General features: G+C 39.3%; 4 protein-coding genes across 14 annotated transcripts in view; 2 read left to right on the top strand and 2 right to left on the bottom strand.

Moving 5' to 3' along the window:
• LOC134844416 (UBX domain-containing protein 1-like) overlaps positions 1-15,447 on the bottom strand; it is a 583,758-nt gene extending 568,311 nt beyond the window's left edge. For 5 of the 6 annotated variants that reach the window (XR_010162682.1, XM_063861083.1, XM_063861084.1 and 2 more), the window contains exon 1: positions 15,424-15,439. The gene's annotated coding sequence lies outside the window, so the exon portion shown is untranslated. Of the gene's footprint in view, positions 1-15,423 lie in introns of all 6 variants that reach the window. The other variant, XM_063861080.1, reaches the window with a different exon arrangement.
• A 19,363-nt stretch (positions 15,448-34,810) lies between these two features.
• Positions 34,811-65,600, bottom strand: LOC134843750 (restin homolog). Of its 6 annotated transcripts, none has more exons than XM_063860011.1 (11): positions 65,364-65,600; positions 62,961-63,170; positions 62,553-62,662; positions 62,045-62,267; positions 61,421-61,598; positions 37,782-37,930; positions 37,214-37,540; positions 35,797-35,979; positions 35,424-35,495; positions 35,124-35,224; positions 34,811-35,048 (listed from the first exon to the last, which is right to left on the bottom strand). In XM_063860011.1, exons 2-11 carry the CDS (start codon positions 63,093-63,095, stop codon positions 34,922-34,924), a joined length of 1,605 nt encoding a protein of 534 aa, XP_063716081.1. In that variant the 5' UTR covers positions 63,096-63,170; positions 65,364-65,600; the 3' UTR covers positions 34,811-34,921. The 6 variants fall into 6 exon arrangements, with proteins under 6 accessions (XP_063716081.1, XP_063716076.1, XP_063716077.1 ...); XM_063860006.1 differs by lacking the exon at positions 65,364-65,600 and adding an exon at positions 64,736-64,974; XM_063860007.1 differs by lacking the exon at positions 65,364-65,600 and adding an exon at positions 64,736-64,974 and having other exon boundaries at positions 35,142-35,224.
• On the top strand, positions 54,812-57,016 carry LOC134843719 (RE1-silencing transcription factor-like). Its single transcript, XM_063859965.1, has 2 exons — positions 54,812-55,210; positions 56,580-57,016. The coding sequence occupies exons 1-2, from the start codon at positions 55,024-55,026 to the stop codon at positions 56,945-56,947; spliced, it is 555 nt and encodes a 184-aa protein (XP_063716035.1). The 5' UTR covers positions 54,812-55,023; the 3' UTR covers positions 56,948-57,016.
• On the top strand, positions 63,398-64,684 carry LOC134844323 (surfeit locus protein 1-like). Its single transcript, XM_063860958.1, has one exon. It carries the CDS (start codon positions 63,414-63,416, stop codon positions 64,359-64,361), a length of 948 nt encoding a protein of 315 aa, XP_063717028.1. The 5' UTR covers positions 63,398-63,413; the 3' UTR covers positions 64,362-64,684.
• Positions 65,601-71,706: the final 6,106 nt, after the last annotated feature.

Here is a 71,706-nt window from a genome sequence, read left to right as displayed (position 1 = left end):
AACTCGATTTGGAAAATGAGAAACTACAGGAGAAACTGAATAGCTTCGAGGCGACAGAAGTCGAAGAGACAAAAGCACCAAGTAGTTTGAGCATGAAACTTAATGTGATCTCCGGTCAGAGGTTTGGCATGGTGCCGCAAGGAAGCAAAATACAGTCAATAATATCGGTAGCAGGACACCAGGTAATCAGAAATCTGAGTGAACCATCGGAGTTCACTTTGATGCATTTGGACATATATGCAGATTATCTGAGGCAGGTGGAGCCACGCACTGAGTCAAGAGCTGTTCGAGCACTACTAACAACGGTCGGCCCTCGCATAAAGAAGCTTCATAGACGCTACGTGGAAGTCTATGGGCCTTATCAAGTGATGCTGAACGTGGATGGAATCAGTATCTACACTAGGACTTATGTGACAACAGATAGTGACCAAGTAAGGCAGATCTATTTGGGTGAGGAGGAACTCAAAGTCCGCAGGATAGGCCATGACCCCATGATGGAACAAGACGCAGTACACATTGGGTACGAAGCAGATGTGACTGCACATCTGCTCGACACCAACGGAAAGAAAATCGGAGTCACAGGGCTTCTGGACACAGGAGCGGTAGTGAGTGTGATGCCGATAAAAACTTGGAAAAGAATGGGCTTCATGAGGAAAGATCTAAATCCAACGAATCTGCGACTGGCTGCCGCCAATCGAGGACCGATTTACGTAGCCGTAAGAACACCAATAACGGTTCTCCACATGGGAGGACGGGATCTTTGGATGAGCTTCCTGGTGGTAGAGAATCTGGACGACGCCGACCAATTCATCTTGGGCAGAGATTTTGTCAGGAATTTTGACGTGATGATAGACTTGAACAACGGTCTAATACGGATTAGAAACCCGGACGGAAAGTATGTTAAGAGACCAATTAATAGGATAATAACAGACGAAAACAAGGTACTAATTTTTTTAGACAGAAAAGTAAAACTAAGGCCAGGGCACGCTATGGTAGCAATTTTTAGAATGAGAAATATAATTCGTTAAGTGATAGTAAACAGGTTTGTTTGGTACCGAATCCAAATAGTCAAAGCTCAGTGATTTTAGGCCGGAGCTTCTCGGTAACGCGAAACGGACTGTGTGTCAGTGTGTTATTGAACACACTGGACACCACGGTTTCAATCCAGCGTGAAAAGAAGCTTTGCCGATGAGGACCGACTATGAAGAGACACAAAACTTGAAGAAATTTAGTGTGAAAGACTGTCCTTATCATGCCAATAAAGAGAAAATTTTAAAAAGAATTAATGAATTAAAATCTATTCATAAACTTTTTTCAATGAAATCCGACACGGACGACGGCTTATCGAGCTGCTCGAATTTTCCGGAACGCCCCTCGTCATATGAATTAGAGTCTGAGAAACCGGTTTTGCCAGAGATAGAACACTTAAAAGGGAAAATAGGCGAGGGAGATTTCGAGCTACTACGATGGGTTTTAAATCGGAACGCAGATGTTTTTTCAAGACATAAGGCGGATATAGGTTGCTGTAATTTCGTCGAACACGAAATTGAACTTGAGAAGGCGCCGTTCCTCATAGGGAAGGCGCAAGACAAATGACGCCACATAAATCGGAAGCGTGCCGAGCGGAAATAGAAATGTTGCTCGAATACGACATGATAGAACCCTCAAAATTGCCATGGGCTTGCGAGGTAGTAATGGCAAAAAAGAAAGGGGGCAGCTTAGCTTTTTTTGCGACTTTCGCTACTTGAACGCGGTAACGACAAAAAATGCGTACCCGATACCGCGAATAGACGAGAGCCTCTCTAAACTTGGTGATGCCAAGTTCTTCACCACATTGGACTTGGCTTCTGCCTTCTGGCAGGTCCCGCTGCGGAAGAAGGATAGAGAAAAGACCGGATTCGCGTGTGAGTTGGTGTTGTACCAGTGGAAGAGGATGCCCTTCGGCTTGTGCAACGCAACGGCCACTTTTCAAAGACTGATGGCTGAGGCTTTGACCAGAGTGACAAAGAAGTTCGGGAATCTTGTGATGTGTTACGTGGATGACGTAGTCATAGCAACACCGACCCTGGAAGACCACATTGATCGGCTCGATGAGGTCTTTGGATGCATGAAAAGAGCAGGCTTGAAGTGCAAACCATCAAAAGGTGAGATCCTTAGGGGTTCAATCAAATACCTGGGAAGAATGGTGGACAGTCATTGTGTGAGGCCGGACCCGGAAGCAGTAGAAGTTGTGTTGACAAGGAAGGCTCCCAGGACGGACACACAGCTCCTGAGCTTCCTAGGGTTTGCCAACTACTACCGTGAGTTCACAAAAGGATATGAAGACAAGGTGTATCCGATGCAGAAGCTGATGCGCAACAAAGGGAAAAAGTTCGAAAGGAACGATGAAGCACAAGTTGCCTTCGAGAATACAAAGCGGGAACTGTGCGAAGCGCCAGTGCTAGGTATGCCTACAGAAAAGGGCATGTATGTTCTTGACACAGACGCATCGGTAGTAGCCATCTCAGGAATATTGCATCAGGAGCAAGAATGGAATGGAAGAACGGTTCTCCGTCCCATTGCATATTGCAGCAAGGTCTTGAGTGACACTGAGATGAAATATGGTGCACCAAACGCAGAAATGTTTGCAGTAGTCACATTTGTGGAAAAATACCGCGCATACTTGGGGAGCGCTCCCTTTAAATTACGCGTAGACAACAGAGCGTTATCCTGGTTAAAGACCTACTCGATGGTTCAGAGTTATATTGGTAGATGGGTAGTAAGATTGGATGGCTATCACATGATAATCGAGCACAGGATGCGTGATAAACACCAGAATGCTGACAACCTCAGCAAGAAAACTGAGTTCTATGAAAGATTGGAACAGAAGCAAGCCAATCAGGCAGAAATAAAGGAAGGATTCTCGTTTCTGGACAAAGAAACTTATGAAGCGCTTCCCATAACGAGATGGTTGGACAAGTCTGGACATCCAATTCCAGGACATCCTGAATTACCTGTAGAGAAAGCAGCCGAGATAAAGATCCTATCCAAGGAAGACCCAGTACCCTTGGATCTGTTGCTGCGCTCAAACCTGGCCCAACAGGAACTCTCTCGCATGAACATAAACAGCCTCTCATTATTGGATCAAACGGTGCAGGTCACATCGCAAGTGATGCGGATGCTGGGTGGATTGTTAGAAAAAGAAGTTACCAGAGATGACCCCGAGTGGGCAGCAGCAGTGGCATCACTGACAGTCAGGGAGAAGGTGAAGATCATGCCGTCCAGACGACAACACGAGAGGGATTAAAGGACAATAGTTCAGCAACTAGTATCCTCAATACCACACGAGGTTTTAACCAGTACTTCGTACGGACGGAAAGAACAGGGGAGCAATACGCGACGCAAAACCGTTATCTTTGTAGACCAGGATAAAGAAGGTGAAAAGTTAGAACGAAACCTGGTGCAAGATTGTTTGTCCGGGGAGACGAACGATGAGAAGAGCCAGCGAGTTCAAGATCAGCACCCGGGACAAGGAAGTTTGTCCGGGGATTCTGATGTAGATGAGGAAATTCCTGATGGGAAGCAGGACCTGGAGAACAAAGTTTTGTCCGGGGAGTTCAGATGGATGAGAAGAAAGCACAGAACTGACCCAGGAGATGGTGCAGACTCCGTCGCAGACTCTTCAACAGATGACAACTCCCGAAACTCAAGAATTGACACCTACTCAGACAGGAACTCGAGCTCAGGATCGGAACTGACGGAATTAGCGATCCACACACTACTAGTGGACACTCGAGCAAGGGATCTGGATAGAGAGGTATACCAGGACCCTGATAGTGATCGCTACCTCATACCAGGTGAAAGAGTCTTTGATAACGCAGCAGATGATCTGGAGACAATAGCGGTATCGAAACGTTCGATGAGTCTGTTGCCGCAAAAAGAGGTAGTCAGGACTGATCTTCAGCCATTCGAACAGGAAACACAGCCATTGGCAAAGATCTGGTGCGTTAAGATGGAAGAGGATACGCATCGGCCTAATGAGCTGAATAGTCAGATGAGGGTCATGAAGACGGTCTTGAAGGCGAGATACAGACTCTCGGATCTTCTAAGAGCGCAGAGAAATGACCGCATGACAAGCAATCTGAAAAGGTGGATCGAGAATGGTTCTCCGGACAAAGGAGACCTCGAGGAAGACAGTTACCGTATCCTGAGACAGTATTTCATGCAGAAGGAGGGAAAGTTATACTTGAACAAGGACGGGATTGTGGCTTGCAAGAGAAGAAATGAAGACAAAGTCCTATACAAGTATAACGCGATAGTGTTGCCGCAACTCTATCAGACAGAACTCTTGTTCAGGTCGCATGATCAGATGGGCCATCAGGGGATCGACAAAGTGTATAAGAGGATCCTGAAGCGCTTTGAGTGGCCTGGAATGAAAAAGGCATGCGAGAAGTGGGTAACAGCATGTCTGCCATGCCAACAGGTCAAGGATCCAAGGATATTGCGATTTCCCTTGCAATCGATCGAGTCGTCTGAATTCAACGAGGTGGTGCAAATAGATCACCAAAAGATATGCATGACAGAAAGTGGTTATAATCAGGTCTTGGTCATGATAGATCACTTCACGAAGTATGCAGAGGCCGTGCCCTGCATAACTGCCTCGGCGGAAGAGACGTGCATCCACCTGATCAATAGGTGGATAGCGAGACACGGTTGTCCGATGACGTTTCAATCGGATAACGGAACAGCTTTCGTAGGAGAACTCACGAATGAGCTAATGAGACGCTCACAAGTTGCTCAAGCTCACTCCACGACATACCATCCACAGACAAATGGCTTAGTGGAAAGGCAGAATCGAACGTTAGTGTCGATGCTGAGGGTATATTGTTCCAGGTACATGACCGATTGGGACAGATATCTTCCACAGGTGATGGGAGCTTACAGTGGCACACAATATTCCACCACCGGAGTTAGCCCACGAGAAGTCTTTGCCCTTGACTTTCTTCTACCCAGAGTATGAGGGGAAGAAGACGTCACCACAGGTCTATGTAAGGGATGTAAATAGACGTCAGCAAGAGTTGAACGACTTGTGTAGACGAAATACTCAGCAAGCACAGGCAAGGCAGAGGAAAAAATTTGACAAGAAAGCAGCTGGCGCAAAAGCTTATTCGGTGGGAGACTACGTATGGGTATTTCAGAACGTTATACCACCAAAAGGAACGAAAAAGCTCCTAAAAAGTGGAGAGGACCCTTCATGATTACGGAGGTGCACCAGGAGGGACGCTTTTATAGACTGAGTACTGGCCGAGCCGCTCATTACGAAAACATTAAGACCCACAATCCATCGACAGAAGACTGGTGTATACCTGCAGACATGGAAGAAGGGGATTATCTAATGATGAACCCTGCTTGTGAGGTCAATGAGAAGGGCACCAGGGAAAAGAACGATGGAAATGAGGTCATAGATGAAGGAACAAGTACACCACTGGACCTAGACCCAAATGACGTGATTGAAGCAGACGATGAAACTTTACCCTACGCAGAAGAGGACTGGCAAGACCCTGAACAAAGGGAGGTTCCTAAGAACTTGGAACCGGATCTTCCGTACACGATACAGACTCGTCAGAATGACAGAACAAGATCCAAGAACAAATATAACCCTTACGGCGACAATTTTGTGGTGGACAGGATAGACCTAAAGAACATAGGGGAAAAAGTAGTGGGTCCAGAAGAAAAAACTGTGTCACAGGACATTGACATAGTCGATGATCACGACGATGAGTGGGTCGATGACCGGTCGAAACCCGAGGTAGAATTCGACGACGAGCAACAGCAGTCATATGAACAAGACTTGACGAATCTGCGTGTCTTGGAATGGCTGAACGAAATGACTTCGGACCCAAAGGAGACCAGTGTCACGATTCAAGATGTAGATCGTGAAAGCATGAAATACATGAAAAAAGGAACGAGAAGATCCTTCCTGGGCTGCCCAGGAGGGGCGACTACTCGTTCCAGCTTCCAATCTCGATTTAATACCCGGTATGCGATCGACGGGGACGTCGATGGATATTTTTGTCCGGGGAGTGGGGGTAGGACTTACCCACACTGAAAATTTAATAATATAAAAATTAAGAATAGCAAGAGAGACAGGAGATTTAGAAGCAGAAACATAAGAAGAACCAAAGAAACCTGACACAGGGAGGGTAGTTGAGTCATATTTTAACTTACCAAATGAATATTCAAGTAGCATAATACTAACAGACAGCGATTTCATACTCACAAATAGAACATGTGCAACAGCAATCACAGCAGACATGAGTTTTAAGACAGCGTTAGCAGCAGATTTTAAGAGAGAATATAAAAACATAGAGTTCCTTTGGAAGCAAAGACCAGGAATAGGGGGCGTAGCAGCCTTGCCTCCGGCGGCGTCACAGATACCGGGAAAATACCTATGTTTCTTAGTGACACGGGCGACGGAGAAGCGGCACGTAGACCCGGAAAACCTAGTCTTGTCCTTGACGAGATTGAGAGACTTCCTCGTAGAAAGGGATGTGAAGGAGCTTTCGCTTCCAGTGTACGACCCGAACAGAGGACGACTGCATCCTCGAGAACTGTACGCGCTCATACACGTAATCTTCTCTGATACTAATATACAAGGATACTTACATAAGAAATATTACTTAAGTATAGGCTGAGTTAAGGTGACATGCAAGAGGGTGTCAGACTAAAGTAGGTAATGTGTGTTATGTTATGTTATGTGTTATGTTATTAAGGTCCTGGGTAAGAAGGAGTTAGTGACCACGAACAAGTGAATAACAATCTTAGGAATAGATCCAAAGTTTGGACTGTCCAATCTTAGGTCGAATTCCAAAATTTTAGATTGATGTTAATAAATTTTAGGATCAAAATCGTTTTATCTGACTGTTTTAAATAAATTTTAACGAGAATTAAGGTGAAACTGACAAGTGTGATAATCGTGACCTCTTTTCTAGATCCTGATTGATAATTTAATTGCTCACTTGAGTCAAACCTTTGAATCAAATCGACTCAAACCTGAAAAGAGAATGGATAATTTCAACTTGGATGAATTGATGGACCTGGCAGAGGCATATGTAGGACCGATGGTAGATGCGATCTATCGTCGGCTAATGGATCGAGACTTCGCTCTGGAGGACCCAGAGGTAGTCATGTTGCTGACCGCTCTGATAAACATCTTGGGGCATGACAACCGTGGGGACCGCTCCACGGAAGTCCTATTCATGGCAGCATACGGAGAAAGGGGAGTACTAGACCGCCCAAGCATGAGAGTGATGAGGTGGAGAAACGGGGCTCTCTCAGGGAGTGACTTGGCGAATGAGCCTGGATTGGGAAGTTCTAGGACTTATCAACCAGGTGAAATGCCTCTGCCCTCCAAGCCCAAGCCTGGGCTGACGAGAATGCATCACAAAATGAACAGCGAGGCTGCCTCGTCTGGTTCACGACTGAGAGCAGCTGTGCCACCAAAGAGGGCGAAATCAGAACAAGGGAATCAAACAAACCGAACCATGCAAGATCTAGATGGGATGAAAGACGAGCTGGAAAAGACCAGAAAGGAGCTGGATGAGATGACTAAGACCATGCTCAGTACGGAGGAAGACAAAGACATGCGGAAGAGATTGTTCGAAGACTGCAACAAAAAGCAGGGCGAAGAAATTGAGCGCTTGAGGCAGGATTACAAAGAGCGGATGGCGTCGACAACAGCCGTGAAGAGGGTGATACCTGCAAGGGGTGTTCCTCGTGGGCAGTCCCCGATGGAGCTCTTGACGCCTCGAGAGATGAGTCAGACAACGGAAACAAGACCCCCGACGACAACAGGTCGAGTGACAATCCCGGACCCGAGTGACACCTTGGGTGACCCAGTCGTGGAACAAACGGTGAGGAAGCTGATAGAGACAGCTGGACGACTAGTCGCCAACAAGAATGTGCCAGGTTCCGGGGTGACTGCACCCCATGGAACGATCGACGATACGGGCAGAGTACGACTCTCCCAAAGCGTGATGACCAGACAGGGAGTTAGCGACACAACGCCACCAATGGGGAGCTCTAAGGTCCCAGAGAGGAGGATACGAAAGATGCCGGCGAAGAAAGTGTCACGTGTAATAGATGTACAGAAGAACAATCAGTTGAAATATAACTTCACAGGAGTTCCAGAGGCGGATTCGAGAGCTTGCTTCAATCGAGCGACCTGGAACCCGGCAGTGAACTTGCAGCAACCACCGCTAGGGACATCACATCTGATACTGGGAGATCGCTTAGTCAGAGTACTCTCGAACTTGAGGACCTCTTGGGTCACCACAGTGATGGCCTTCGGAGGCGCGACCATAGCCCAGTTATTTCGGATGGTGGAGTTGATGAACCCAGTGAGAATCTCTAATGTAATGACCCTAGTTGGGACGAACAACATCTCGAGAAGCTCGGATGAGGAGGAAGCACTGATGGTGTGCTTGCTTACTACTCTCTGACAGAAGTTCAACTGCGCGGTACTGATCGTTTGCACTGTGCCAATGAATGCAAGGAGTTTGACTGCAATAGGGAGAAGGCACAACGAAGTAGTAGTCAGGTGAAATAACATCCTAAGGAATCTCGCAAGTCGGAATGCCGGAAGGATGATACTCATGGACATCGAACATGAGTTGAGAGCTATGGATCAGGCCAGACTGACTACGGACGGCATCCACTTCGATAATATTGAAGGACAGGCTTGGTTGAACAGAGTCTTCCAAGAGCGATTGGATGAGTTGGAAGTAGAACTCTTTGACACAGGAGTGCTAAAGGAGGAGGGAGCATTGAGCGAACCTGTGATTACCACCTTTGTGCCTCCTAGCCTAGAAACACGCTTGGGGACGGTCCCGGCCGTGATGAACTATAGACAGCAGAGCTCTAGCGAGCCAGGTCAAAGAACAGACGTTCAAGATCGGTTGGGAGACGCGCCAATGAGGAGGACCATTAATCCTAGGAGAAGACTAGGGCCTGTCAACCCGATGGAGGAGACAGCCAGCACCTCTAGATCGGACACGAGGTCGGAGACGACAAGGACCAGTCGAGAGGAAAGACGCCCTAACAGGAGCTCTCTAATGTGGTCGAGGCTAATACCTTCTCCATGGCACATATACAAGGATGACCTGATGAAACTGAACCTTCAGACGGTGAGCTTCGCAGCGGATACCATGAGGATGCTGAACGGAGCAAGGTTATTGGTCAGCGGATTGTACTCGATAACAGGAGTGGACTGGTTGATAGCGGCTGGCATAAGCTTCAGCTCTACAACTGCCTTGAGGTTTGCTGACCTAGAGGGACTGCCCTCCAATAACACAATGGGACCAGTGAACACCCGACCGTTACAAGACGTAAGACTGAATCACGATGAGGGGAATCGAGAAGAGAGACCTGGAAGATTTCTGATAACGAGGGCGCCGATTGGACAACATGTGAAGATGTTCAGGCAGCTGAAGACACCCCCAGGTCATGTGAAAGAAAGAGTATACCCAAAACAAGTGAATCAGGAAGGTGATGCCCAAAGATACGGCGAATTGAAAGCGATAAAGAAAGATGAGACCATCTTCGCCGCGTACGACAAAGCAGAATTGCGGAAGGTCAAGATTATGATAGTAGCGAATTCAGAGTTCGTACACACTTCCAAGTCTCTGTATTGGCCGGACGTCATAATGTTGGCAGCGGTCGATCTGGACCTACTGCAATCCGTGTCAATGGCTATCGGAGTACAAAGACAGACGGAGATGAACCCAACCACGATCTGTTTGCTGGCATCAATGACCATCTACACAGTAGAGGTTTCCTGAGCAGACTCAGAGAGCCTACAACGGCAGAAAATGCTGTATGGCCAGCAATAAAAGACATCCTCGAGTCAATGGGTGAAGTGGTGGATGCGATGAACGAGGGGTACTTCACCAAGATGACACCGAGAGCAGTGTTCGCGCTGTCTCCGGAGTATGCACATCTCCCGGGTGGACTGAAATTCGTGTATGCGATCGTGGCTTTGCTTTCGGAAGGGAAATATGATGTAATCATATCGGCCCCAAATCGCATGATAGACATGGAAAACCTGAGACGACTCAGGGCTGAGCTACCTGCGGTGTGGTCGGATATCTCAAACGCATTGAGAGGATTCAAGGACCATGCGCTACACATGCTGGTGCTGGACGAGGTGCTGGGGTTGGAACTGTCCAACTTCAGTCGACAGCTCAAACTGAAACCGGGAATAGGCGACGACCATCGAGTGATCGTAGCGATGTCGAACGACTTATGGTTCCGAGGAATGGAAGCAGCAGGAGAAAGAGAGAGAAGGAAAAATTCCCAGGAGACTAGAGCTCACCTGGAGGCGATGGTTTTGAGAACCAAACCAGAGGCTAATCAGTGGCTACATCTAATTCCTTGAGTAGCGGCATTGGGTGCGGATGCTTTTGAGCAAGGCCCAGTAATGATCAAGAAGATCCATGCCTACTTGTTAAAGGAGGTGAACCTGGCGGAGAATGCTGAAGAAAATACAGCCGGATTCGTAAACAGAGTGTGCCAAGTTACCCTGAAAACTTTCTGGTCTGAGAAGGTGAAGGGAGAAGAGGGCTTCCAACGGACTGATAGCATGCTGGAAGGGCTGGGAGCCGGATGGACCGCGTCCTTCTTGGCAAAATTCCACCCGAAACTCTCTCATTACTTGATAAAGGAATTCCTCCAAGCAGTAGTGGAAGTGTCGATTGTGGAACTACTAGCCTTGTTCGTGACGTTTGGAGCAGAGAGCTTCGTGAAGGGACTTGTGATACTGCTCACCGAAGAAATCCAGAACTTGCAGTTAGATGGGCTTCTAACATTGATTGCGATTACCCATGGAAACTTGGGAGGACTAATGAAACTGACACGTTAACCAGAACAGATGAGGGAGAATGTGAAGAAGTTTGATGTGAAGAAAGCCACGGATTCGTGGAAAAAGATAAGAGATCTGAGACATACTCTTATCCAGTACCTCCTGCATCAGAATCGCTTTGGAACAGGAGAGGATGAGACGATTCAGAGGGAGGAAGACGTGAGACTACATGTTGGGGGCATGCCCCTACTAACTGATCTAAGCTTGGCTATGAGGACCGATCCCTTAGCGTTGATCAGAGGAGCCACAGAGTTTGTGACAGTGATTTATGGACCAGCAGTCACGTTTGCGTTCCCTGATGTCAAGGTGGAAGCATACAGGAGGTCGGTGCTGCACCTGAACCTCATATCAGCAGTGGACGGTAGTGCGCTGAACTGGTGTGAGCAGCAAGTATTGCGGGAGCTCATGAGCGAAGATCTGTTATTTGCGAAAATATCAGAGCCAGAAATGACAGTCATCAACTTTGACGATCACTTCCGTGATCGCATGGGAGAAGTAGAGAGAAGGCACACCGAGGTATTTCCGAAGCTCTGGATTCTAAGACCCTATGATAAGACGAATGGTGAAATGACCAGAGTTCCTCGTCTCACTGCAGCATATCACAAGGTGAGAGAATAGACGAAAGATTGGGGTGATTACGAAAAGCTGCCAGAGGAAATCCCTGAATTCACTTTGATAAGAAGGATGTTGCTCGGAGCAGTCTCCGTAGTACAAACTCCTAGACTAAGAGCGTTTGAAACCAATGAAAGGAGGATAGGGAAATTCGTGGAAACAATGGATCCATACTTTGTGGGGAGGAATGCCGCCGTGCTACAGTACACGCGATTTGCCTACACGGATCAAGCGACGAGAGTGCGAATAAGCAAAGCCGCGACTCCGAAGTCTGGAGCGTTTGACACGTAATGGGTGGAATTAAACCTAGCGCCCATGAGAATGAGAGGCAGAGCCGAATTACCTGATGCCTCTCTGATTTTGAACAGTGTGAAGCAGGAATTAACAGTGGGAGGAACGTTGCGGACGAGAACCTTCCTGGCACCCTTCGGCTGTGAGGAAATCAAAGTGGTTCATGGAGAAGAGGAAGATAAATCAGCCGGCATACTGATCATACCAAAATTTCCGGAATGGGCCGAGACTGAAAAGCAAGGACCCTCAAGCTCGAAAAAGATACATCAGAAGGAGATGATGGGCAAGGAGGAAGCCGTCGAACGGAGAAACCCATGCAACAAGGTACCGATCAAGCAGATAGGGAAGACGACAAGGCATCGACAGGAGGAATATCCAGCCTGGATTTCAATTTCCTCAGTGACTTTGAGAATAATGCGGATACGTTGGAAGCGGCTGAGCCAGCAGACGAAGGCACTTCGACACTTGAACCTCCGTCGGCCTTTATGGAAATGAAACGCAATTTGCCGGAGAGCAGCTCTCCGGGCAATTCAAAAGATAACGAACAAAGACTCCTCATGGAATCACCGAGGAGAAGAGGAATAGAAGGCGCTGCCAGAGTACCTTTCTTGGGAACGTTGCCCGAAGAAGAATGGGAAGTACATCACCGAGACCATGAAAATAGGACGGGATGTAGATTGGACAGAGTGGCGTTCATGGAAGAAGTCTGGACAGTAGTTCAGAGCTACGGGACCCAGTCCATTTTGAAAGTTTGAAAGACCGACCATTGATGCGGGAAGTCCTTGACAAACTTGATGAGTGTGAAGGGAGAATGAGTGAGTTGTTGATTGACTCAGCCACTGACGAAAGTGAAGTGAACTCTCTCATCAAGATGACACCGCAGGGAATAAAGGAGAGGTGGTGTATCTGTCAAGAACCAGGAAAGGAACGATGCGATCGAAACTGGCGATTGATAAGATCAACGAGATGAAGATGAAATTAGGCAGCAAAGTGATACCGAGGAGAGCAGGAAAGACGAAGGTGGATTCGGAGATGCCAATCCGGAAGGGTCCCAACTTTGCCAATCCAGAGGGGTCTTATTTTTGCCAACCCGGAAGGGTCACAGTTTTGCCAATCCGGAAGGGTCCCAATTTTGCCCATCCGGAGGGGTCTTATTTTTGCCAATCCAGGAGGGTCACAATTTTGCCAATCCAAAGGGGTCCTATTTTGCCAATCCGGAAGGGTCCCAATTTTGCCAATCCGGAGGGGTCCTATTTTACCAATCCGGAAGGGTTCAAATTTTGCCAGTCCGGAAGGGTCCCAATTTTGCCAATCCGGAAGGGTCCCAATTTTGCCAATCCGGAGGGGTCCTATTTTTGCCAATCCGAAAGGGTCCCAAATTCACCAATCCGGAGGGGTTCTAATTTTGCCGATCCGGAAGGTTCCCAGTTTTGCCAATCCGGAAGAATCCCAACTTTGCCAATCCGGAGGGGTACCATTTTGTCAAAACTTAAATAAACAAAAGAATAGTGAAAGGTATTAGGTTATTAAGAGTCAGGCTGGGAACCAGTGACTGCACTGGTAACTTGCCTTTTATAAAAGACCAGACAAAAAGAAAACAGGTCTAAACTCGGATATTCGCGACACTAAGTGTAAGCTGAACAAGAGTTTGTAACTAATTTGTGTGGATTGAAATCCAAAACAATTTTGGGAAAAAAGATTGCCCTGAGGATTTTAGTAGGTCTAGCTCGGGCAATCCGAAGGCAGATAGGTAACACAGGACTCGATGGGTGCAATAGACGCCCAATTGAGAAAATTACTACCTTCATGTTTTGTCTATTTGGTGCAGCACCGAACAGTAACAGTTCTTTCTTTAGAAACCAATTCGACTATTACATTGCGACTGACTAAAGTACAAAACACATACGTTTTTCATTGAAAATATTCTTATTTTTCTTCATTTTTGGTTTTAAATCAATAATATCTGTCATTGATTGGGTAGTGAGAACACTATTTTTTAAAAAAAATTGATATCATCAGACTGTGCTAGCTTCATATCTTACAACTAATAATCGACTATTGTGAATAAATTGTATACACGCTGTACTGTGATAACATGCAAGGATTCGTGGTCACTTTTTAAGTGAAACTTTTGGAATTTATTGTGTGTTATTATAATCAGTAGTCAAACAATAAGGACACTAGCAATCGAATTGAGTGTATAGGCAGTAAGAAGTGAAAAATTGAAAATGAATCTAGACAAGTCAAGGATACCTAAATTCAGTGATAGCTCCAGGAAATTCATACCAGAGAAACAGAGAAAAGCAGTGAACGACCCTTTTGTGGAAAGGATCACACGAACCCGGACCGACAAAGGAAAGAAATTTTTAAGCAGAATGGTTGAAACCAGGAGTCATAAGTCCTCAGAAGGACAAAGGGCAATGTTAGAAGTAGAGGTCTATCCAGACACTGCCATGGATGAGAACTTGGAGGGACATGGACCGGAAGGAAGAGGAAACAGACGATTGGCGAGTGAATCTACTCCGGTAGAACAAGGCCGAGATTTTACCACTTCCACCGGGAACCTAGACCGAGAAGAGATGTCGGAACATTCCGACATCTTTACTGCAAATATGGCGACTACAAGACCACCCACAGACAACACCATAAAGCTTGGCGTGACGGAGAAACCGGCAACGTCCTCATCGTTTTCAGAAAGAGTGAAGAACACTTTCGGAAACTTCTTTCCATTTACCATGTGAACGGGTACAGGCAATGAAGCAGAAACCCAGGAAGATGAAGAGGATGATGGCGTGCAAGATGACTTTGGATCTCAAATCAGCCTCAATAGTTCGACTCAGGAGAATGACGCATACACCGATAGAGAGACTGACACCATGGACCAATTTGGTGTAGTGAGGCCAATAAGCAAGACCACAAACGGATCAGGCCAGTCAGGAGATTTTGTGAACATGACGAATTCGGAAATGCGAACTGGGAAGAATAGAAACACAGGGCTATGTAACGCACCTGCGGATCCAGAAGTGGATCATGAAAAGACGTCGAGGCAGAGAATCAAGACCCGAGTCTCGACCAGCACCAAGCTACCTGGGACCGACAGGGTGACACCGCCACTTGTGACGCCATTAGTGGATAACGGAGCATCAATTGAAGAAGCCTTGACCAACACAGTGGGCAGCATAGGAGAACAGAGTGAACAGATGTCCTTAAAAACGAGTGAACTAGAAAGGGCAGTCCACGTCGAGAGAGAAAATCTGCGGGAAGAGCTCAACCGCAACAGACAAGAATCTTGCCTGGAATCGCGGCATCAATCTGAAACACAAACAACTGGGGCGAGAAAGGAAGCTCTTTGGGATGATTTATGAATACTTTCACTTAGGGTTTAAAATTGCTGAGGCAAGGGCGATGAAAAAAAAGAAAGAAAAAAAGAAAGGAGTGGTACAACCTGACGTCGATTTGGAGGTCGATTCACAAGTTCACTCCTTCTTGCGTCTAGTTACGCCAGGGAAACTCACTCGCCTACGACTGTGACGGCGAGATTTGGTAAGATAACCAGAAGAGGAAAGCCCAGCGCGCATATGATATGAAAACACACAAGCGGTAAATTTGAACAAAGAAAGACTATTTAATAAGTTTATCACAACAATCGTATAGGGTCCCTGTTTTTACGTTCGTAAAATTTCAGACCCTTCCGGATTGGCGTTCAGGGACCCAAGTTGGCAAAAAATGACCCTTGGCAAAATGCATGGCAAAATTCGATTATGACATGCATATTTCGAAGTCATTCTGGTCAAATGGCAGAATGTTTTTCACCGTCTCTACCAAATCTAATTCAATGTGATCTGTTGAAAATCGTGTCGCAGAGTCAGTGACTGTTTAATGACAAGCGGTCACAGACTCCAAATCAGGTACAAATTTATACGCAGAATCATGAACTCATAGCTGGGTCTCAGTTTCCCCAGACGACGAGGTCACTCCTAGAAAAAAGGGGTAAAACCTTAAAATTCATATAATTTTGTTCAGTAGAGTTTTAGTATAACCATCGGAAATGAGAGGTTAGTTTTGGATAACAGTCGAAAAGATTGACAAAAAAGTTAAAAATCAATAACTTGACTATTCCGAGGGCCATTACTTTATGTGCAAAAAAATTCGGTCATAGCCACTTCTACAGGAAAGTTTTTCGAAAAGATTCAATTATTTACCAAACACTCAAATTTGAGAGTAGAAGTTTTCGAGAAAACGAAAAAAATCAAATTATGGGTCAAATATTATGTGTCAGTCGGTCATATTTGGAAGTTTGACCTTGAGCAACGTTTAGTCTTGATTTTGGGGTTAAACAGAATTTTTTTTTAAAAATAGAGTAAGGGGCTTGTCATGCTCATGTTTTTTGCGATAACTGAAAGTACGAGAAAATAAGATCAGAAGATTCCATCTACAATCGCGGGAAAGTAGCCCAAAAAATAGAAGCGTGAAATTGCTATTGTAACATTCGCCCGGAAGTACATATCGACGGAAATAAAGCTAGGTTCTAAAAGGACTGGCTAGCGTCTAAACACAGCTTTACACGCTTTTCACCGTCTCTGCCAAAGCCAGTTCAATGTCAAGTTCTCGTAACATCGGGTCGACGCAATCATTTGAACTTAAAGGCTATCGGCCAAGCCGCTCAAATCAACCAAGTTACATGCAAAATAGTGAGCTCATGGCTGGGTCTCAGTATCCCGAGACCACTAGGTCACTCCTAAAAACAGGGCTACTACTTGATTAAAATATTACTATAAAATATTTCTACCTACTCTTTATATTTTTTTAAATATTACGATTGTTTTTGTTCAGTAGATAAAAATCATCATCTCCATCGAAAATTGATCAACCCTTTCCCCCCAACTCCTAGCTTCTCATGATCTGAAAACGAATTTGGTATTAATTAAATTCAACTCAAGACATTCCGGGAAGCTGAAAGTTTTTAAAATAGCGAGTTACAGTTCTCTCCCGAGACCCTTCCGGATTCTGGAATCCGGAGAAATAACGCTCTTATTTCTTCTCGGAAGAGTGGAAAAATCGTCCCAACACCCTTCCTTGTTCTCGTGAACTGCTCAGTAAAGATTTGTGACATTCGACCAGAATGTACGAAAATGCAGTTTCGCAGTCAAATTTTTATCGATTAGAAAAAAGAACATCTAACAGGGAAGGTTGATGGTTTTAATGAATTAGCGACGTTAACTGATTGATTGGACAAATCGGGAAGGGTTAGTTTTAACTGACATGCTTATTTTTAAAATTTCGATTTAGACATGAACGTTACGTAACCTTTTATTATTTCGCACACACTGAAACGGCGAAAACACAACAACAATAGTCGCAGTGGAAACAACAACGAGAAAAACGACAACAAATTGAAATTGTAATTGGAGATTGTCAGGAACCATTCCGAGTTGTAACGATTGTGCTGCTCTGTAGCGACCCTTCACCGAATTGTGAATTTCCGAATTAAGCAACTAATTTCGGGTATTGAACAAACCCGGAGGGGTATAATGATACTAGTATTACTACTTATACAGCCTATATTATTACTCCTATACCGTTTTCATGGAAAAAGACAGTAAGCAGACCGGTTTTTAGGGTCAAAATAGCGTTATTTTGATACCCCTACAAATCGCGATTTTTGGAATACAGATTTTTTTTGAAACGGAAAAAAGCGCAAAATTAGTGTGTTACATCGTAACTGTACTAGTTTAATAGGTAGAACCGGTTGAGTTCAGTTCAGAAATGGTTGGAACTAATTGGGTACCAAAAACTGAATTTTCTTGATTTTTGAAAAACTAAACGCTACAAAATAAGAGAATTTTTGAAATTTTTGAGTTAGGACAGTAAAAATTGTTGTTTGCACAACGTTCGCTAGTGAATCGACAGCTTTTAAAACCCGTTTGCCGATAACCTTCCGGGTTACAGTGAAATCGAACTTTACGTGTTTGATTTAGTGGATTCATCAATCCGGAAGGGTCTATAGCATTGTTTTTGGCGAATTTTTTCAGCTGGAACATTTTATATCGGGTTTTTTTGCATTGAACTGGAAGAGTATAGCCCTTCTGAGCTTAGATCGAAAACTGTAGGGTCGAAAAGAATAGAATTGCGAAGAAAAGTTAACCTATTTTTCGCGATAACCTATTAAAAGAGATTTTATTTTGATTTCAGAAAAAAGACGTTTTGGTTAATAACTTTGGAACAACTGGAGAAATCCAGTTGATCTTAGTACCATTAGATTAAAAATTAGGTGAGCGTACTCATAGAAACATCAATTATTCAAAAAAATTAAGCGTGAAAATTTTTTAAGATTGTTTTTAGCAAACTCACTAATTTGGGAAGGTAGACCCTTCATATTTTATAAATTTTTTTGGAAAGCCCTCACACCCCTACCAAAAGGTAGTAACGGTTGAGTAAGGCAATTTTACGTTGATCTAGATGAAAACGGAAGGCTAAGGAAACCAGAAAACCCTAGTCGAGTCGAAACTAGGCTCTTAACAGTTAAGGTGAATTGTCAAGTAAGAGGCTTAGCATCGATCTGGAAGGGTCTAGGTACGGAAAATACACCCTTCCTAGTTAGTTCCAACAGCATATTAGCATCGGAGAGCGTATCCGGAAGGGCATCAGATAAAATTTTTAAAAGTCTCTGAAAAGCTATTTTTACAAACCCGGAGGGGTCCCAATCCGGAAGGGTCTCAATTTTGCCAATCCGGAAGAGTTCTACTTTTGCCAATCTGGAGGGGTCTTATTTTTGCCAACCCGGAAGGGTCACAATTTTGCCAATCCGGAAGGGTCCCAATTTTGCCAATCCGGAGGGGTCTTATTTTTGCCAATCCAGGAGGGTCACAATTTTGCCAATCCGGAGGGGTCCTATTTTGCCAATCCGGAAAGGTCCCAAATTCACCAATCCGGAGGGGTCCTAATTTTGCCAATCCGGAAGAGTACCAATTTTGCCAATCCGGAGGGGTACCCTTTTGTCAAGACTTAAATAAACAAAAGAATAGTGAAAGGTATTAGGTTATTAAGAGTCAGGCTGGGAACCAGTGACTGCACTGGTAACTTGCTTTTTATAAAAGACCAGACAAAAAGAAAACAGGTCTAAACTCGGATATTCCCGACACTAAGTCTAAACTGAACAAGAGTTTGTAACTGATTTGTGTGGATTGAAATCCAAAACAATTTTGGGGAAAAAGATTGCCTGAGGATTTTAGTAGGTCTAGCTCGGGCAATCCGAAGGCAGATAGGTAACACAGGACTCGATTGGTGCAATAGACGCCCAATTGAGAAAATTTCTACCTTCATGTTTTGTCTGTTTGGTGCAGCACCAAACAGGAACAACTCTTTCTTTAGAAACAAACTCGACTATCTCATTGCGACTCACTAAAGTACAAAACACATACGTTTTTCCTTGAAAATATTCTTATTTTTCGTCATTTTGGTTTTAAATCAATAATATCTGTCATTGATTGGGTAGTGAAAACACTATATTTTAAAAATATTGATATCATCAGACTGTGCTAGCTTCATATCTTACAACTAATAATCGATTATTGTGAATAATTTGTATACACGCTGAGCTGTGATAACATGCAAGGATTCGTGGTCACTTTTTAAGTGAAACTTTTGGAATTTATTGTGTTGTGTTATTATAATCGGTAGTCAAACAATAAGGACACTAGCAATCGAATTGAGTGTATAGGCAGTAAGAAGTGAAAAATTGAAAATGAGTCTAGACAAGTCAAGGATACCTAAATTCAGTGATAGCTCCAGGAAGTTCATACCAGAGAAACAGAGAAAAGCAGTGAACGACCCTTTTGTGGAAAAGATCACACGAACCCGGACCGACAAAAGAAAGAAATTTTTAAGCAGAATGGTTGAAACCAGGAGTCAAAAGTCCTCAGAAGGACAAAAGGCAATGTTGGAAGTAGAGGTCCATCCGGACCCTGCCATGGATGAGAACCGGGAGGGACATGGACCGGAAGGAAGAGGAAACAGAAGATTGGCGAGTGAATCTACTCCGGTAGAACAAGGCCGAGATTTTACCACTTCCACCGGGACCCTTGACCGAGAAAAGATGTCGGAACTGTCCGACATCTCTACTGCAAATGTGGCGACTACAAGATCACCCACAGACAACACCATAATGCTTGGCGTGGTGGAGAAACCGGAAACGTCCTCATCGTTTTCAGAAAGAGTGAAGGACACTTTCGGAAACTTCTTTCCATTTACCATGTGAACGGGTACATGCGATGAAGCAGAAACCCAGGAAGATAAGAGGACGATGACGTGCAAGATGACTTTAGATCTCAAATTAGCCTCAATAGTTCGACTCAGGAGAATGACATACACCGATAGAGAGACTGGCACCATGGACCAATTTGGTGTAGTGAGGACAAAAAGCAAGACCACAAACGGATTAAGCCAGTCAGGAGACTTTGTGAACATGACGAATTCGGAAATGCGAACTGGGAAGAATAGAAACACAGGGCTATGTAACGCACCTGCGGATCCAGAAGTGGATCATGAAAAGACGTCGAGGCAGAGAATCTGGACCCGAGTCTCGACCAGCACCAATTACCTGGGACCGACAGGGTGACACCGCCACTTGTGACGCCATTTGTGGATAACGGGGCATCAATTGAAGAAACCTTGACCAGCATAATGGGCAGCATAGGAGAACAGAGTGAACAGATGTCCTTAAGAACGAATGAACTAGAAAGGGCAGTCCACGTCAAGAGAGAAAATCTGCGGGAAGAGCTCAACCACAACAGACAAGAAGTTAGTAGAAGGCAAAAAAACTCTTGAAGGATAGAACGGATGAACATTTGGCTAAGAACTTGTCGCGAATGACGAGGGAAGCTGAGCAGAGAGAGTTACGATTGAGAGACGACATGGAGAACTGAGAATTCAACAAGAGCAGACTTTTGGGACTCTTGACACGAAAATAGATGCGAAGATGGCAAGGCGAACTCAGGCTATCATGGATAGGTTGGATGGGCTACTATGCAATAGGAGTGGCTCAAAAAATGGGGAATCGAACTCGGGGGAACCCAGCAGGGAGCCGAGAGTGAACTTGAATGAACAACCGAATAGGAGAAGGACATATGGATCCACTAGAGGAAGGGGCAGTTCATCAAGCTATGTCACAGGGGACAATAGAACACGGGGTCCAAACATCAGAGTAAGTTCAACTGGCAACAAACCGACCTCAAACGAACGACCGACGCAAGATACACATGCGACTGGGAGATGTGATTCCAGGAACAGGAGTCATGCAAATCAGGGAAGAAATAATCCCAGCAATTCGGACAGGAGGGAAAATCCAGAGCCCTTGTCAGGGGGCAATGATACTCAGGCGGGGCATTCAAGAGACGCTACATCAATGGCCACAGCCTTTGAACCTCTTTGGAAACATTCCTATCGAGGTTATCTAGAACCAATGAACGTAGAGGACTTGTCGTCAGAAAGACAAGAATGCACAGCTCTTACCAGCAACTTGGATGCGACAGCACTAAACTGTGTGATGGCCAAAGAGCAACACCAGTGGGATACTACTGAGAAAATTTTTGAAATCTTGTTGAATCGTTTTGACTCAGGGGTGCAAGGACACCAGCAATGATGCGCTTCGAGAAACGGAGACAACGTGAAGACGAGACGATAGACAAGTTTCTAGACGATTTGGAGATGCTAAGAAGGCGTAGCCTACCAGATGAGTCAAACAGAAGGATGAACCTGGCAGTAGCCTCAAAATTTGTCGCTAGTATGAAAATGATGAGCTTCGAAAAATGTTAGCGACACATTACACACCACTCTCAACCAATGCCCCAACACCAGAGGAGTTGGGACTCAAGTCAAAAGAATATCTTTTGCTGAAACCTCCATCGAGATCTGGATATTACAACAAACAATTATGGCAATTTTAACAACGGACCAGCAAACCAGGGAAACAACTGGTACAGAACAAGGGACGATATGGACAAGAGACGCTCTTGTGCAAATTGCAGTTCGACGGACCATCATGTGTCAGCATGCCCAACCTAAAAACATGGCATGAAAGCAATAGGCTTAAGCCTCGAGGATAAAGTTGCGTCAGACGGTGATCATGAAGATTTCATGAGAGGAGTAATTGCGAAAATCGGCCCAAGGTGTTTCTTCTGTAACTTGGAAGGTCATTTTAAATCGGATTGTCCACATTTCTGGGATGCTGTGGCAGACATCAAGCATCCAAAGCATGAGAAAGCTTTATCGGGTGTGAAAGCCTGCAAGGCTCGCCTGTTGAGTGAAGCGGAGGCACGCAGAAAAGAAAAATCCCAGGAGTTGGTAACGAAGAAGATGCAGGCGGTAACGGAAGAGATACGTGAACCGGAACCGGTGACTGCGGTGGATGATTTCAAGATCGACTTTAGGGCAGCCGCGAGGGATGCTCTAAACAGAGTCCAGCAGGAGTTGGTGACGAAGGAGATCGAACAAAAGGTGAAGCTCGAACTACAGAATGAGAAAATACAGGAAAAACTGAACGCCTTCGAGGCATCACAAGTTGAAGAAACGAAAGCACCAAGCAGTTTGAGCATGAAACTAAACGTGATCTTTGGGCAGACATTCGGAATGGTGCCACAAGGAAGCAGAATACAGTCAATAATTTCGGTTGCGGGACATCAGGTGATCAGAAACATAAGTGAACCCTCAGAGTTCACTATGATGCATTTAGACACATATGCAGATTATTTGAGGCAGGTAGAGCCACGCACTGAGTCGAGGGCTGTACGAGGGTTGTTGACAACGGGTGGCCCTCGAACGAAGAAACTCCATGGGCGCTACAAGGAAGTCTATGGACCGTATCAAGTGATGCTGAACGTGGACGGGATCAGTATCTACACTAGGACCTACGTGATGACAGACAGTGACCAAATAGGTCAAATCTATTTGGGTGAAGAAGAACTTAAAGTCCGTAGGATAGGCCATGACACCATGATGGAGGAAGATGCGGTTCACATTGGATACGAAGCAGATGTGACTGCACATCTGCTCGACACCAACGGGAAGAAAATCGGAGTCACATGGCTTGTGGACACAGGAGCGGTAGTGAGTGTGATGCCGATAAAAACTTGGGAAAGAATGGGCTTCACGAGGGAAGATCTAATTCCAACGAATCTGCGACTGGCCGCCGCCAATCGAGGAGCAATTTACGTAGCCGGAAGAACACCAATAATGGTTCTCCACATGGGAGGACGGGATCTTTGGATGAGCTTCCTGGTGGTAGAGAATTTGGACGATGCCGACCAATTCATCTTGGGCAGAGATTTTTTCTGGAATTTCGACGTTATGAGAAACCCGGACCGGAAGTATGTAAGACGACCAATTAATAGGATAGTAACGGATGAAAATAAGGTGCCAATCTTTTTAGATATAAAGGTAAAACTAGCGCCGGGCCAAGCTGTGGTAGCTATTTGTAGGATGATAAATTTGAACTCGTTAAGTGATAGCAAACAGGTTTGTCTAGTACCGAACCCAAAAAATCAAAATTCAGTGATTTTAGGCCGGAGCTTCTCGATAACTCGAAACGCACTGTGTGTCAGTGTGTTATTGAACACACTGGACATCACGGTTTCAATCCAGCGTGGAAAGAAACTTCGTTACGCTTTGCCGATGAGGACCGACTATAACTATGAAGAGGCACAAAACTTGAAGAGATATGACGTAAAAAACAGCCCTTATCATGCCAACAAAGATATAATTTTTTAAAAAATTAATAAATTTAAACCTATTCATAAACTGTTTTCAATGAAATCCGAAACGGAAGCAGTAGAAGCTGTGTTGACAAGGAAGGCTCCCAGGACGGACACACAGCTCCTGAGCTTCCTAGGGTTTGCCAACTACTACCGTGAGTTCACAAAAGGATATGAAGACAAGGTGTATCCGATGCAGAAGCTGATGCGCAACAAAGGGAAAAAGTTCGAAAGGAACGAAGAAGCACAAGCTGCCTTCGAGAACATAAAGCGGGAACTGTGCGAAGCGCCAGTACTAGGCATGCCTACAGAGAAGAGCATGTATTAACAATTTTTTACGATGAACTGGACAAATTGAGAAGGGTCAGTTTGGACTGACAGGCTCAACTTTTATTTCATGAAGAGATGCTCTGATTTGTAACAACTGTGGAGGTACAATCGTTGCTGATGAAATCCCGCGAAACAGGAAGGCTAACGGGAGAACTTTCTTCCTTTCCGATCGTGAAGAACAGGCTTCTTGACGCTGATTTGAGAAGTCGGAGAGGTTTCGAAGAGTAACAGTAAACTGAAATTTTAACAACTTGTACCTTTCCGGAATACCTCGAATTGAAATTATTTAACATCAGATTCATTTTCAGGTAATGAGAAGCTAGGAATCAAGGTATTTGGTCGAGCCATCTCCGATAGATAGGATGATTATCTCTACTGAGCAAAAACAATAGTAATATGGTAACTCAAGTGTATTGATGTAGCATCCCTAATTTTAAGAGTAACCTCCTAGTCTAGGGATTCTGAAACCTAGCCATGAGCTAAATTTTTTACATGTAATCTCGCTAAATTGAAAAGTTTGCCCGATAATTTTAAAGAGAAGAAACGATTTTGTCGACCCGATGTTATGAGAACTACAATGAACTGGCTATGGAAGAGATGGTTAAAAGCACGTAAGGCTCTCTTTAGACGCTAGCCAGTCGTTTTAGGCCTAGCTTTTTTTCCGTCCGTCTGTACTTCCGGGCGAATATTTGCAACGCTCCTAATCAAAAGCCTGAAGGGTGGTCTTGAACGCGAAAGCCTTCCGGATTCTTCGATTTAGCTTTTTACACTGTTTCAGACCAAGGTTCACGTATCGTAAAAGATGAGAGGATTGGCCGTCATAAATATAATGAAAAAAAAACAAGAACAGTAGAAAAAAACCTGGAAGAAAACATCCCCCCAAAGGAGATGCGATCCGACATTCCCGTTTGTTATTGTTAGATATAGTGCTGTTAGGGACATTTGTATCAAATTGACAGGAAGCAGCAGGAGGGGTCAAAAAGAAAACAACAATCGAGCGTTGGGTATCTTAAAATTTTTTTGTATTCATTTCGTACGCAAATTACGATATCAATCTGTGAGGTGCTCGACAGTCACTGCACTGTAGTGACCCTTCACCGAGTTGCAAAATTCCAACTTAAGCACCTCGTTTTGGATATTGAACAAACCCGGAGGGGTATAATACTATTGGTACTACTACTTGTACTACCCGAATTGATATTCCCATTTTGTTTTTCAATCAAATAGACCGTGCTAAGACCAGCTTTTAAGGTGAAAATATTTTTATTTTTATCCCCCAATAAACTCGATTTTTGAGATATCCATATTTTTTGGAACAGAATAAACCACTAAATTATTGAAACATATCGTAAGCTAACTAGTATACCACGAGGAACCAGTTGATTTCAGTCCGGATATTGATAGAACAAATTAATTGTTGAGATCCGATTTCTCGCGATTTTTGAAAAAACGTAACGCCGCAAATTTTTTTCGAAGTTTTTGAATTAGTCAGATAAAAAAGTAACATACACTAATGAGTTGACAGGTTTTAGAACTCGTTTACCGGTAACTTTCCTAATCCCAGTGAAATTGGACTTGATGAGTTTGATTTTGTGGATTCAACTATCCAAAGGGGTCCATTTTCCATTGATTTTGGCAAATCTTTTCGGCTGAAAGTTTTTCGGAACAGAATAAATCACTAAATTATTGAAATTTATCGTAAGTTAACTAGTATACCTAGGGGAACCAGTTGAATTTAGTCCGGACATTGATTTAACAAACTAAGTTCTCCCGGCAGCCAAAGGTGGCTTGATCATTTTTGCTGCTCGTCTACTAGCTTTACCCGCTTTCTTAGCCTCAGCAGTAGGAGCGATATCTTTGGTTTGGAGCATGCTAAAGCAATTTTGGCTGACGGGAGAACTGCTTGTAAAAACTGTTTATCGTCCATTTTCACGTTAGTGACCTTGCATAACGAATTTCTTAGTAATTTGTCGTAGCTCTTGTTTGCAAAAAACATGGGCTCGTACAAGGGCTTGTACGAAACAAATATAGGAGTTTTGGCCCGCTAAAGCAATTTTGGCTGCCGGAAGAATTGCTTGTAAAAACAGCTTGTCATCCATTTCCACATCAGTGACCTTGCATAACGAATTTCTTAGTAATTTGTCGTAGCTCTTATTTGCACAAAGCAAGGGCTCGTACGAAAAAAACATAGGGTTTTTGGATTGCTAAAGCAATTTTGGCTGCCGGGAGATTTGCTTGTAAAAACTGCTTATCATCCATTTTCACATCAGTGACCTTGCATAACGAATTTCTTAAAAATTTTTCGTAGCCCTTTTTTGCTGAAGACAAGGGCTCGTACTAAAAATTATAGGTGTTTTGACATGCTAAAGCCAATTTTGGTTTTCGGGAAAACTGCTTATAAAAACTGGTTATCATCCATTTTCACATTAGTGACCTTGCATAAAGAAATTCCTAGTAAATTGTCGTAGCAAATTACTCCTATATTATTACTCCCACAGCAAATTACTCCAAATAAATTACCCAGCCTTTAGCATGACAAAACTCCTATACTTCTTTTGTACGAGCCCTTGTTTTTTGCAAACAAGGGCTACGACAAGTAACAAAGAAATTCGTTATGCAAGGTAACTGAGGTGAAAATGGATAATAACCAGTTTTTACAAGCAGTTCTCCCGGCAGCCAAAAGTGGCTTGATCATTTTTGCTGCTCGTCTACTAGCTTTACCCGCTTTCTTAGCCTCAGCAGTAGGAGCGAAATCTTTGGTTTGGAGCGTGCTAAAGCAATTTTGGCTGCCGGGAGAACAGCTTGTAAAAACTGTTTATTGTCCATTTTCACATTAGTGACCTTGCATAACGAATTTCTTAGAAATTTGTCGTAGCTCTTCTTTGCAAAAAACAAGGGCTCGTACAGGGGCTTGTACGAAAAAAATATAGGTGTTTCGTCATGCTAAAGCCACTTTTGGCTGCCGGGAAAACTGCTTGTAAAAACTGGTTATCATCCATTTTCACATCAGTGACCTTGCATAACGATTTTCTTTGTAATTTGTCGTAGCTCTTGTTTGCAAAAAACAAATGATCTTACAAGGGCTCGTACGAAAACAAAATAGGAAATTTGACTTGCTAAATAATTTTGGCTGCTGGGAGATTTGCTTGTAAAAACTGCTTATCATCCATTTTCACTTCAGTGACCTTGCATAACGAATTTCTTAGTAATTTGTCGTAGCTCTTGTTTGATAAAATATGGGCTCGTACGAAACAAAATATAGGACTTTTGGCTTGCTAAAGCAATTTTGGCTGCCTGGAGATTTGCTTGTAAAAACTGCTTATCATCCTTTTTCACATCACTGACCTTGCTTAACGAACTTCTTAGTAATTTTTCGTAGCCCTTGTGGCTTGATCGTTTCTTCTGCTCGTCTTCTAGCTTTACCCGCTTTCTTAGTCTCAGCAGTAGGAGCGATGAATGCCGTAAGCAAAATCTTTGGTTGGGAGCTTGCTAAAGCAATTTTGGCTGCCGCGAGAACTGCTTGTAAAAACTGGTTATCATCCATTTTCACATTAGCGACTTTGCATAACGAATTTCGTAGTAAATGGATAATAACAAGTTTTTACAGGCAGTTCTCAGGGCAGCCAAAGGTGACTTGATCGTTTCTTCTGCTCGTCTGCAAGCTTTACCCGCTTTCTTAGCCTCAGCAGTAGAAGCGATAAATGCCTTAAGCGAAATCTTTGGTTTGGAGCATGTTAAAGCCACGCTTGGCTGCCGGGAATACTGCTTGCAAAAACTGGTTATCATTCATTTTCACGTCACTGTCATGCATAACGTTTTTCTTAGTAAATGGATAATAACCAGTTTTTACAAGCAGTTCTCATGGCAGGCAAAGGTGGCTTGATCGTTTCTTCTGCTCGTCTACTAGCTTTACCCGCTTTCATAGCCTCAGCAGTAGGAGCAATAAATGCCTTAAGCGGAGTGTTCTGTTTGGAGCATGTGGATGGAACCTATGATGATGCGCTTTAACGGTGGTTTGAACTTGGAAAAATTAAAATGTGTCAGTAAAATGAAATACAAAAAAAATTGGAGAGAGCCAATTTTTGACGGCGAAACTGCAGACTTGATTTTACGACTCGAACCAAGGGACGTAAAAAGATTCAACGCGTTCCAAAATAAATTTGGCTCCCAATGGTTGAACGTCATCCGAGCAAATTTTTAATGTTAAAATTGTCAAACCAACAACTCAGAATTGCAATAGGACTTCGATTAGGCTCAAAAATATGCGTGCGACACAAATGCGTATGCGGAAAAGACGTTACCGAAGATGGTTGGCATGGTCTTTCTTGCCTCAAAAAAGCAGGGAGATTCTCTAGGCATTCAAAACTGAATGCCCGTAGAAGGCAGAGTTTATCTTCTACTCACATTCCGTCTGTTTTAGAACCATGACACCTCTACACGACCGATCAGAAGCGGCCAGACTGTTTGACGCTGGTTCCATGGGCTGTTGGTAAGCAGCTCTTGTGGGATGTAACGGTAATAGACTCCTAAGCTCCTAGTAGGATTAGTCCCGGGTCTGTTTGTAACCCTAGTACGGCTGCCGCTGAAGCAGAAGAGCAAAAAAATGACACGGGTATAAAGATCTAGTAGATGATGGGTACCTTTTTCAACCGCTAGCTTTTAAAACTCAGGGCGCGGCCGGTACCAGCACAGAATTTTTTTGAGCAAGCTTTGTAAGAACCTAAGCATATGCACTGAGGAATCCAGAGCAGGCAGCTTTCTAAAACAGAGAATCTCCCTGGAAATACAGATTGCGAACGCCGCTTGCGTACTCGGATGAATAATGGACAAAATAACTTTCGACGAAATTTTTTTCGGATTTTTTTGTTAAAAAGTAAATGTCAAACGTTTTCGCAACTATGTGCATTGTCAAGCTTTTTAAAATAAACTAATCTAAATGACGATAAAACAATAATTCACATACATTTTGGTTCCAAACCAGCATGTAAAAAATTAGCCAATCACAGTTGACCTCTATATTACTATTAAGATTAAAATACTTTTAACGTCTAAATTTAATTTAAAAAATTTAAACTATTTTGTCTGGAAGTTTCTGAGTCATAATTTCAATTTAGATATGTGCGTTTTAAATAAAAAACTAAGAATATTTTTGGACTAAACTTTCAGTGTTTACTTCCTGCTCCTAAACTCATCGCACGTGTTTAAGCCCGGTTTCTCTTTCCTGATATGTATTGCCTCTAGTGTTAACAATTTTGTTTGGTTGTTTGACCTATCTATAATTTCCCAACTAAGATCTCTGCTATTTCCCTCAAGTTGGCATTGCTGAAGGTGGAGTCCTACCGGTGAGTCTGCTTTCTTTTGTTCCTCAATTCTAGTTGTCAAATGACGAACAGTGTGTCCTACATAGGCGGAAGTGCAGCCACTACATGACAGTTCATAAACCACTCTTGAGTTGAGGTCATTAGAAAATGCTGACTTCAGTGATGGTAAACATGATTCTAGTTTTCACTTGAACATTAGTTATTTTTCGTAATCTGTTAGAAAAATAATGGCTTTGGTTGCCTCTATATTGCACCATCAGCATTGGGGGCTTCATATTGTTTGGTGATTGAATTGACAAGCACCTCTCACTATCCAGGGGCTTGCCCTTACCCTCGATGATTTTGCACAAGATGTCTGAAGCCACCTTTGCGGACCAATTTTCAAGGTAATGATTTGTCAGCCATTGCGCCCTATTAGTTTCCACAGCCTTATCAAATTGCTCCCAGCTGGATGTATTCCTAAAAATTCTGGGTACAGTGCCATGGATAACACTTTGCCTATACTGAGTTGGGGCGCAGCTTCAATAGTTCAGTATAGTCCCTGTATCTGTTGGTTTTTGATACCAGCTGCAAGTTACACCACTAATCTGTGATACAGTTATGTTCAAATCCAGGAACGGCAAATTCCCCTCCGAATTAGTTTCCTCTATAGTGAACTGCAGATTTGGATGAGGAGAATTGGCTGCATCGAGAAGACAACTCGGCTCCCCTCTGACTGTTCTAACAATGTCATCCACATACCTGAGGAACAATTTCAAGTGGGGAGTATCCTTCTCCTTGTGCTTAGCGCGGCAGCAGCTTTCACAGAACCAGACTATCTCGGTTATTGATGCTTATACGTCATCGGATATTTTTCCGCATTTTAGATGATACCAGTTTCGGCAACTCTCGCATTCAACCCCCTTTGATCTATATGTGACTTTCCTGCTGAACATGGGCACAAACTGTTTGTGTCATTAATTTGCTGTATCTCCGTTCCCACCGGTATTTCTTGTCTTAGAGCAAACTCTAACTCTTTCAGCCATAAATTTGCCGCAACTACAGCGAGGGACGCGCCCATTGCTAAACCATCAACTTGTACATACCATGAATCATTACACTTGAAATATACTTTGCTGACCGCCATATTCAAAAGCCTTTTCATGGTTGCTCATTGAATTTCAGGAGGAGACTCCTGGCTGTACAGCTTCTGTAAAGCAATTTCAATTGCCTCCTTCAGGGGAACGTTGGTGTAGGAACTTTTCACCTCAAGAGATATGGTTTCATCCGAATCTAGATTAATGTTTTCAATTGTTTCTCTGGCATCTTTAGTATTGGTTTCTATATTGGCTCAATCGATATTGTCAAAAAACTTAGCAAGCATTTTGTTAAGATTCTCATACGATCTGCCTGGAAGTGATAGTACTGGTCGTAGGGGTGTCTCAGCCTTGTGCACCTTAGCTAAACCGTACAAACGGGCGGGTTGCCCCACTGTTGACCTCATCTTAGAATATAACTGATCACTTATCTCGTCTCTTTTGTTCATGGCTAGTAATTCTTTGTTAAGTTTCTTCTCATTTTTCAGTATTACCTCATCAGTGGTTGCATCTTTTTTCACAAACTGAGCAGATTGCAACAAGGATTCCAGCACGTTTGTTTCCTCATTATGCAAAAACCAACGCCCTTATCAACAGAGCAGAGGTGTTGGAGGACTGCATCCAAGAGGTGTTGGAGGACTGCATCCAAGAGGTGTTGGAGGACTGCATCCATTTTGTGAATTATGTCATAAATTAGTTAATAGATTGTCTCATGGAAAGCTTCTGATTGTGTAAAAATTTTCTAGTCGAATAGTGTCGTGTTAAATTGCAATTTTTTTCATTCTGTTCACGGCTTCTTAAATATTTTATTCAAAAGGGCCCTTCCGTTTAGTTACGGTAAGTGCACAAGCTGGATAGGGCCATACCAGCGATATAAAAATGCATATATATCAGCAATGAAGTCATAAATCAGCATTAAACGCATCGTCGTAATGTTAATTTATCTTAGCCGTCCTTCCTCTACAATAGCGCTTATGGAGTTGTCGATAAATTGAACTTTGCGTAGCGATCTGCACCCCCTTATACAAAGTATAGAGCTCCTCAGGAGCTCGAAGCCTATTTTAGTTCTTATGTAGTTTATAGATTCTGGATAGCTTTCTTGTCTTTTTTCACTTAGTTTTTCGGCCAATCACTGCATCGTCCGCGTGGCTGTTGGAGCAGCGCCACCGGTGCATCCAAAAATTAGCGGGCAGAAGCTACTCTGCTCTACGTTTAAAATTCTTTGCTGATATTTGGAGTTCTTCAGCGTTTCGTGGTATTTGTATGCATCCTTATGCAGTTTTCGCGATGTTTTGGCATGGGGGTTGAAAATTTTCACATCAAAGACAGCGCGGCTGAATCGTGAACCCCAGAGTCCATTTGCCTTAATGTCAAGTCGTGCCTCATCTTCAGTTGTAGTTGAATTGTTGACACAGCTTTCGCCTTGCAACGGCTGAAGTTTCGGCTCAATCTCGACGTCATGGCAAACCTCGTTCATGAGGTTGGCGAATGTGTCTCTAATTTCATTGTGTCTTATGTGTGTGTAACCACCCTTTGCACAGTGAAGTGCATTTGTCATTTTAAAATCAGCACCACATGCACATGTGAGTGGGGTTCTGGTTGGTTCCCATCCGTATCTTAAGTAAATACCATCTCTGAACTCTGATTTATTCAGGTTGAAGGTGTATCTGCTCAGTGGTAGAGCATTGAGCCAGTTAGAGGCTCCCTTTTCAGAGGCCAGATCGAGTTTGTATTTATCTGTTTCATTTAAGGATTTAATGAGGTTTGTTTTTTTTTTCGATTTGTTCTATCAGTTTTCAATTTTTTGATTTTCGTACATATTTTTTATTGCTGTGTTACTGCTGTAATAGGATCTTGAGATTCCAGTACTAGTGATGTTTCCTTAGACCATTCTAGGTAGTTTTTATGATCGGATGGCAGCTTGATGTTAAGTCCGCCCATTTTAAGGGGTAAGGAAGATATCTCAAGGAATTGGGTGTTTAAAGTGTCTTTACCGACTAGGTTAGGTAATAATTGTTCTTTGATAATACTTTCACATATTTCTAAGTTTTCCATAGTGTTAGGCGTTGTCCTGGCAAGAAATGAAAGTTTTTCTTGAACTCCTTTAGTATAGCAGGCATAAACGTTTTGAGGGGAGGTTTTAGCGATTTTCGTTAGTTTTTTCAAAATTTTGATTTGCTCATTCTGTTGAAATCCAGGAACTTTTTACTTTCAAATTCTGTTCCTATAACTGAACCAAGCACTCGGGCTCCTGCCTTTATATTGATTCCTGTATTTGCGAAGATTTTCTGAGCTTCACCGAGTTTTTCATCCTTGACAATGAGTTGGCATTTGGATGCTTTCACATGGTAGCCGAAAAATTTACCCAGTGATACAACTTTATCGAGGACGGTTCGTCGATTGCTTATTTTACCGACTGCGTTTCCGTCGTCTGCGTACCATTTCTCGGTTACATCGTCTACTGATAAAAGTTTTATGAGGGGTATTATGGCTAGACCGTACAAGGCCATTGCTAGTGGATCCCCCTGGGTTGTCCCTTCTTGAGAGTAGATTGTTTTTTTTGTTAACGAATAGTTTAGATGGATTGGAGTAGGAGTTCTTAATCGCTGTTAAAAGGGAAGGGCAGGTATTTTCGATGTTTTTTAATGCCAGCTTTCGGTTCAGCGAGTTGAAAGCGTTTTCGGCATCTATCAGTAGAACAGCATCGGCGGAAGTTTTGCTGTATTGATCTCTTAGCGTGTGGATCGCATATTCAATGCCACATTTTTGTCCTAGGCAGAGTTGGTAGTTTGAACCAAGCGACATGAGTTCGTTTTTTAGGCATTTAAAAATTGTTCGCCCTATTATCCTACGCATAACTTCTCCTATGCCTATGGGTCTTACCCCTGGATTCTTATCTAAGGGTATTATTCTGCATGCGTTATATGGTTCCATTAGTTCTGGATTTAGTTCTTCTGTGGCCAATTTCTTGGCAATTTCAGCAATTGTTTTTGAAATTTCAACTGATTGTTGGCCGAAGTGTGTTAGAATACGTCTCCATTCATTTGCATCGAGGCCAGATGGTCCGTGCGTTCCCATGGCTGCCTTCTTGATATGTTGACCGTTTATCTGATCAAATATCGATGGATGGAAAGGAATTGTTTCGTTTGAGACTGGTGTAATATCTCTCATCAATTGATTCTGAGACCGGGGTTATAAAATGAACAGTATTGTTTGCCGGAACAAAGGTATTTTTGCTTTTTGAACTTTCGCTCGATACCCTTCTGGACCGAGTTCGATAAACCTGGAGGTGAACATCAACTGAACGGACTTAAACTGAACGGACAAAGACCATGAAATGCAGTGACTCTCTAGAATTGATGTTCACGATCTTTTGCTTGTGTTATTTTGATATCTGTATTGCATATGACGCAAAGCTCGGAGTGTCTCTTTATAAAAACTTTTGCCGATCAAAGGACAGTTTCTGGACCAAGTTAAGATCCTCCCCCCTAAGCGATGTTAACGAAATCCCGGTTTCTTTGTCTGAAACCGGGGTTATAAAATGAACAGTATTGTTTGCCGGAACAAAAGTATTTTTGCTTTTTGAACTTTCGCTCGATACCCTTCTGGACCGAGTTCGATAAACCTGGAGGTGAACATCAACTGATGGTAATTATTAATCAGAAGGTCAAAAGTATCATAGTAAGCGAGGTTACAGTCAGGAGTCCCTTCATCACATATTCCAGTCAAAATCCAGTCAAGGAAAGGAAATCCTAGGAAAGTATTTCTTCCGGATCCCCTGCCCTCGACTAAGATCGCCATCTTTGGCGTGATAGCTTATCATGTGCTCCATCTTCATAATGGATGCCTCAAGCACTATGCTTTGAGTAATTTACGCTTGTGACTAGCAAGCGTTATCAAATCGAAATGTAAACTTTTTCGGGCTAACAACTTGTTTAACAGAATCTTTTGGTCTCCTGGTTCATAGCGATCTCAAATTTGTAAGCGTCTCCGGCACATTTAATCTGGAGGTAATGTGTACGCCTGGGACAGCAAAAGTGCCTGGTTTGAATCTTTCCAGGACCTGTTTTTCGTTTCATTGATATTCCGTTTCAGAAAAAAAATTGTCGGCTGATCATTTGTCTGCTTGTGTTTTGTCAGATTAGTTGCCACATCTTAGATTTTTTTTGCTTAAAAAATTTTCGGGCTAAATGATTCCGGCTTACTAACCTAATTTTGGGTCATTCGAGGGAAACATAATATGTATGTTTTCTTCCGGATCGCACAAAACGTTAAAAATCTCAGGTTTTTCAAGACAAGAATTTTTTTTGATCGAAAGTTGTATATGAATTTTCATTCAACGCCGTCTAGGGTGTTTTTGGACGTGTGTTACGCAAATAGAACATCATTTCAGTCAACAGTTTGACGTTTTTAATTGGTTTTTTCGAAAATTTCTTTAGATTTAGTGGCTCTTCTTTCCTTTCCTGTCTGCTAGCTTTTTTTTGTGATATTGCAAGTGATGTGAAGCTCCGCTTCGCCTCTGCGTCGAATAAAAGCTAGAAGGATAATTTTGAATTTGAAAACTTATATTTAACATCTACTGTAGAAAACAACCGCTCGATGATCATGAGAATAAAGCTACCATAAAATATGCATGTAACAGGTGATTCAGGGGCGTTGAGCATGTTTGCCACATTCAAAAACTGTGGTAAAGTTGAGAGTTTTTGCCTGGCACACGATGACTTTCGTAGCTGAGTTTAGAACATCCATTTTGAACGAGGTTTTTTCTTTGTTGCTAAAAGAAAGACAGATATTTTTTTTATTATCGGAAGCTCATTTAAGGAATTTGAAGTACAAGTTTTTTACAAACTTGGATATGTTCACATACATAATTTCAAGTTGTTCTTCGAACTTGGGCGTCAGCTGCTGCGCCTGAAGCAATAGAAACGACGGTGTCCACGTTTTTGTTGGCTGTAAACTAAAAGAATTTATCATGCCTGAAGGACAAAATGTGCGAAAATTTTGTCAGCCAATCAGAGCTCAGTCTTCAAGAACGCGAAATGAGCGATAAGCTAGTCAGTTTTGGACAAATTAAAGGGAGTTGATTGGTTGAGAATTTTCGCGGATTCAGTCCTTTGCTGGGGGATAGCCCCCTCGTTATAGTTGTTACCTGATCTGCTTTTGTTGGGATAGCAGGCAGAGACACTCGATGTTCCGAAAGTTTTCTTTTCAGTGAGTTAATCTATAACAATATTTTCTCTTTTTCAAAGACAAAATTAGTTTCAAAAGAATAGAAGGATTTAATTCTTTGTCGAGTATTTCAAATTATTTGAAGAATTTTTGGTTATTGTTTGGGAGGACATTTTGTTTGGAGGTAAATTTGAAATGCATTCCTTAATTTTCGGGCGCATTTCAAATCCTAAATTAAATTAGCGCTTTTACGTTAACTTAACTCTTTTCCCTATTTCTTTTTTTTTTTTCAAAACCCTATTTCTTTTTTGTTTTAATTAAGAATTACACGAAATGTAAATCAATATGGTTACATTAGTTTGTAGCTTTAGTTGTGCCTCCTGGTGAAGTCTGTTTTGTCTCTCGCACAGTCTCTTGGCCTCTTCTAACTGCTGCTCCAGGTTCACTATGTACTCTTTGTTTCTCTCTACTTCTTCTCGTGCTAGTTTCAGATTGGTCTCCACTGCTTCTTTTTTATCTGCCGACGAAGTTGATTGCTGAAATTCAGAATACTTTTTAAACGTTATTTTTATGTCCAGCTCTGATGTCCAGGATTTTTATTTGTCTTGCTTTTTTGATTTAATCATAAAATATAGCACTATCGAAGACCCAAATGATAGTGTATACAAAGATAAAGAGTGTTTTGAAAACTCGGAACAAGCGTTGGCTCTGATTGCTCTGAAGTTATTTAAATTGAACAATTAAATCGGTCATTTAAAGCTGTTGCACAATCGGAGCAAGGATAGCCGGTTGCTGTGCAAGTAGCTCAGAGAGTTTCGACCACAAATTGTGATGTTTCTTGTTAGTTCGCTTCGAGCGGATCTGAACGAAAGCCTAGAAATTGCGTTCGTTAGAAAGAGTTTTTATCAAGTTGTTGGTATTTGAAGTTGGTTTTTATCTAAAAATTTTCGATAAAAGAATTCTCATTTTTGGCTGAATTTTTTAAGGATATTTTTTGCTGTCAAGATGGCGCTAAAAGAAGCTTAAAAAACTAATATTCCTGTAGTAAAACTAAAATTTACGTCTTGCATATTATAAGCCTGCTTGCTCGCGTAATTCTCTCGAAATTGGAGCAAAAGTCATAAATTTTAAACCGGTTTTTCTCTACACGGCGGAAATTTTTTGATAGGGTTTGAATTAAGACCGCAAAGGCTTTAATATGATATGTCACTCATTTCATTTTGCATGCAAAGGAAAAAGTAGAAAAAACTACAGCACACCCGGATCAATTGAGCAATCTCCCCCCCCCCCATTTTCGCGTGGGGGGGGGGGGGGAAGGGGGAGATAGCTCAATAGGTACTTGAGACGTGTTTATAACCACTTCAAAATTATTTGAATGATATGAAATCATAAATCAGATTCTTCAACGATAGTGGAACGCCAAAATTTACAATATCAAATCTCGGAGAACAGTTTTTGATATTCAGATACAAGGCTAGAGCACCAACCCTGGTAAGTCGCTTTGCTCGTTGAGGCAATGGTCGCCCAAACAAAATTTTCTCGATACTAATATAAAATAAACTTCAGTCAGTCAATTGATAGCGCGCTACGAACACACTAACAATCTACTTGCGTTTGCTGACGTCTTTTTGTAGCGTTTTACCGTTTTTGCTTGGGGAGGAGATAGCTCAATTGGTCATTACGGGGGGAGATTGCTCAATTGATCCACACACCCTATTACAAAGTTTCTCCCCGCTTTCAGTGGTTAGAACAAAAAGGTCCATCACTTACTGTTATGGTCGTAACTTGTGTCCTAAGTGAACTCATTTCAGACTGCAGCGACTCATTGATTGACAGAATTTCTTCCATTTGCTGGGAAACCTTCACTATCTCTTTATTCTTCGACTCACTTTCCTTACTCGCCATCTGCAGTTTGTAATTAAGATCGCTCTTTTCCTGTGCGTGATCAGATGCGGTTTGTGTTAGTTCGTCCTTGAGACGCTGAATTATGGATTCATTATTGGCAAGATCTTCTCGAATGTCTTCAAGCTGTTGTTCTTTGAGTTCGAGTTCTTTTTCAAGAGGATTCTGAGTTCTAACTAGCGCAACTGGTGGATCCTAAACAATTATGAATGGAAGAAATCCAAAGTTTAAAGAAAAAAATGTGATTTGGAATAAAATAGTCGTCGTATAAATTGTCAATTGCTATTGATGTAATGCCAAAGGAACTCTTTTTTGCGCATTGTTTTCAGTATGGTACAATAACTTATATTTTGTCTTGATCTGAACTGATTGAAGCTAAAAAAAATGCAAAAAAGTATCAATTGAAGCCAGTATTTATCTTGGCTCTTTTCCCTACCTCTTCTCTGGTTTCCTTTTCCTCTAGTAGTTTGGCGTTCTCCTGCATCAGATCTTCAATGGTTAGCTCTTTATCCTCCAATCTGTCTTCTAGGTGTTCCAGTTCGTCTTTCATTTCGTTGATTTTGGCTTCTTGCTCAGATATGGTCACTGAAACATGATTTTGCATCATTTTTTTGTAGATAGTATGCTTACAGCAGTTGTGTACTTTTTAAAAGAAACCTTTTCGGTCTTAATAGAAGGTATTTTTATTGATATATCAGACAGCTGCTCCTAGCCCAAAACAATACATTTTTTTACTACAGTGATGTAATAAGGCGTTTGAATTTTAGATTGCTGTGAATTTTGTTCTACAGCTGTACAGTGATGATTTCGGTCAATTTTTCTCTGTTCGAAGAGTATGTAGCAACAGTAATAGACTCAATTCCTATCAGTGGGAAAGTTCTCCATTCGCTCACTGAACAAATGATTGGCTTTATTAATTTGCAATTTCATCAAAAAGACGAAGTTTTGAAACCAATTTCAACTCAGTTATCTGGACAAAAGAAATCTCCTAAAAAGCGTCTGGCACCTGCGGGGAAAAGGCAAACTAGTCAACCCAAAGCAATATACAAGCCAACGCAAATGACTGAGTCCAGTACTATTGCTAGTAGATATTGTGACAACTTCAAAAGCAAGCCCAGATGCGCTGATCAACGCGACCCAGAATTTATCAACTGGAGAAAAGAATTTCCAGTGCAGTTTGTGTCCGTATAGTTCTAAAAACAAGGGTCACGTAAAACGGCATATCGAAATAAAACACATCCCCAATTCAACAGTTTTCAAATGTAGGATGTGCGATAAAACATGCAACTTGAAGTACAATTTGAAGATTCATTATATCAGCAAGCATGGAATGCCAGATGATGCCGCCCAAGTTATGGTCGGATGAAACCATTTGCAGTAGATGTGGCAGCTGAAGCTGTTGTAAGAATTGATAAAAACTGCAGTTAGATTTGTGTTCGATTGTTTAGTTGCAATCTCTAATTTCCTTAAAGTGGATAAATTGTTTATTGTTGTCAGAAATATTCTGATTGCTTTGGTTTTTAAATGTACGCAAATGCAGCCACACAATTACTGGAATTCCTTTCCAGTAAATCATTTGATTAAAATTTTTACATTTGTAAATTTTATCAATTTGATTGTTTATTGTTCACCAAGATATAGTTCTATATTATCGTAATCACTTTTCGTTCGCGTAAACAGTGTATGCTTTCAATGAATTGGCAGTGGAGCAGGAGATAGCGTGTACTCCATAGATTTCCTATATTCCTAATTTCGCGTCGTCAGATATAAAACTTCATTTTGGCCTTGCAAAACATTTCAGCCTTATAAAATCAGGGTTTTCTTCCGATACGCAATTTGATTCTGCCGACCTGGTCGGTATAATAAGCAATTCTTTCCACTAAGCGTTGACTGTTTCTGCAACTTTGGTGCAGAGGTAACTTTCTTGTTAAGAAGACAAGGGCCACGGGTTTGAGTCCGGCCAGGGCCTTTACTTTTGCAAACTTGAGTATTCCTGCTTCAAAAATCAAAGTTTTGGAATATCATTTATCAGCTTTTGAGGGTTACGTTTCCACAGCACGGATATTTTGAAGAACCAGCAATTTGAACAGTTTTGCAATGCTGTTTTCGTTCCGACCATTGAAAATGGGGAGGAACTTAGTATTCGGGTATTTTAAGTTTTTTGTTTTGTTTTCCACGCAAATTCAGGTAACATAAATAATCATCGGCTGGTTCGAGCGAACGACATTAAAAATTTTCCGAAAAAATCACCAGTGTTGACAAAAATTGGTTTGAAGTTTTTGATTTTTCGTCCGAGCGAGTGAGCAGGCGTACATTAGCGTATTTATGCTTAATTTAAGCCTTAAAAGCATATTTTTACTTAAGTAAAGTTAGTTTTAAGCACCATTTTAGGAATCAAAATCTTCAATAATTTAAAAAGTATCTGAAAAAAATTGGAAAGTTTTTAAAATATAAATTTTTTCAAATTTGCCTATTTTACGTTCTAGTTTTTTTTTCGTTCAGATCTTGAAAAAAAAGAACCATAATTTGAAAAAAAAACTAATGGTCCGAACATTCTTTGCTACCTGCACAGCAAACGGCTATCCCTGTTAATAGTGCTATGGATAAACGTAAATCGTAATGCAGTTGTTAAACAAATTTCGATTCAAAGAGTGGATATCTTTTTTTTGAAATACTTTTTTTCTGGTCACCTAATTCAAAAAATATGATTCGCTTTTTTTGAAAACAAACTATTTCATTTTAAAACAGAAAAGATCATCAATTTTCCCATTTTTTTTCTTTGAGTGGATATTCAAATTTAGAAATGAGAACAATAAAGGGAAAACTTGTTTTAAAATTTAATTTATAGCTAAATTTAAAGAGTACAGGGAGAATCATTTTAGTAAGCTGTAAAAGCTAAATTTTTAGCTACAAAAAAAACAGTTTGTTGATTCACACTGCTTTTACAGTCCGAAAAAATTTAAAATATTCACCAAATTTCATCCAAAAAAAATCGAAAAAAAAAATTAGTTTTTGTTTATGATATGGTTTTTGCAAAATTAAATCTTTATACGCTAACTTGATATTCCTATTTTCTTCCACAAAAACTGACCCTAATTGGAAAAAGAAAACTTATAAATTATCGTGATCAAATTTTAGGTGCTTTTTTCTCATGCAAATTTAGGTACCAGAAAATCATCAGAATGGGTCGAGAGTCATTTTAAAGCCCCTTTCAGGCGGATTCAATTATTCAAAATTTTGTTGGTTGGAAGTTTTTGATTTTTAGTCGTATTCGAGTAATTGAGTCGAACGAGCTGGCTTATAGTTGGAGGATAAGCATTTATTTTAGATGGAAATCCTTATTTTACTCCATCAAATTTGTTTTCTGAAGTATCTTTAAGCGTTTCGAGTAGTTTCTGCAATTTTTCCAAAAATATTTTTTTGACTTTTCAAATTTATTTTTGTTTTCCTACGAGTTTCTATAAAAAACCTCTGGTCGAATATACTTGATTATACTAACTATCGGATAGGCCTACATTTAAGGCTTTTTGTCAGATCACATCACAAAAAACGACACAATTAGAATCAAAGAAGTTTTTTTTTGTTGGAACTTTCTGTGCTACTTGCACAGCAACCGGCTATCCTTGTTTTAATAAGCTTTTTTTTGTTAAGCAATTTTTAAAAACAGAAAAATATGTTAAATCGGTGCGTCTGTTACCTGTTGTTGCCCGTTCTAGATGTCTATATCTTTAACAAATTTATCGGACAACGTTTTAAATTTCTGAAATAATTCTGACCTTCAAATTTAACTAATTGAAGGTTCGCGAAATACTTCATTGAAGGTTCGCGTTTGCCCTTTTATCGGTATGTTTTTGCTCTGAAAAATTTTATGGCAAATCGTTATTTAATGAAAAAGTTTTCTAAATTGGGCTCTTGAATTAAGACAAAAATTAATTTTTACGAAAAAGCGCAATCAGTTTTGAAAATTCGGTTGCAGTTTTAACGCCATTTCACTGTCTCAAGATCAAAATAATTTCAAAAATTTAAGACGTCCAATAAATTTGTTAAAAGCTATATTGGCTATTTTCGTGAATAGCAAATGGAATATGCTTGCAAAAGGGATACAAATTAACAGGGTCTTTTTCAGAGAAGTTTCTCAAATTATAAGTTCAAGGTCTTTCAGGGAAATAGCTTTAAACTTTTTCCTCAATTTTAAGCCGAATTTCTCATGAAGTAACTGAGCTGAGATTCTCGTGTTTGAATTTGTGTGGTAAACAGATGGAAGTGTTTATATTTCTCCCGGTATATCAGATTACTCAATTTGGAGATGAAAACGAAAAATTTAAAGAGAGCACAGGGAGAATCATTTTAGTAAGCTGTAAAAGCTAAATTTTCAGCTAAATTTTCGTGAATAGCAAATGGAATATGCTTGCAAAAGGTATGCAAATTAACAGGGTCTTTTTCAGAGAAGTTTCTCAAATTATAAGTTCAAGGTCTTTCAGGGAAATAGCTTGAAACTTTTTCTTTTCCTCAAATTTAAGCCGAATTTCTCATGAAGTAACTGAGCTGAGATTCTCGTGTTTGAATTTGTGTGGTAAACAGATGGAAGTGTTTGTATTTCTCCCGGTATATCAGATTACTCAATTTGGAGATGAAAACGAAAAATTTAAAGAGAGCACAGGGAGAATCATTTTAGTAAGCTGTAAAAGCTAAATTTTCAGCTAAATTTTCGTGAATAGCAAATGGAATATGCTTGCAAAAGGTATGCAAATTAACAGGGTCTTTTTCAGAGAAGTTTCTCAAATTATAAGTTCAAGGTCTTTCAGGGAAATAGCTTGAAACTTTTTCTTTTCCTCAAATTTAAGCCGAATTTCTCATGAAGTAACTGAGCTGAGATTCTCGTGTTTGAATTTGTGTGGTAAACAGATGGAAGTGTTTGTATTTCTCCCGGTATATCAGATAACTCAATTTGGAGATGAAAACGAAAAATATCACTTACCAGCAGTTTTGGTTAGTTTTTTCTGAAAAATTTGATCATTTATCCGCGCCAAAACTAAATGATATTATCAAAAAATAGTTTGCTACCGTTTCCCCACCACTTGTCATATTTGTTTATAAACATCAATTCGACGGTTTTTTCTTAGCCCCAGCCCAGCTCCCATAATTCAATCTTTGGCTTTTTTTTTCTGTGGGGGAGAGAGATGTCAACCATTTTGCCTCAGCCGGGCCCACCTTGAAAAGGCGGATGACACTGGGACCCTCCAACATTGACCGAAGCGGGATTTGAACCCACGGCCTTTGTGTAAGGCTGCTCATCTTACCAACTCAGCCAAAGGCCGTAACCATTGAGTTTACGAAGTTGTATAAAAAAATCAAAATATACTTGCAATTGAAAGATTGCATGTACGTTTATTAAGCAATATAATGGGACAACGTAGACAAACGGTCAAACCACGATAAAATGGTAAGTAGCATGAAAACTTAGAGAATCACAAGCTTTCTAAAGGCTAACCATGTCGTTTTTTGTCGTAGCCATTTCAGTGATTGTCGTAAATTTCTGTGTAACAATTTCGAATTCAGTTTGAAATTTTCCTGCAAATAAAGATTTTTGGGCGAATTGCGAGAGAATATTCAACGTCGACCGACGGAACAAAAATACTTTTTGAGGGCTTGTTAACAAAATATCCATCTTTCCTGAACGTTGCGTCAACATTGAGTTAAATCAGATATACTGAGTCAAAAGACCTGTATTATTTAACTTTTTTAGATCTTTGATTTACGGAATCATGTTTTCGGTCAATTTTTCTTTGTTCGAGGAGTCTATATCTGACTCTAAATCAAAAGATTTAGACGTCGCTTTGCCTATTGCTGGTAAAAATTTTCACTCCTTGACCAAGAAATTAATCGGTTTTGTCAATTTCCATTACGAAGAAAGTGAACATACAGAGCTTCGGTTGCCTCAGCATGGTCGATCGGCAAAGAAACGATCCCCTCCAGCTGAGAAACTTAGCCAAATCAATAAAATTAAAGCTCAGAAATTCACTCACATTCCTAGATCACAACCCATGGCTGATCAAGATGTCCTCACTAAATCTAAAGCGAACCCAGACGCTTTGATTAACACCACTGAAAGTCTTTCAACTGGCCAAAAAAAATTTGAATGCAGTTTGTGCGCCTACAGCTCAAATACTAAACGTAATGTGAGGAGACATATTGAAATCAAGCATATACCCAGTTCAACTGTTTTCAAGTGTCGGATGTGCGATCATACGTGTAATTTGAAGCACAATTTGAAGAGGCATTACATGAAGGTGCATGCAATGCCTGATGATGCTGCTCAGGCGATGCTGGGATAATTTTGTAATGGTAAATTAGAATGAAGACCCATGAAGTCCAATTGCGATATGTATCAGGACTAGTTACATACGACATTTTCTGTTCTCATGAAGTCAAGTTTTTTTTTACTTTACTTTAGATTTCTTGACTTGGGAGTTTTATTACTGATTTTTGTTTCCAAAAATCTGTTATTTAAAGGTATCATTAAAGATCTCTTTTTCCAAGCTTCTCTTATGTTACAGTTGTGAGTTTCCAAGCCTGGCCTCACGCTCTTATGACCACATTTCTTAAAGCATGAATGCAGGAGGTAAAACTTTCGAATGTGTGTATAGGTCAAGTAAAACATGTGAACAGACATGCAGTTTTTCTCCCAGTACAGAAAACAGAATTTAAAGAACCACTATTTGACTAGCATAGGTTTGAACAACAAAGCTCAAAAGCAATGATTGATTAGATTATTCAGTTGAACTTGACAGGTTTTATAAAAATGTCTTTCAAAAGTTTTACTCAGTTTTTTTGATAACTAAATGATAATGGTGTCGGTGTTTATTGTATGTGATTATGATTCATAAGAAGTAAGATATACTCTGCGACATTGAAAACGCATCATCAAGAATTTCGCAACTTTTTCCCTGCAAATTAAAAACGATTGAAGAAACCGTGAAAACTAACGCTTTTGAAACAAGTTTGATCAAATTGTCACAAATAATTTTTATTTAATTCTTTTCTAAAATTGAGTTTCCTTGTAAGCTTGAAATCAATTATGACTGAAATAAACCGTGAAAATCTAGTTTTGATGCTAAAAAAAGCTTATCCCTCAATTTTATTTAGTTTATTGACCGGATGAAGACGAGATGTTTCCAGAACTGTGACTGAAATAACGCTTTGTAATTAGCTTTATGACTTGAATCAGGCAAAGCATAGGTCAATTTTTTGTTATTTTTGCCCTAAAATTTTTTTCTTAAATTAGTTTGACTGGCAATTCTGTTGCAATCTATCAGAGCAAACCATCGAATTTTTCAAATTCTCAAACATTACACCCTAAAATACTGTGTGGCTCATCGAATTTTTGCTGTTGCATTTTCAATGTCGCCCAGTATAGTTATATGGTAAAATTTTGATTAATCGCCATGTGTTAGTAAAAGCATTAAAAATATTCGTTTTTTAATTGCGCGAGCAATTACTTGTACTCGGATACTAGAGTAATTGTATGCTCAATCATTACATTAGGGGGGGGGGCAATTTTATCTCCGTGTTCGCAAGGGATAGGAACAATTTTGTCACTCTGTGCTCGCAACCGGTTGGGACAATTCTGTCCCCCTGTGTTCACAGCGGGTAGGGACAGTTTTCCATCTTTCGTATTTCTTAAATCTTACAGCCATTTTTTCTTACAATTCATAATTTCATTTACTGGCCTGGAAAGTGCTGACCAATTAGAAGTTAATTTTGAGCATGTCTAGAACTTGAATTTTCCTCCCAATCAACACTTATCTTCGATTCTTGAAAAAATTCATTTGGACTATTATTTGTCTCTGCTTAATTTTTTGTGGGTTTTTATTAAATTAAATTTATTAAATTAAAGCTCAGAAATTCACTCACATTCCTAGATCACAACCCATGGCTGATCAAGATGTCCTCACTAAATCTAAAGCGAACCCAGACGCTTTGATTAACACCACTGAAAGTCTTTCAACTGGCCAAAAAAAATTTGAATGCAGTTTGTGCGCCTACAGCTCAAATACTAAACGTAATGTGAGGAGACATATTGAAATCAAGCATATACCCAGTTCAACTGTTTTCAAGTGTCGGATGTGCGATCATACGTGTAATTTGAAGCACAATTTGAAGAGGCATTACATGAAGGTGCATGCAATGCCTGATGATGCTGTTCAGGCGATGCTGGGATAATTTTGTAATGGTAAATTAGAATGAAGACCCATGAAGTCCAATTGCGATATGTATCAGGACTAGTTACATACGACATTTTCTGTTCTCATGAAGTCAAGTTTTTTTTTACTTTACTTTAGATTTCTTGACTTGGGAGTTTTATTACTGATTTTTGTTTCCAAAAATCTGTTATTTAAAGGTATCATTAAAGATCTCTTTTTCCAAGCTTCTCTTATGTTACAGTTGTGAGTTTCCAAGCCTGGCCTCACGCTCTTATGACCACATTTCTTAAAGCATGAATGCAGGAGGTAAAACTTTCGAATGTGTGTATAGGTCAAGTAAAACATGTGAACAGACATGCAGTTTTTCTCCCAGTACAGAAAACAGAATTTAAAGAACCACTATTTGACTAGCATAGGTTTGAACAACAAAGCTCAAAAGCAATGATTGATTAGATTATTCAGTTGAACTTGACAGGTTTTATAAAAATGTCTTTCAAAAGTTTTACTCAGTTTTTTTGATAACTAAATGATAATGGTGTCGGTGTTTATTGTATGTGATTATGATTCATAAGAAGTAAGATATACTCTGCGACATTGAAAACGCATCATCAAGAATTTCGCAACTTTTTCCCTGCAAATTAAAAACGATTGAAGAAACCGTGAAAACTAACGCTTTTGAAACAAGTTTGATCAAATTGTCACAAATAATTTTTATTTAATTCTTTTCTAAAATTGAGTTTCCTTGTAAGCTTGAAATCAATTATGACTGAAATAAACCGTGAAAATCTAGTTTTGATGCCAAAAAAAGCTTATCCCTCAATTTTATTTAGTTTATTGACCGGATGAAGACGAGATGTTTCCAGAACTGTGACTGAAATAACGCTTTGTAATTAGCTTTATGACTTGAATCAGGCAAAGCATAGGTCAATTTTTTGTTATTTTTGCCCTAAAATTTTTTTCTTAAATTAGTTTGACTGGCAATTCTGTTGCAATCTATCAGAGCAAACCATCGAATTTTTCAAATTCTCAAACATTACACCCTAAAATACTGTGTGGCTCATCGAATTTTTGCTGTTGCATTTTCAATGTCGCCCAGTATAGTTATATGGTAAAATTTTGATTAATCGCCATGTGTTAGTAAAAGCATTAAAAATATTCGTTTTTTAATTGCGCGAGCAATTACTTGTACTCGGATACTAGAGTAATTGTATGCTCAATCATTACATTAGGGGGGGGGGGGCAATTTTATCTCCGTGTTCGCAAGGGATAGGAACAATTTTGTCACTCTGTGCTCGCAACCGGTTGGGACAATTCTGTCCCCCTGTGTTCACAGCGGGTAGGGACAGTTTTCCATCTTTCGTATTTCTTAAATCTTACAGCCATTTTTTCTTACAATTCATAATTTCATTTACTGGCCTGGAAAGTGCTGACCAATTAGAAGTTAATTTTGAGCATGTCTAGAACTTGAATTTTCCTCCCAATCAACACTTATCTTCGATTCTTGAAAAAATTCATTTGGACTATTATTTGTCTCTGCTTAATTTTTTGTGGGTTTTTGATCCGGCAGAGCAAGGAGTTTTCAGCTGATTCGCGTAATTTTTGCAGTGATTCAAAGTCCCGTTATGTGTAAATTCATCAACTCTAAGTTAAAGTAAATTATCTGAATTTTTTCTCGCGTAAAATGGTTTGGGCTTGTGTTAGATCAGCATAGTTAACGATTAATGCGTGGTTCGAAAGGCAAAATAGATTTTTGTGCTTTCGTGTGTTTGAATAGGGAGCGGTAGCGCGTATAAACTTTGAGTTTTGAAAATTTGAGTTTATAGGTTTATTCAAAGCTAAGGATATTGTTCATCGACATTTATTTTTCATTTTAAACGTCAGTCGAGACAAATTTTTTGTAGATTTCGTTTTTTTGAATTATTCCTTACAAATGTGTTTTTCAGACTTTGTGGCTTCATGCTCGTTTTCTACCCGCTAGCCTGCAATTGTACGTTTTAGTCTTTATTTCAAGCGTTGAGAAGTTCTGCTTCGCCTCTGGGCTTAAATTTTAATTTGACTCCTAAAGGATTGGCGATGTTGCATGATAAGTATCCGATATAAAGGTGAACAGTTTGTTTTTATTGAAAACCAAGTTGTTTATTCAGCTTGGCATTGAGAGTTTTCGCTTAAAAGTTTTAATTTGATAGCGTTCTAGTTTTTCAGTTTGTTGTGAGTATCAAAATGTATTCCGTAAACGTTCTACTTGCTGAACAGATTCTTGAGTTTTTTGAACTGAATAAAAATAGTAGCGGTTTTGACCAAAAAAGGTTGTTTGAAGGAGATGTTACATGTGCAAATACTGGTGGTTACATGGGGAAAATATGCATCTCTGAATTACGGAACAGTCCCTCGCTTCCCAAAATCAATGAACCCATGTCTAATTTGTCGCCTATGAAATCACCAGCGAAAAGAAAAGTTACCAATGGCTCTGTATCTCAAATGTCTTGCAAAATTATTAAGCCCAAAGTTACTCTAAATGTGCAAAATACAAGCGCAGTTGTGACTTCCCAAGCGAACCCAGACGCTCTCATTACAACATCGCAAAATATGAGTACTGGAGAGAAAACCTTCGAGTGCAGTTTGTGCGGCTACAGATCGACTGACAGTAAACGGAATGTTAGCAGACACATTGACGCAAAGCATTTGGGGACAAAGTTTACTTGTAAAACGTGTGGCGCTACTGCTGCTGTGAAGTATGATATGAAGAAGCATTATGTGACTAAACATGGGCTGAGTAAAGAGGCTGCTGAAGTAATGGTGGCATAGATAGATCAAATAGCTCTTGAAAACATCTTAGTTTGATCATAGTAGAATTGTGTTTGTTCTTGTGCATAGTTTTAGGACATTTAGGACTTTTAGTCGTAAATCATACATTTAGGCCTATTGTTTTTGCAAATTATTTTGATTAATTTACTCAAATTTGCAATTGTTTTGTACAAATTTCAAATTTACGAGTCTCTTTTTTTCGTTTTAACAGTTTTTGCTGTTCTTTATATTTTTATATGTATATCTGACTCTCCTTTTCCAGTTTCTGTGCGTTATGCGTAGCGTTTAAGTTAGCCTTCCTGTGATTCACTGGCTGTTTTCCTCTGGAAAAACATACTGTGTTGTGTGTCAGCTGCTCGAACGACTGTTGATCGGTTCTGAACTATACTAATCAAAAACCAGATATCTATCCGAAGGATGGACTTTTTTCATAAACATGACGGTTTCTATGATATGAGTTATAATGAATCTTCAGATCAATATCACGATGGCCATGGTTAACTTCACCCTTAGTATATGCGAATCTTTTCTTCCTCCAGCTGACAGTAAAGGTGATAATCCGTTTTCTGGAAAGATTTTTCATTCGATAACAGAGAAATTTGTTGGCTCCTTCCAGCTACATTTTAACTACTCTCAGCAGATACCTTCAGAAAAGTTATCACAACCTGAGAAAAGCTTAATAAAAAAGCGACCAATAGCTCAACCCAGAGGCGCCAGTAAAGCAAAAACTACAAGAATTGAGAATAATGCGACCCCTTCAACTCAAATTTTTAATAGTTTTGGCTCAATGGCAATGGAAAAGCCAAATGTCGAATCGCTTATTATACCTACTCAGAACCTCCAAAGTGGCGAGAAAATTTTCCAGTGCAGTATTTGTACTGTATATTGTTCGAAGAATAAAGCGCACGTGAAGCGTCATATTGAAATCAAACACCTTCCGAGTTCGACCGTTTTCAAGTGTAGAATGTGTGATGTGACTTGTAGTTTGAGGTATAACCTGAAGAATCATTACATGTCGAAACACAACATGCCTGATGATGCTGCAAAAGCCATGCTATAGTGAAGTCATTTTTAAGACAAATAACAAGGTTTATTTATTAATTTAAAAGTAAGAATTAATTAGAAGTATCTAGACTTAACCGCTCAATGTTGTTTAGTTTAACTTGCACGGTAATTTTTAGATTGCTTCGACGAGTAATCATTAAATTCCTCGAAGCAATCTAAACTGAATCCGGTAATTCAAAGTTGCTTCGAGTAACTTAGAGATTCTTCTTTATATTTTAAACTAATGTACTCTCAAGTTTACTCAGTTTTCTTGGTTTTTAATTTCCCAATTTTGATTCTGATTTTTTAGGTGTTCATTTTGATCATAATTTGAAAATTTATTTAGACTTTAGAGATACAGATGTTTGTTTTTGAACTATCCCTTACAGAAAGCTTCATAAACTCCACCGAGAAACATCTTTCAACTTTCGGAAACTTTGTTAATGGGGATATAAATCTTGAAGGTACCAGCGAAAGGATAGGAAAAATGCAGATGCGCATTGATTCATCAAATGCTGTCTCCGATTTGAAAGCGAGTCCTACATTACAGCAAGCTGTTAAAAGAAAGCAACACGTTGCTCCAAAGCTGCCACGAAAAGAGTCAAAAGCCGCTGAAATGGACTCAAAGAGTGCTTTAAATCCTAGCTTAATTCGCAAGGCCAGTGTTGACGTTGACTCGATGTTGAACATCAGTAAAAACGTAAAATCAGGAGAGAAAATCTTTCAGTGTAGTTTTTGCGGCTACTCTTCGGCTTTCAGACAATCGGCTAAAAGACACATTCAATTGAAGCATCTTCCGAAGAACGAGGTTTTCAAGTGTCAGTTATGCGAGCACTGCTGTAATTTGAAGTTTAATTTGAAACTGCATTATACCAGTAAGCACTCGTTGCCAGAAATAGCTGCCAAAGCGATGTTGGAAGGGGTATGAAGAACCGAGGGTCGGAGCTCAACGCCGACTTTAAAAAAAAATACGCATGTCATGTCAAATTTATTGATTAGAAGATGTACAGTTCAAGTTTTTGCAGTTAAAACTATGTAAAACTTTCATTAGGAAAGATATTTACTTTTATATTTACAAGCATAATGTGTTTTTCTTACGTGAAAAAAAATACATTATGATGATTTTATAAAGTCTTTATTTGATTCCAAAGATTCGATGAAGATCTATGCCCTGTTTCTAGGTTGCTTTGCTTCATAAACAATGTTTTCGATCAGCATTGGCCTTGCAAGTAATTGCATGGAGAACCTTCAGGACTTACTTAACAAATCGGTTCCAAGTGGTTTTTATGCTGACATAGTCATGTGTGAAGAAGCGAATACCTGCCTAGGAAGATTAGGCATCTTTTGTGATCCAAGTAGAATTCTTCCTGAAGTTAGTTTCATGAGCAATAACTCAACACTCATTCCTTGGGTACAATCGAAACCGCCTGCGAAGCGCAGGTTACCAATCGCTTCAAATTCTAAATCTAAAACTGTCAAAGCTCCCGTGAACTCGCAGCAAATTCCTGTTGAATCTCTTATAATGAGCAAGGCTAACCCCGAATCATTGCTGAACATCAGTCAAGATTTAGCGACTGGTGAGAAAACCTATCGATGTAGCTTCTGTGATTACTTCTCTAATCGGAAAGATTCGGCTCGAAGGCACATTGAGCTAAAACACTTGCCTTCAAAAAGCGTGTTCAAATGTCAGTTGTGCGTTTACACTGCTAACTTGAAGCACAATTTGAAAACTCGCGTAAAGGCTCATTCCCTACCTGAACAAGCAGCAAAAGCCATGCTCGATTGTTTTTCATTTCATTTTGACTTTTAGTGCTTTTTAAATTATCACTGTATTTTGATGTTATGATTGTTCAATTATAGATCGTGTGTAGTTTTAGAAGACTAATGAATATGAGAGAAGTGAAAATAAAATGCTTTAAGTAAAATTTTATTGGCCAAAATTAATGATGTGCGGCACGCACGAACTCATAATTTCATCTTTGATTTTATAAGTGCTTATATAGTAAGAATATGACTCAATGGTGTCAGGGACGGATCTATGATTTTCTCGAGGAGTGGGGGTGGGGGGGGCGGAGTTTCAAAAATTTTGGAGAATTTGCTCGACTTTTTTTGAGAGGTTGACCAAATTGATTTTTCGAGCTCTCTCAAAGCACTAGAAAGACCCTGTTTTAGCCCAGTTTTTGCGCCGCAGGCAAACTTTGAAAAAAACAGGCCAAAAAGCCGTTTTAGGCAATTTTAGGATAAATTTTTCTAAAGGAGTTTTAGGTACTTTTTGGATAAATTTTTCTAAATGAGCGAAGGCGTCTTCAAAATAATTTTAGGGTCTGTCAGTCAAAAATGAGTATCTCAAAAATATTCCTGGGAGAGGGGGGGGGCGTCCGCCCCCTGTCCAAAATCCACCTCTGAATGGTGTTATCTGTTGTTATTGTCATTTTTATTAAACTGTGAAATTTTTTGCTTACTTCGCTTTTGAGCATCAGTAAAAACTAAATATTTTTGTCGGGGAAATTTTTCCAGGTAAATTTTCAAGTGACCACGGACATAGTGAATATGTTTTGTGATTTTGAAGTTTTTTCAGGTAAGTCTTTAAATTTGATCACGCGAAATTTGATCTTTTGTGGTTTGACTTTTGATATGTCCTAAGGTTAATTCAAATTCATGGCTAAAAGGAAGGCAAATAATGTTCTCCAGTTAAGAAGCGGTAATGGTGCGAAAACACATGAATGACGTTCATGTTCGAAAGTGGATTTTAGGTTTAAGATTTCACAACTGAATTTTTTAAAATGACCTTTAGATTCAGTTTTATTTAATTCGGCGCTAGTTTTAGGAAAAAAGTGGTGATCATAACATATTTCTGAAATTTAAAGAGCTTCAACGTGATAAATTTTTTCTGTGAAATTCGAAAATTTTCCAAAAAAGTCAAATTGTCAGTTTCTGTTTTACTTAAGTTTCTTGATACTTTTCAAACTGTTCGTTGGCTGTTCTTTCACTAGCAGATTAATACGAAGATTTTGTTTTTTTTTTCTAAAGAAAATGTTCAAAATAAATCTGAAGATGTCAGAATCTTGCTGGGAAAGTATTGAGCAGTTTCACACAACTAAGCTTGACACCTTACTTGCTGAAATTTGGTCTTCAAAACGGGGCGAAAAAATTGGAGTTATGGAAGCATTTTATGATTCTAGTTCAGAAAATTCTCCTGGTTTTTCTCCAACACAGCTTAACAGCCTAAGCGTCAATCAATCCCCTAAGAGAAAGAAAACATTTGCGGGACCAGTTATTCAGAAGAAGCCGAAAAGCAAGCCTGCATGTTTGCAATTGCCAGTAGATAACAGTAAATCAAATGGTAATTTTACAACAATAAAACCCAGTGCAGAAGCATTAATTAGCATAACTCAGAATCTGACAACAGGTGAAAAAAGTTACCAATGCACTATATGTGGTCAAACATCTAGCGCGAAAGGAAACGTGAAAAGGCATATTGAGCTGAAACATTTACCGAAGACAACAGTTTTGAAATGTCAGTTGTGTGAATATACAGCAAATTTGAAATTCAGCTTGAAGAGTCATTATACTGGCAAACATTCACTTCCAGAGCAAGCGGCCAAAGCAATGATAGACTAGCATGCAGAAAATTCAAATCTTCCAGTATGAAGATGTATGAAGTTTGTATTCCAGTATGAAGATGTATTTTAGTGTTTCTGTTTTTTAGTGTTTCTTGGCCACCCCAATAGTTGTCAATAGTTGTTGTTGGAGATGATTTTTCTATAAATTTCTAGTTTGAAAAAATTCGAATTTATCATCTAGATGTTGGTTTGGCTGTCCTTAAACCGATTTTTGTTACGCTGTTGTGAGCTCTGAAACGTATTTTTTGTTTTACAGTTGAGTATGCTTCCCTATATGTTCTATTGTTATACTGTTTGAGTCTGAGTTTCTAGTTATTTAAGCTGATATTTTTCCGGAGAAATACGCTACACTTCATAAATTTTAGAATAGGTGGTACATTTTACAATGCTTTTTTTTGCATGGACAAAATTTATCCGTAGTGTTTATCTTATCCTGGTAGTGTTATTAGATTCAAATTTTGAACAGAATCGAATATAAACGTAATTTTATTTTGAATTATCCTTTTCGTATTAGAAAGTGAAAATTTTTTTGAAAATTTTCTTAACCTTTTTTTGTCATTTTTATCTTATTGCAATAACATTTAGATATAATAATTTAAAAGTAACAATGATCATTTTTTTTTATATTTTAATAAAGTTGTACTATCTACGCTAAGATATCACCGAAAATAGATTGGAGACAAACGAGTCCTTTTTCCTTGATCGAAAATCATTCATTGTACTATGTAGTTTTTATAGGAAAAATGTTCACATTCAGATTGAACATCGCTGAATCTTGTTGTGAAAGCATTGAGAAACTTTTTCCGAACAATTTTGAGACCCTATGCGCTGACATCTGGTTGCCACAAATTGACGAGAAAATTGGAACTCTTGAAACCTTCTTCAATTCATCCCCAGTCATTAAGTCAAACCATGATTTTTCTCAGTTTCTAATGGGTAAAACTGTCAATAAGCAGCTTAGTAAACGAAAACAACCCCCCAATTTATCAATCGTACCCAAGAAATTCAGAAACATTGCTAAGGTGACTCCGTCTCCTGTAGTTGCTAGTGCTGTTGACGGGAGTCTGTTGGCGACGACTGCGCCCAGTGTAGAAGCCTTCATCAGTATATCCCAGAATCTCACAACAGGTGAAAAAAGTTTCCAGTGTAGTATGTGTGGCCATAATTCAGGACAAAAAGGAACTGTAAAAAGACACATTGAGCTGAAACATTTGCCCAAAACCACGGTTTTGAAATGCCAATTGTGCGACTACAGTGCTAGCTTAAGGTTCCAGTTGAAAAGTCACTATACTGGCAGGCACTCGCTTCCAGAGCAAGCGGCCAAAGCAATGCTAGATTGAGCTAAGGAGGTAGATATGTGAAGAACTAACTGAGTTAGATAAGAAATTTGTGAACGTATATTTTTATTGGAAGTTTTTTTCTAGAAAAAGCTAACAGCAATGGACGTGTCCCAACTAGTTAGTTTTTTTAATTTTTGTTTTAATTTTCTTGCTTTCCGGTTTATTGTAGTGGCTAGTCATCTAGTAATAGAGTGGCAGAATCAAAGTGACTGTACACTAGTTAATGAAGTTCGTAGCAAAACGTTTTCAGGCCACAATGATCTCTTTCAAATTTCACCTGACCGAAGAGTGCGTTGATAGCATTGAGAGTTTTAAAATTTCAAAAGGAGGATCTTTTTTGGCCAATATTGGACAGCTGGTAACTGGAGAAAAATTAGGAACTCTGGAGGCTTATGACAAAAAAAACTCAGTTAGATTTATTTTGCAGTCAAGCTAGTAGGACAGGTTCGATTACGCAACCGATAGTTTCAACCATAGAGTCACAAACAAGTTTTAAAAAGAAATCGATTAAATTTAATCCAGCTCCTGAACCAGCGAAAAAACCGAAGACAGTTCCAAAAAATAGTGCGACCCCAAATGTCTTGACCACCGGACCTAGTGCAGACGCGTTACTCACTTCCAACCAGAACTTAGACACCGGTTTGAAAAGTTTCCAGTGCAGCATGTGCGGCTATACCACAGGACACAAAGGAACAGTTAAGAGGCACATCGAATTGAAACATCTCCCCAAAACAGCAAATGCTTTGAAATGTCAAATGTGTGAGTATGCGACGAATCTGAGATTCAATATGAAAAGTCACTACATAAAAAAGCATTCGGTGCCTGAACAAGCTGCAGCAACGATGGTAAGCTAGGCAAGCATTACGAATTACTTTAACTTCTTCGTGTCAAAATGCAAGGTGATATAGAGGAAGTCTAGAGTCTGTAATTTTGATAGAACCGCTGATAGATAGTCTCAATTGATAGTCGCATTAAATTAATTACCTGATTAATTAAAAACTTATGGCCTGGTTTTTATTGTCATCAAGTTATCAGAGAAAAATACTTCATTCAATTTTTAAATTGCCCACTTTTATTCGGAGAAATAGTTCTAACTTGCCTTGCCCTAATGTTCATTCTCTGATTCAAAAGTTGGTTTCTAGATATTTGTTATTATGTTTTCCTTCAAGCTTCATCTATTTGAAAGTTGTGTTGCCACAATCCAGGATTGTGTGATCGCGAATTCCGTGCCATTTTTAGTTGATCTTATTTTACCTGCGAGTCATGAAAAGACTGGAAACCTTGAAATGATTTTCGTTGATTCTGCCGACCAAAGCAACAATAGTCCGAATTTCCTTGCTAAGAAAAGTGTTTCACTACCTAAACGTAAAATGCAATCAAACTACCACGTGACCCCAAGTAAACCAAAAATGATGACTACAAATGCCTCATCTGAAAATATGCAGTCTTCGGATGATTTGCTCACAACAAAAGCTAATCCAGAAGCACTTATTAACATCACCCAGAACTTGACTACAGGGGATAAAAGTTTTCAATGTAGCATGTGTGGCTATGTTTCTAATCAAAAAGGAACTGTCAAGCGCCATATAGATCTGAAACATCTTCCCAAAACGGTAGTTTTCAAATGTCAGTTATGCGAGTATACTGCGAGTCTGAGGTTTTATTTGAAAAATCACTACACTGGAAAGCATGCTTTACCTGAACAGGCTGCAAAGGCCATGCTAGACTAGCTAATCGTAACCTTATAAAAATAACAATGTCTTAGAACTCATTTAGCAGTTGTTAGTATCTTAATACTTTCGTTTGCATGAGAGTGAGCTTGTCCATTAAAATTTTCAGTGTAGTTCTTAGTTTTCATGGTGACCAAGAATACATCTTAATCTTTACTTGATTGACGTTTGTACAACCTAAGGAAGTTCAAAAGATGCTTTGAGGGATATGCTTTAGCTTTTGCTATATTTTCATCGGTGTTTTCCATATTTCATATCTATTACAAGATGTAATTTTTAGATCTTTGTTATTATGTTTTCCTTTAAAATCCACCTGTTAGAGTCTTGCATTGCAACGATCCAGGACGCCTTCGCGGCAAAGCAATTTCCAAGATTTGCTGATATTATGCTATCTGCTAGTCTGGAAAAAATTGGAAACCTTGAAATGATTTTTGACGATTCTGCAGACCCAGGCAACGGTGGTCTTCAAAAATTCTTTGCAAAGAAATAATCTGCACCTAAGCGTCAAATGCAATCAAACTCGCTCGTGCCTCCAAGGAAATCTAAAATGGTAGAACCAATTCAAGCGTGTGGTAATGTAATCTCAACAAAAGTTAGTCCAGAAGCTCTTGTCAACGTCACCCAGAACTTGACAACTGGAGAGAAAAATTTTCAGTGTAGCTTGTGTGGTTATGTATCGAATCAGAAAAGTGCCGTGAAGAGACACATTGAACTAAAACATCTTCCCAAAACTGTTGTTTTCAATTGTCAATTATGTGAGTATACTGCCAGTTTGAGGTTTCATTTGAAATCTCACTACACTGGCAAGCATAATTTACCTGCACAAGCTGCAAAGGCAATGCTTGCCACTGACTAAATCATCTCAGTCGTGATTTCAAACAGAGTAGATTTCTTTACCTATACAGTGGTTTTGTGTTCGTTTATAGTTGAGATTAGATTTGAAATTTGTTGTCAACTTAATTGTTTTGTCAATTTTATGCTCACTTGCATAGAAAGTTTTTAAAGTCTTAAAGATGTTTTTTCAGATCTTACCCTAAAAAATAATTTAAAATAATTTAATACCGTATTTGTAATTTTTTAAGAGATATGTTTTCTTTCAAACTTCATTTAATCGATTATTTTCTGGAAGCAAACCAGGGTGCTGTGATTTTAAAACCCTTGTCACGCGTTGCGGATATCATTCTATGTGACGAACATAAAAAAGTGGGAACTATCGAAATACTTTTTGATCCATCTTTGGACAACTCTGTATTCAATCCAGAGACCCCACCTATCAAAACTGCGCCAAAGCGAAAGAGTCAGTCATGTAATTTCGTTCTTCCTATGAAGCAGCCAAAGATTTTTGCTCCAAATATTATTAATTCACCTACAGCCGATACTGTTTTGAGTTCCAAAGCAAATCCTGAAGCTCTTGTTAACATCACTCAAAATCTAACTACAGGAGAAAAAAGTTTCCAGTGTAGCATGTGTGGTTTTTCCTCAAGTCGCAAAGATACAACTAAAAGGCATATAGAACTGAAGCATCTCCCTAAGACAACAGTTTTGAAATGTCAGCTGTGTGATTATACTGCGAGTTTGAAGTTTCAAATGAAAAGGCACTATACGGGCAAACATTCTTTGCCCGAACAAGCAGCCAATGGCATGTTAATGTAGATAGTCATAAAATCAGCTAGTGTCGGAGTAATTTTCTGTTCCTGGTGAAGTTCTTTCAATGACTGTTTATTTGAAAAAGTAGTAGCTTACTGTTATGCTGCATTTTGTCATTTTAATAGCGAGTCACAGCAATCATTGTGAAATCCTAATGGTTTATTTACTTTATGATCCATTTGGAATAGTTTATAGTTTATTTCAAATTATCGAATGGCGAAGATTTCGAACAGAGGATACAGTTACCTCGATTCCGTTTTGGCCTATGTCGAAACCAAATACCTCTTTTCAGATCCGATTATGGAAACGTTTGAGTCTCTCAATTTTTCCATCACTTTTAACCTGATACTGTTCGATCAAATTCTTGATTTTGAACAGCTGAATGTATTTGACATATTAGGTGGCCCTGATCAGGTCAAAGTTGGAAACCTAGAAGTTGAAAGGTGTTCCGATATGGTAGACCCTTCTAAGCATTTGAAACATCTATCACAAACAATTCCAAGCTCTGGAAAACGCCAGAATGTAAATCCAGTAATTGCTCAAAGGAATTCAAAAGCAGTCAAAAGTGACCCTCGAAGTGTGCATGCACTGGTTCAAAAAGACGTCGGCAAGATATTCAAAGATCTAAATCTAGTTCCTAGCGTCGCATCGCCTGCAGATGATTTGCAATGTGCGTTATGCACTCATCGGGCCTCTCATAAAAATAATTTAAAGACTCATTATAAGCTGAAGCATTTAGGAGGAGCTGATCTAGCTATGAGTTGTAGCATTTGTCAGAAGAAATGTACCACTAAAAGCAATCTTAAGAAACACATGATAGTTGTGCATAAGTTGTCTAGAGAAGATGCGATTAGGTTGACTGTATAGCAAGATGTTTTTTTTTCGTAAAAATGCTATGTTTTAAACATCACTTGCGTTGCCTTATGCAATTGACTGCCAAAATTTGAAAATGGAATAGTTTTTTTTGGACTTAGTGTGATTTATTGTTTTAAACTTAGCTCATTTTCGAATTAAAGTTTGTATGATGAATTCCTATTTACAAACCTTGGACTCTGTTGCAATTTATGTTAAGAGAAATCTGCAGTTTTTAGCAACGTTGTTTTTTTAAGAGTCGGTTAACATAGCTACCTATATAGGTAGCGGTGATTTGTTTTCAGAAAAAATTTTAAAAAATTGTTTACGCTCAAATTTGATTTTTTCGCGATTTGAAGTAAGTTATCTGTTCGAGTTCAGTTCATTTAATTTATTAAGAGGAAGGCAAGCTACATTATTGATCAGCGAAAAAGTAAACGTCACAAAAAACGTGATCGTTTTCCAATTTCTATTGTGGATTTTAGTTTTCAGATTTCGCTGCACAACAAAAACTTTACCTATTGATCCAGTTTTCTCAAATTGAGTGGTAATTATAAATTTTTCTTGAAATTCGAGGAGCTCTTTAAGGTCAGATATTTTTTATGTTGAAACTCGAAAATTGAAGGTTTTTCAAAAAACAGGTCAGCAACGTTTCTTTGAGTGCATTGACTCTTTTTCAACTCTCTGTTGGCTAGGTTTATATTTTTAACCTTTTTTTCAGAATCTGAAATTACCTAATTTTGTGTCAATCGAGAGTTTTATCAAGACGTTTGTTTTAGTTGAGGTTTTGGGTCAATAACGAACAGTGCTATATTGATTAAATATGGAAAAGAGTGAAGCCCTCAATTTTTGTTTGAACTTAAACCTCTTGCAGCACAACCGAGTTTTTGATTTCTCAAAGTTGAGCATAAGGGGTTGGAGGTCGCGAGAAGGTTAGAATAGGAAACATTGTAGTTGGAAGCTTATCGGCAAATTTTGCATCAAAGACTGTTGAATCAAAGACTCAAAAAGTTAGAGATAGCAAAACGTTAATTTGAGTTCAATGGTCCATAAAGATGGCGGCGAAATCTTAAAAGATCTCAATCTAGTTCCTAGCGTCACATCATCTGCAGATGAGATACAATGCGCCTTGTATAGTTATAGAGCAACGCGGAAAACTCACGTAAAGACTCATTATAAGTTGAAACATTTGGGAGGTGCTGATCTATGTAAGAATTGTAGCATTTGTTGGAAAAAATGCACCACAAAGAGCAATTTAAAAGCACACTTAGTTGGAGCTCATAAATTGACAAGGATGGATGACGGCATAACCTAGCTTAGAATGATTGATCCTATTTCTTGCTTAAATTAATGTTGATTGGCTTATTGAAGATGACTCTCATTTCTTAGGTTATGTTTAGTGTTTCCTTCAATTCAAGATAATGTATAATTTAGATGAGTGGCTAATGGACTATGATTGGTTATTTTTTTAAAATGATCATTTTTTAGCCCATAGTTTTACTGTGATATTCTTTCAATTTGGTCTAGCGTGGTCTGTTTTAGTAGACTGTTTTCATTTTTAATTGTTCTGTCATTTTTCTAGCGAATTTAAGTTGTGTTTACATATTGAACATGTCACGTTGCTTGTTTTTCAATTCTTATGCTAATTTCGCAATCTGAAGGCTTAGCTTGGTTTTAGTTTACAATTTTAATACAGTTTTCATTGAAACTTTTTAAACGTGATTTTAACTTGCCTCGATTTCAGTTGATAATTTGAGTCAAAATCACGGTGTCTAGTTTTGATCTAGTCATGGAAGGTTTTGAAATACTCGAATTTTCTATCAATTTGGATCTCTTGCAGTTCAACCGTGTTTTTGAGTTTGCAAAACTGAACCTATTCGATGTCGTTGGTGGTCCGTACCAATCAATAGTAGGAAACATTACAGTTGCAAGTTGTTTTGAGGAAACCGGTTGTTCTAGGAGTCTAGCTAGTTTGTCTCAAACTATCCAGATCTCGCGAAAACGTTCGAATAATTTTCCTGATGTTGCTTCCAAGAATCCGAAAGTATTTGCAAGCGTAAAAGCAAACTCAATGGTCCAAAAAGACGTCAGCAAGATTTTTAAAGATCTCAATCTAGTTCCGAAGATGACTTCGCCTTCAGATGATTTGCAATGTGCACTGTGTAGCTATAGGGCCACTCAGAAGTCTCATTTGAAAACCCATTACAAGTTGAAGCATTTGGGAGGGGCTGATCTAGCTATGAATTGTAACATTTGTGAGAAAAAGTGCAGTACTAAAAGCAACTTAAAAACACACTTGATAAGAGTTCATAAGTTGTCGAGGGAAGATGCGAGTAAACTGACGGTGTAGAACTCTAGATCAGACGGACTAATTGGATAAGGATTATGATTTTATCAGTATCAGTTTTTAGGGTATTTAGAGATCATTTATATTTAGAATGATTCTGATTCATAACCATTATATGCCGATGGTCGTATATTCATCAATATAGTTTTATCATTAAAACAAACTCTTAGTTTCGATTCGGTTTTCTGTAGCGTTTTTGTAATAAATCTATACTCGTAAATGCACTAGGATTTTGTGCTCGCCTGATTTTAATTGCTTTTCAGCTGTTTTGTTTGCGTCTTTTCCAACTTGCCACTAACAAATCGGTAACGTTTTAACTTTGAACATGCTTAACGACATGAGAAATATGCTTTTAAGCCGATCCCTGTTCGATACTCAAATTTTCATTTAGGATGAGTAGTTTTTTTATAAGTAGCAAATGATTTTTACTTTTCGCTGATTAGTTTTTCTAATTAGTTCCTGTTCATAATAATGGTGACTCACCCTGGTGTTGTTCTGCCTCCCTCCTGGCTTGTTTGAGTTTGTCGCCCATTAGCCCTACTTCCTCCTCAAATCTAACCCTCCTACTCTCACTCTCTCCCAGCCTCTCCTTCAACTCCTGCACTTCTCCCTTCAGTTTGTCCACCTCCCAAGTGGAGGTAGCCGCATCGCCCGCTGCCGCCTGGAAGGAACATTTTAGAATGATTCATCTACGAGGCAAATTTCGACAAATGATTTGCAGAGTGAGAGAGAGAGAGAGAGAGGCTTCAAGCTTTGAAACTGGCTAGTGTTGGGTGATATAGATAATCAATTATTCTAAATAGATTCAACATACTGAAAAGAGCATATACGAGCTTACTGGTTAAGAGTGGTCTTAAACCCGACTCTTGGAAAGTTTCGACGAAAATCTTTGCGAAACAGAACATTAAGTTTCTAAATGGAATCACGGTATTTTTATGGATAGTTGCAAACGTTATGAGTCGCTGCGGAATCATTTGATCGAAGAATTTCTGTATTTTTGTTACAAAAAAGATATTGTTTCACTTAAATAGTTCGACTACACACTGCCATGAAAAACATCCCCCCACTGCCAAAAAAACCGGAACCGACTGCACGCTTCGTTGGTACCTGAGATTGATCCAGTAGTGTCTCCAACTTCTTGTTCCTATCTCGCATATCCTCCAGCTGACTCCTCGCTCCATTCAGCGCCGCCTCACTCGCCCTCTCCTTACTTTCCATCTCCTCCCTACTCTTCTCTTTGTACAGTCCCATCTCCTCTATCAACCCCGTCTTCTCCATCTCTAACTCTTCGATTAAGTTGTCACAGATCACTCGTTGCTCCTCGAGTTCACTGAAAATGTTATGTAATGCTTGTTCAGGAATTATATGTTGACAAAATAAGTGGAGTAAGGCTCAAACCACCACGGAGGATGTTTAAACCAAAGACAGAGTTGCATGAGTGTTTCCAACTTGAACTTGAGTGTGTACTGCTTTCTAATTTTTGTTGTCTCGTATTATAGTTCTGTTTTTCAACTTACAAGTCCGACTCAGTGATTTGCTTCAGAATTTGTGATATAGGTTAAAGATTTTTGAGCGTCTGTTATTGGAGCATTGTATATTTCTATTACACTCTAACCTAATATGTTCTTGAGCCTTGTCGAGGTCGTCCAAGATGAGATTTCTCTCCTTGAGCAGAAACAGAATCTGTTCTCCAGGGCTCACTTCCAACAGCTCAGATAGACCCTCCTGAAATAGTTGGACACAGTTACCAAGAGCAAGTGGAATTCGTAAAGTGCTGCCCCTTAGCGAATTAAAGCTTGTCTATAGTTTGTGTGAAATATCATTCTGAACCTTCCTAGAACTTCAAAGGGAAAACAAATTTTGCAACTTTTAGCAGTATTATTCCGATTCCGTCGAATAAGCTCTACAAGAATCGAAATAAACCTAAAAATTGTTTCGCTCATTTGCTTTTGTTTTTAGCTGAAAATTGAAGTTTTATTTTAAAAAAATGGTGATTCTATGAAATCTAACAATCGCAACTTACACTCTGTAGTTCCTCGTCAATCTTTGCTCCGATGTCCTCATACTGGCTAATCTGCTGCTGCAGAACTGAAATCTGTTCATGCAGCCTCTCTAAAGTCGCCTCCTTTTCTTCTAGAATGTTCTGGTGGGATGCCATGACAGAATTGAGTTTTTCTTTTGCTAATCTATCTTCATCTTTGTTCTGATTTAAAATGCTACATTGTATTGAGAACTGAAACAAAGGGTATGAACATATGGTGACACGATATCAATAGAACTACCAAAACTTTTAACCAAAAGGTTTTTAAAATAGCAGGCAGAATTCACTGTCATACATGGAAACTACCAAAGAGTTTAAGTCATATAATTAAGTTTTTTCTTCGCTTTTCTGACTTTTTGTAACTCATCGGTAAAAATTTATTCAGCGTTTACTATTTTTTTTTGGTGTATTTCAGGTTTTCATTGAAAATTTCCAATGAACTGTATGTTTTGCTTGAGGTCATCGCGTTTCTTGTTAAGAGGTGCTCTGAAGCCTCCAAAAAATCGGACGTCATTAATTATTCAGTCGACATTGAAAACGCAAGTTGCAAACCCTGTCAAAAATGAATCAGGATACGGGCAATTCAGATACTTGATTGCAGCACCTCTTATTTGCGTAGGCCTCGGAACATGGCAGATCTTCAGACTTCAGGGAAAGTTAGAACTCATAGAGACAATAAACAGCAGATTTTTTGCTACGCCGATTCACTTAAGGGAAATTGATTTCACGAATAATGACATCAAAAATATCGAGTATACGCATGTTTATGTATCCGGTGAATTTGATCATGAAAACGAAATGTACATTGATTTCAAACAACCTCAGATGCCGGCGTCTCAAACCCAGTGGACTCTAGCTACGGGTTCTATATCAACACGAGGAAACTATGGAAGCCATATAGTTACACCTTTTATTGTAGACTCCGAAGATGCCAAAAAACTGAATTTACGAAAGGTCAAGAATGATGAACCGGTGAGAATATTGGTCAACCGAGGATGGGTTTCGAAACACGATGTTAGCCCTTCGAAGCGTCCTGAAGGTCAAGTAAAGGGTAAAGTTCAAATATCGGGTTATATCCGAGGCGAGGAAAAGAAGTTTATGAATTTCTTGATTCAAGATAACCAGAAGCCTGGGACTTATTTGTTCAGAGAGGTCAATAACATGTCCAAATATGGCAATACAGAACCGATAATGATTGAGCTTGACGAAGAAAGTTCTGTGCCTGGAGGACCAAATGGAGGCCAAACGATGGTTAAGATTTACAATAAACACGCTGAGTATATAGCCACATGGTATGGTCTGGCCATAGGCACTGGATATCTATGGTACAAACATGTGTACCAGGCGAAACCATTTGCAAGAAAGATGTTCTTCAGGAAATGAAACTGATTTGTCTAAATCAGTGAATTCATGTACAAAGTGCCGACTGTAAATATCTTTGAAGAGTAATTTAATAATCGTGAGGCGACAATTCGTAACAGGCGACAATTGGAGCGAGAACACTGATTCACGCGCAGTATTCCTTTCGTGCCGTGTGTAAGCGCAGCGGAGCGAGCGTATGATACTTTCCAATGGCTTGTTACGAATTGTCGCTAGTTCCGAATTGTCGCCTGTTAAGAATTGTCGCCCTGCCTTAATAATACAGCAGTTGAAATATAATTTTTTCATTGCAATTTTTTTTCTAGATAAAATGCCACGATGGTCTTAAATTTAAGGAACGAGCAGGCTTAAATCCTTTTAATGAGCTGATAACTTACCGGTAAATTACTATCTTCGGCATCTAAAATTGTATCGGACACTGTTATTTCGATAAAAGAATGCTTATCGTCAGTATTCTCTTCGGTCATTTTTAGTCGTTTCCAGAATTTATCCAGGTTAAATCAAAATTCAAATTCAGTTTTTCCTTTAAGCTGATGTGTTGTGGTATGAATATGAATTGTATAACGATCATGTGTTAAATATATTAACCTACGTGAGTGCAATGGCATAGTAGGAGCCAGGAATTGTCCCCAATTCTTTAAAAAATATTTGATCTGAAACGCGCCTTTGTTCCTAATTTTTTCATTCATTCCCTGCTCATTCAAACTAATATTGTAAACGTGCACTTATTATTTTTTATCATTTTGCAAAACGTTGACTAATATTTATTTACCGTCAAGTTTTTTTTGATCAATCACAAAACAAGGACAAAACGGGCTTAATTTACCAATGCTCATAATACGAGGTTGCCATTTTTTAGCAAACCAACTTTGATACCTGAAGTTTGAATAATTTCACGAGATTAAACTCATGAAGAATTGAATCAAACTGAAAAAACTCAGGAAGATTGAGGATAAAATTTTTGGACAAAGTGTTCTTGCGTTGAAACAGAAACGAAATACTAACCAATAGATGACCAATTTGTAAGCTCGTTTTCAATAGTTTGTGAATAAATTAATTGATACTAAAAATCAATTTAATCGAATAAAGATTACTAAAAACGTTATAGGATGGTGATAACTTATATAGAACAATCTTGGTAATTTACGAGGTGTATAGAGAGGTCAGGCAAGTTTGAGCGTGTGTGTAAATAATATGCGTAACACTGATTACAGCGGTTGAAAAACTAATGAATTGCATTCATTTTCGTTTGGTTGAGGTCTGCGTGAACACTTTTTTCATGTTTGGACTTTTACTACGTTTTACGATTTAGATTCTGCAACCAATATAAATATATATAAAATACGAAAGGATCAGTGGCTACTGGCTTTTTCTAACCACTGAAGTAATTCGGCCGAATTAGAGTCCATTTTTATGTTGAACTGTCCCATAAAAAGGGACTGCAGAAGTACTTTAACCAGTTAATACCGATAATAACAATGGGTTATTATTATACAGGGTCATTATTTGATCCCTAATATCGACATAGTGGCGAAGTGGAGCCACGAATTACTTGCAATACAACGGAAGTGCAGAATTGAAAACTAGGGAGGAGAAAATGAAACGGAAGTAACTAAATCGAACAAAATCACTGAGCCGACAATAAGCGGGCAGACGCCCAAGGCCGAAACCCAAAAAAGCCATAAGAAATAGTGTCAACGAAAAAAAAGTGCAATTAAGAAAAAGTTTTTTGGAACAACCATCGAATTTTGCCCTTCAAGCGACACAAAATGAGTTATTCAAGCTGATAAAACATAATCTGAAACTATTAAGGCCGAACAAAGCTTCCAAGGAATGTGCGTTCGACTCTCACTAAATCGAAAAATCGGTTTTGATGACGTCATAATAGTTACTTTCCATTCGTAGAGATTCGTCGAAACAAAAGGAAACATTGCTAAGGTGGCATCAAAATGGATAATTTAACATTAAGAACCTAGAAAATTTTCATATTCAGTTTCTTATTTAATAATCACATGGAATCACTTAATAATCACATAATCACTTGTAGCATATAAGATTGAATTGATAATTAAGAACCCTACTTTACTTTTCTCTAGGCTTGGCTTTTGTTCTATCATGTTAAATTTCAAGTTCCAAAGAGAGCTTCTTTACGCTTGCGATTAGCAAGCATTATCAAATCGGAATGTATACTTTTTTCGTGTTAACAACTTATTTAACAGAATCACTTGTATGTTAGTTCATAACAAAATCAAACTTCTGTGCGTCTTTGGGACGTTTGGTCTGAAGGTAACGAATACTCCTGTGACGACAAAGGCCATGGGCTCGACGACTCTGACAGGACCTGTTTTTTTCAAACGTTTTAAAAATTTATTGCTTTTGTTTCGTCGGCTTAGTTGCAACATTATAGAAATTTTTTGTTGTACGCATGTTACATTGTAAATGCTTTAGGTGCTTCGATACTTTTCTGTTTTATTCTGCCCAAATGTTTTCGGATTGTATTTTATCGGCTTAGTATCCTAGTTTTGAGATAGTTTCTATACGCCCCTCTAGATTGCACAAAACGCTAAAAATCTTGATGGAAATTATAAATTTTCATTACATTTTTTTCGTTTTTCTTTTCCTTTCTTCGCTATTTTTTTATTAATCACATTGCGTCTTTCGAAGAGCAAAAAAAATTTCTTGTTGGTGTGTGCTTGTATGTGCGTGTGGGGTTGTGTTTAAGGGCGAGAGAGGCCTAATAACTTTTAATTAGTCTTAAGTTTTTCGATTTTTTTTCGTTTTACTGTTTCGGTCTAATAGGTTTCGACTTATTTCATGATCGGCTTAGTGGCCTCATATTAGTTCATTAGATGAGCAAATCAAGTTTTATGTGTGTGTGTGTGTGTGTTTTGAGGGCGAGGGGATTGTTATAAGTCTTAGGTCTTGTGGATTTTTTGTCTTCAAAAAGGGTTTCTGCTAATATGTTTTTGGCTTCTTACCGGTTGGTAAATTTTTTCTGATGCGAATTTCACATTCTTTTGTCTGAGAAATTTTTTTACAACTAGCTTTTTTCATGTTGATAGATCTAGTGTTTTTCGACATTATCATTTTTTCCGAATTAGCGTCTTTCTTATTTTGTATCGCAAGTGGTGCGAAGCTTAGCTTCGTCTCTGTGTTGAAAGTTTTGAATCTGATAGTTTAAGAAATGCTGTTCTGGTGAACAATCTATATCGCTGTACTTGAAACTTTATTGAGAATGCAACAGTTCCTTAGCAAAACGTAGACAGGCCTTAAATTACACACAAGATAAAGTAGATAAATACTATATTAACAAATCAGAATTGAGACATGAAAACAAACGTACAAAATAATTAATCTTTTGTTATTCTTGCGTTAGTTTGTAGTTATTTTTTGACCTCTGATTGGTTAATATTTGTGTTTGTATACTTTCTGATGAGTATAAAATTCTGATTGTCTACTTATTGATCGCACTCCAAATGCAATAAACGTTATTATGTGGTAGAAAAGCAACGGCGTCATTTTATCGGTAATTTTTGCCCACAAATCAAAACCTATGTAGTATTAAACAATTGAAAAGCTGTTTTTTAGCTGTTTTTTTTTAATTTTGTAATTCATTTCTGATTGTTCTTGGAAATTTTTTGCACTGTTGTTTCAAAGTTTGCACTTGTTTTTAATTTTTTGTCACTAGTAATTTAAATATTTCACCAGCATTTCAAATATTAAACTAGTTTTTCAAACATGGCGCTGAACAGGCCGAAGCAAGTGTTTTAATTTGTATTAGATTGTTAAACTTCAATTGTACTAAATTTCTCAACACTCTTCTTAATATATCTTATAAAAGAGCAGATGGCCGAGTGTGCTATTAAACAAATTTCGTTGACAAACTCTTTTTATGATCTTTCTACAAACCTTTCTAATTGAAAAAATCTGGCTAAGTATGCTCAAGCTAAATGGATATAAAACCCTGAATCTCTACATAGCGTTAATGTTCATTTCTGGGATCGTTTCCACATCATAATTATTTTCAGCAATAAAAACTTTTTAACAGTATCAGGATACATCCTTATGAGTAAAAACATCTGCTACGCTATTCAGACTTGAGAAAATGTGCCAATTGAGCAATCTCTTCCCGCCCCATTCTCGTTTGGGGGGATTGCTCAATGGGTACTTGGGACATGTTTATAAACACTTGAAATTAGTTTAAATGTGTAAAATCATGAACCAGTTTCTCCAACGAATAAGGAACGCCAAAATTTGCATTATTAAATGTCAAGATTTTCATTCAGAGTGAAAAAATAATCAATGAAACTGGGGCTTATTAAGCGATTTTTATCTGTCCTAAATTGGAAAGAGCTATTGCGTACATTAATACGGTGCTGCAGAGAATAGTTTTTCGTATTCAGATATGAGGCTAGAGCACCAACCCTGGTAACTCGCTTTCCTAATTGAAATGAAATCGTCAGCCTTGCGTTCGCTAACTTCTTTTTGTAGCGTGTTACCGTTGTTGTTTGGGGAGATAACTCAATTGGTCCCTACTCCTTACAGGGACGGGGAGATTGCTCAATTGATCCGAGATAACAAAGAACTGTGCAAAGAAAACCGCAGTCTTTTTGTTCTCACATGCAGTGACCAGAAAATATGCCGTGTGATGGATTTTTCTAACCAAGTTTGACTCTTTCAAAGAGTGTTTATTTTATACGGATTCAGGTGGCAATTCACATCAAAAAACATCAGATTCCAAAAAAAATTTGAAATACGTTTTCAGAGACTCGGGGCAAAAACTGGTGTAATTATTTTAATATTCAGAGTCAATTCAGCGACGAACGTATGTTTCTCTTCCTTTCTAGTTTGACTAATTTCAAAAACTTCGATATAAAAGAATAGTTTGATATGGAGTTTTCCAAGCTTTAGTTTTCCGGCTTTCGAAGAAAGTGACGGAAATTTTTATTATCGGGCTGGTTTCTACTCAAAGTTCATTGTTTAAATTAATCAATTTTGATGTATTTTTCTGCATCATTGAAAACTAGGGATTTTTTAAGCTCAAAATTTACAGAATAATTCACCTGTGACCATGTTTTGCAAAGTTGTGAGGGTTTGAAGATTGCCAGTTTTACCAAGTTTGGATAATTAATCCGCGATATACACCATGCCATTAAAACGTGCGAGGCTAATTGGATTCGGCTCAGAAATTTATCTAAATTGATTATAGGCAAGCAAGTTTTTCTAAATGAAACGTTTTTATAAGCTACATATATATCACTTTTTAATTTGAAAATCGAGCAATGGTATGCAAAAAAATCAAAAAATAATTTAAAATCTTTTTTTTTCTGAAAATTTTATAATTCTTCAGAAAAAACTATAAACCAAAGACGTTGAAGTAAAGTCAGAACAATGACGCGCCGCCCTCAAACGAGCTTTCATGTTGTTCCAACCAATTTCGAAGTGTGGGAACGAAATTTTGGATGTGGTTCGTTTTTTCCAGACAAATTTGACTGCCTTTACAAAAACCGCCTTTTTTGAATGGTGAGAAAACTGGCCTGAATTTTTCCTTTTTCAGGCAAATTTAGATGAGACTTGGACCTCATCAATTTAATTCTACTACAAGTTAATCATTAATTTAGCTAATACTATTTTTCTTTTTTCTTGCAGTTAAAAGCCAAAATAGTCACTCGTGACCAAGCAGCAATAGCTAATTTCAAAATTGTAGAAAAGGTTGAGAACATCTTGCAAACAAATTGTGACAAACGGTGTCCAGGTGTAAACAAATTTTTAGATGCCAATGAGCTATCGCTCATTAAATGTGAAACACAAAAACTTTCAGCTGTATTGAAGCAAAATAGGTTGAAGCAAAAAATTAAAATTTCGAAGGTCGCGAAGTTCACTTCGGGATTTTTTCCAAAAAGTTTTCAAATACACCTTCAAATTGAGCGACAAAATGTTCTAAAAGTGGGTAAAGATAGTACCACGATTAAAATATCTGTTGAGACTAGATAAAACTAAGAATTTTAAAAAGAAAAGCACAAGATAGTTTTCTGTTGATCACGCTATTTAGTCCATTTTTTTACTTCGCTAAAAGCAAATTATATCACTTTGTAATTTTAATGGAAACAGGATTAAGGACAATGAGCAGTTTTTGCAAAAGAGACCGTGTGATTATGATTTTGAATTACTGGAGTGTTTCGACTACTAAGTGCGACTAGATTAATGAAAGATTTCTGTAGCAAGAAAAAAAGGTATCAAAATCGGGGGTATCTATAGTCCCCCAAACTACATGAAAAAAAAATTTCGCCGACGTGGCAGTGGCGTGATTTCAGTCATTCCAAATTTCAACTTATTCAAATGCATCTTTTCAAAATATATTGCGATCTTTAATGATTAACTCACTGCAGTTGATAAAGTTTGACTGTTTTGCGAGAAGTCTTGATTGAAATTAAATGATGTTTTCATCAGTTGTCAATATCAAAATGTTTAGTTTGAGAATTGCCATTTGAAGAAAGAAAAAATCAGCTTCAACTGGCAGATTGTTTTGTTTTACAGGCAGATTGTTTTTGAGTTTTGCAATTGCTGTCTTGATTTTCATCGATTTTCTAATACCCCCATTCATATTTTCCCGGGTCTATCAGGAATAATCTGAAATTGAATTAACCCATTGAATTTCAGCGGTGTTGTTTGACTTATGTAAGTGGAAGATTTTTCGTGAGAATATCACTTGCCGTTGCGTCTGTTGTCGTATAGATTACGGTAATTGTTTTGTCTTCGACTTTCTCGCGAATGAAATATTTTTTGTAACAAGATATTCTGAGTATTTTTGCATTAGAGAGTTTCTTGCAATTTTGATACAACTTAAATTGTCTTCTCCAATTGAAGTTGGTTTGGACTGTTTTAACCCTTTTTGGCGAGAAGACTTGTAAGAACAATGCTTCCTTAACAGCTGAAGCCAGCGATTTGCCTTCCACTTTGCATGAAGATGGTGACACATTCGGTTGCTTTTTGGCTTGCCAACTTATAGCGCCCCCACTTTGCCCACGCTTACCGTGGTATTCCGTTGTTGAGCATCTATCTTTTGTCTTGCCGCTCCGTTCAGCATCTGTTCTTAAAATAATTCAAATTCGTGATCCTCGGGATTAGACGTTTTGAGTTTTTTTTAGTGTTGGAGGTAGTCCAAACTCATTTAAGGGCAGACCAATGTTGAGCAGTAGCTGAATTCTTGAATCGGGATAGAAATTTTACAGTCCGCATGATATCACGCCTAGTTTGCTTAGCTAGGAATAATAAAGAACCTTCTAAATTTCTTTATGGTTTTGGGCACGCTAGTTGTGAGTTTCTCGATTCTTTAACATGTTTTACC

This window comes from Symsagittifera roscoffensis, chromosome 4, assembly GCF_963678635.1.
Source record: "Symsagittifera roscoffensis chromosome 4, txSymRosc1.1, whole genome shotgun sequence".
Taxonomy (NCBI): domain Eukaryota; kingdom Metazoa; phylum Xenacoelomorpha; order Acoela; family Convolutidae; genus Symsagittifera; species Symsagittifera roscoffensis.
This window is presented reverse-complemented; position numbering and strand designations above follow the sequence as displayed.

What these genes read in the sequence shown, in the direction of transcription:
- LOC134843719 (XM_063859965.1), top strand. Translation starts at nt 55,024, where the DNA reads ATGTGCGGCTATACCACAGGACACAAAGGAACAGTTAAGAGGCACATC. An exon ending in AGCTGCAGCAACGATGGTAA is followed by an intron (nt 55,211 to 56,579) that starts GCTAGGCAAGCA and finishes TTGCAAAGAAAT; the next exon opens with AATCTGCACCTAAGCGTCAA.
- LOC134844323 (XM_063860958.1), top strand. Translation starts at nt 63,414, where the DNA reads ATGAACTGTATGTTTTGCTTGAGGTCATCGCGTTTCTTGTTAAGAGGT.
- LOC134843750 (XM_063860006.1), bottom strand. Translation starts at nt 64,825, where the DNA reads ATGACCGAAGAGAATACTGACGATAAGCATTCTTTTATCGAAATAACA. An exon ending in TTGACGAGGAACTACAGAGT is followed by an intron (nt 62,663 to 62,960) that starts GTAAGTTGCGAT and finishes CAACTATTTCAG; the next exon opens with GAGGGTCTATCTGAGCTGTT. An exon ending in ATGTATGTGAACATATCCAA is followed by an intron (nt 35,049 to 35,123) that starts GTTTGTAAAAAA and finishes TCTTTCTTTTAG; the next exon opens with CAACAAAGAAAAAACCTCGT.